This window comes from Sorghum bicolor, chromosome 4, assembly GCF_000003195.3.
Source record: "Sorghum bicolor cultivar BTx623 chromosome 4, Sorghum_bicolor_NCBIv3, whole genome shotgun sequence".
In the NCBI taxonomy this organism is placed as follows: domain Eukaryota; kingdom Viridiplantae; phylum Streptophyta; class Magnoliopsida; order Poales; family Poaceae; genus Sorghum; species Sorghum bicolor.
In genome coordinates this window covers 14,893,386-14,965,474 of record NC_012873.2, presented here as the reverse complement: position 1 = coordinate 14,965,474, position 72,089 = coordinate 14,893,386, and the positions used below count along the sequence as shown (strand labels likewise).

The following is a 72,089-nucleotide window of genomic DNA, read 5'->3' as shown; positions in this document are numbered from 1 at the left end:
ATGAGCACTAGCAACCAGTCCGGTCCGGTGTACATTAGATCCTTCTCAGCCAGCAGTACCCAATGATCCCTCATAGCATAGCGCAAGGCAACCACATGGAGGCATGATATGCAGGCATAGAAACAGTCCTCTTTCCAATGACCACACATCTCACAAGTTGCTTGAGAAGCAATATGACGATAGCACTTGTTAGCTTGAGTCAGAATTCCATTGTTGGCAACTTTCCACATTAAAACTTTGACCTTTTCAGGAACTTTCACAGACCACAATGCCTTCCAAACTTCACCCCCCCCCCCCCCACCCACCCCATCAGTTGTAGTAGTATTGCTACCAATCTCTCCTTCACCATGCTCAGTTCTCATAGCCAGCCGATATGCACTTCTCACAGAGAAAATACCAGACTTCACAAAATTCCAGGCCACATGATCCAGGCAGGAATTACGGGGAATTTTTTATCTTCAGGATCTCCTCAACATCACAGGCATAGAAGTACCATCTCACAAGCATTTCATCCCATAATTTGGACCGAGAATCAATCAAATGAGAGACTCACCTTACTCTGCAGTGCCGGACACTCCCGATCGGTTTCATACCATGTGGTCTGAGAAATAGACTATTATGGCACTGCAAACGTGCGGCTTCTCCGAAATAGGACTTCTAACACTGGCTTCTCTAAAATAGGATTTGAAACGTTAGTAATAAGCTGTAATGATATTTTATATCTTTTTAATCTCTTTTCTTATCTAAATACATGTATTTGTTGTTGAAGTGACCTTTTTACCCTTGAGTCGACAGTGATGGTCGGCTCCATTAGAAGAAAAAAAACATCATAGCTTCTGTCCGTGTTGCCTGGCCCTTTTTTATGCGTTGCTGGCTGGCGGCACTCTTTGTCAGCTTCTGTCGGCTTTGTACCATGCCTGGCTGGCCGGATTTTTCTATTTAATACAATACCACGAATTAACAAAGTGTTTTATATACATTCATAAATAATATATAACAGCAAGTATTTAGCACAAACAAACTCATATAACGATATTTGTAGCATAAACAAGTTCATCTCACAAGACCATAATATAGTTCCAACGAGATCAATGTCATATGAAATAAATCTTGAGTTTACATCTCATGACAACTAAAATGCTCTGTCATCCAATGTTTAGTTTTCTCCTCTTTGGAGTCATCATTTTTGGTTGTGGCACCGGGGTAGGCACACTAGTACACAGATGCTCTAAGCCGGCGGGGGAAAAAAATTTCACAGACGGTTTTAGTTGTAACACGCTTGTGGTGTAAATTTGTACGGCAAGATTTAAAAATCGCCTATGTAAATAGGTCTTTACAGGCGGTTCACATAAGAAAATCGCATGTGTTAATGCTCCATTTACACAGGCGGTTTTCTTATGTGAACCGCATGTGTAAATCCATTAACACAGGCGGTTTCTTAAGCAAACCGCCTGTGCTATTCTTTATATAAATACCACAGAACCTCTTCTAATTCCTCCTCGGGCAGAACTGTAGCTCGCAGCCACATTCCATTGGAACACATCTTGGAGGTCTAATTTTTCCAAAATACAAGGGGGGAGGTTTTGATCTTCATTTCTTGGAAGGAGGTTGCTAAGAAAGGTTAGTTGATGCCTCTAAAGGCTCTTTTTGTGCCCTCTTGCTCAATTAGAGCTACTTTTTGGATCTAGGGTTTCACCATGAGAGAGAGTAGAAAGAGAAAGATAAGTTTTCTTCTCTAATTAGTGAATCCAAGAAATATATATGTAGTGCTTTCCATGAATGGTGTTTCCATGCTTGGGAAGAAAGAGAACGATAAGTTTTCTATTGTTTAGGATGTTATTTTTTATGTAAATTTGATTTCAGTATGCAATATGTATTTTTCATGTATGAGGTTGCTTAAGGGTATATATTTAGTTGATTCCATCAATGGTGTTTTTCTACCTTGTCAATTTGATTTAGTTGTTAGTTTTTTTTTTGAATTATTACTTAGGGCTTTGTCTTTATTTTTAATGTTAGCTCCGAGGTCTACAAATTGGATAGATATACAAGTTGGAGGTTTTCATCTTCACAAGTTGTTGTTTGAAAGGTTAGATGACAATTTTCCTAAACTACTTGTTTTGCATTGAGATCAATTAATTTACTAATTTTTGCACAGCTCATGATGGAGCGGTCCTTTTGGATGTATAACTTATCAAGACTAGATCCATCATACATACCTGAGGTCCATAGGTTTGTTGATGCTGCTAAGAACCATGCTTTGAGAACAAAGACGAAGCACATATATTGTCCATGCATCGACTGCAGAAATATTAACATTTATGAAGATACTGAAGCAATCATTTCTCATCTGGTCTATCGAGGATTTATGAAGGATTACTTGATTTGGACAAAGCATGGACAGGGTAGCTCGGCACCTTATACAATTGGGGACCCTGCGAATATTGACGCCGATGGTCCAGGCATGCCTGATGAAGGATTTCAGTTTTTCCACGACACACACCAAAGTGAACATGTTGTGCCAAATGTTACTGCTGGTGGTTTTGCTGGGAGAAATGCTGATGACAGAACTCATGTATTACCAAATGATATAGCCGCGGAAGATTTTGAATTCTTAGAGGCAATGTTGCATCGTCATACTGAACCATCAATGTTATTAATGAAAGGGATGGAGGTCTTGAAGAAGGCAGCTGAAGAGCCTCTGTATGATGAGTCCAAGGGTTGTACCAAAGACTTCATGACGCTGAGATCTGTGCTAAAACTATTGATGGCAAAAGCCAGGTATGGTCTGTCAGATGTTGGATTCGATACGTTCTTAAGTATTATCGGAGACATGCTTCCCAAGGAGAACAAATTGCCTGCTAACACGTACCATGCAAAGAAGCTGATCAGTCCGCTCACTATGGGTGTCGAGAAGATCCATGCGTGTAGGAATCATTGTATCCTATATCGCGGTGATGAATACAAGGACTTGGATAGGTGTCCAAAGTGTGGTGCAAGTCGGTATAAGACAAATAAAGACTATCGACAAGAGGATTGTGCTGCCTCCATGTGTAAAGCAGGGAAGAAGCAAAAGAAGACCCAAAAGAAGACCCAGCAGAGTTCAAAACCCACCAGCAAAGATAAAGAAGAGGTTGATTATTATGCGCAGAAAAAGATTTCTGCTTTAGTGATGTGGTACCTTCCAGTGGTAGATCGACTAAGGAGTTTGTTTGCTGAACCTGACGATGCAAAACTTATGAGTTGGCATGCTTCGGATGAGCACAAAAATGATGGCAAGCTTCGCCATCCAGCCGATGGAAAGCAGTGGCAAGATTTTAATGAGAACCATCAAGACTTTGCCAACGAACCAAGAAATGTTAGGTTTACACTGAGTACCGACATAATGAATCCATTTGCTGAGAGGAGCAGCAAGCACAGCACATGGCCCGTGATTCTCACCATCTACAACCTTCCTCCATGGTTAATGCAGAAGCGAAAATACCTTTTGCTAACCATACTTATCTCTGGACCAGTCCAACCTGGAGTTGACACGGATATTTTCTTGGAGCCCTTAATGGAGGAGATGAAAATGTTATGGATACAAGGTGTTGAAATGATGGACGAGTATCGCAAAGATTCATTCACACTAAGAGCAATTATTTTTGTTGCGATCAATGATTACCCTACTCTCTTCACATTGTCAGGGCAATTCAAGGGAAAGGTTGGTTGTGTGGTGTGCATAGATGGAACCCATTACGTGTCCCTTAATGCATCTAAGAAAATAGTTTACATGAGGCATAGACGCTTCTTATCAAAAGGGCACAAGTACCGCCTGAAAAAGATGGATAAGTACTTCGACAATAATGATGAAAGGAACTCAGATGCACCATCAGGTAATAGCAAAGGCCAGAGAGTTTTCAAAATAGTGAGCAACATCAACTTTGTGTTCGGAAAGAAGACAAAGGATGGAAAACCAAGAAAGGATGTCAAACCAACTCCAGGGGAAACATTCAAGAAGAAGTCCATTTTCTTCGAGTATTTGCCATACTGGAAACAATTGGACATATGACACGCGATCGATGGTATGCACGTCCAGAAGAACGTGTTCGAAAGCCTAATTGGCACATTGCTAGATATCAAGACGAAGACAAGGGAAGGATTCAATTCACGCTTCGACATGGTACAGTTAGGTATAAAAAAAGAGCTTCATCCTGTTCTTCAAGAAAATGGAAAGTACCATCTCCCAGCAGCAAGCTACAACCTCAACATAGATGAGAAACACGTGATGTGTGAGTGGTTGAAGAATTTGAAAGTCCCCTCTAGATTCTGCTCTAGTATACGGAGCATTGTGTCAATGAAATACCTTACACTCACCAACTACAACTCATATGATTGTCATGTAATGCTGACTACTTTCCTCCCTATTGCAATAAGGGCTATAAATCCAGTGTTCTTGAAGATGGCAGTCACACGATTGTGCTATTTTTTCAATAAGGTCACACAAAAGGTAATTGACCCTGATGAGTTAGAATCCCTTCAGGAATTCGCAGTGGAGACAGTGTCACATTTTGAATTGTGTTTCCCCCATCATTCTTTGATATCATGGTGCACCTTGTGGTGCACTTGGTTCCACAAATACAAGCATTGGGTCCCATGTACCTGCATGAAATGTGGACGTACGAGCGTTTTATGGCAATACTAAATGGCTATGTATCAACTCGTGCTCGTCCTGAGGCGTCCATGATAGAGGGGTACTGTACTGAAGAGGCAATTGAGTTCGGAGGACCATTCTGCGATAGTGTCCTAAAAGACCAGGTCGCGATAGGTTTGGCTTTGTCAAGGCATGAGGGTAGGCTGCATGGAAGTGGGAGGATTGGACGGAAATCATTCATCCCGCCAGATTACAATCACTACTAGAAATGTGTTAATCAATGACGAATCACTAATGACGCATACTATTTTCGTCACAGAACTAGTTCATTCGATGACGAAATTTGTAGCTTCGTCATGTTTGATAAGTGACGGAGCTTTGGCACGAAGAATAGTGACGAAAATGGAAACAACGTCACTGAACAATGAAACTAAATCGTCATAAATTGTCTGGCCAGTATACCACCTCGAGGAGGAGGGGTTGGCATACCACCAGTGGGTCCCATGTTCATGATGTGGCACCATGGCCCCACCCCGTTGACGTGGTGACCGGGTCCCACTAGCGGGATCTGCCTTGTTGACGTGGTCACGCCCAAGCTGCTGCGAGCACCCTTAGGATTTTTTTATTTGGCAAAAAATAACTTGCTCCATGGAAGCTTTGAACCCACAACCTAATGCTGTAAGTAAAGGTATGTTACCACTAGACCACGCACTTGGTTGTGTTGTTGTCTTTTCTGTTATTTTATTTGTTTAGTTATTAAACCTACGAGTTGGCTGGTGGTCACGTGAAGCCCAGGCCCAACAACGAGAATCAATACCGAGCTGTCCCTTTTTTATTTCACAAAAAAATTAAAAACCCTCAACAAGGAGGTTCGAACCTGCAACCTGCTGGTTTACAGGGTGGTGCCTTTACCACCAGAATACTCAAGGTTTTGTGTCTATATGACACATGTTTGTTTATTTGAACATAGATTATTTAATATTTACCCATCCAACTTAATGGGCCATATACCCATGATCTCACATCCATGACACAGAACGCAGACGCGACTACGCGAGGTGCAGATGAGGAACCCTCGCGTGAGGGCGTCCGTGGCGGCTATGTAGGACAGCAAGGTCGCCTTGCGTCCCTGGTGATCGACGTCGTGTGTCCGTCCGCAAGTGTTCGTCGATCGACGTCGTGCATCCCAGCAAGCTGATCGGCGGCGAGGCGCATCCTAGAAAGCTGATCGGCGGCGAGGCGTCCCCAAGTGATCGACGTGCGTCGCTAGGTGATCCTCTTGCTCTTCTTATTTTTTTTCTTCTTTTTCCTTTGTCCTCCTTTTTCTTATTATATAATTATTCTGATTTAGCAGCATTAGTTTCATGAGTACATGATTTCACCTGAGTTTAGTACGCAAATGTATGTAGTGTTTTTTTTACCTAAATGTATGTATGTACTAAATAAGCTGTTGAAATCTGCATAATCATTAAAATTAATTTATGTCGAGTACAAGCTTTCATTTATTTATCATTTTTTACATATATGCATGTCTTTGATGTATGTTTCAATATTTTTAATTTATTACTGAAATTTATAGACTGCGTACAACGTTTACTGTACTGTGAAAACAGATGGACAGAAGATGGATTTTTGGGACACCATTCACACCGGCATATGTGAAAGGAGTTGAAGAGTTTATGAAATTCATTGGTGAAAGGTACCCCAAAGACAGCCAGATACTTTGCCCGTGCAGCAGGTGTCTAAATCAAAAAATGCAGTCTCAAGGTGATGCAAGTGACCATATACACATTAATGGAATGTCGGCTACGTACACCAGGTGGATCCATCATGGGGAGTCCGTGGATACTGAAGTGGTTGAGAATTTGGAGCAGGAGGTTGAAGGAATTCAAGACTTTGCGATACATGTGGATGCGGCTGATGATGACTATGATGAGGATCACGGAGTACCAGAGATGATAGGAGAGTTGTATGCTGCGGCAGAGGCAGACGGAGAACAGCCGAGGTTTGAAAGAGTCATTGAAGATGCGAAGAAGTCACTTAGCCCGGGATCTAGCCACTCAAAATTTTCTTTTTTGGTGAGGATGTTGTATATCAAGTCTCGTTATCGAATTGGCAATACAGCATTTTCTGCAATGATCAAGTTGTTGTCAGAAGGATACCCTCAGAGTGAGTTGCCAAGTTCATATGACGAAGCCAAGAAATATCTTAAAGAATTGGGCCTCGGATGTGAAAATATTGATGTGTGCCCGAACAATTGTGTGTTGTTTCGGAAAAAGTATGCTAAAGACAATGTGTGTCCAGTATGCAAAGCATCTAGATGGAAAGATGAAACTGGGACGAAGAGGGTTCCACACAAGGTATTGAGGCATTTTCCACTTGTGCCAAGGTTGAAAAGAATTTTTGCTTCAAAGCGAACTTCTGAGGAAACACAATGGCATAAGAAAAAGAGGACACCAGTCGACAATGTAATGAGTCATCCAGCTGATGGGGAAGCATGGAAGGATTTCGACAAAAGGCACACAAACTTTGCAGATGACCCGAGGAACCTGAGGCTTGCCTTAGCCACCGATGGATTCAATCCATTTGGCAACATGAGTACCCAGTACAGTATGTGGCCTGTGCTTCTGACACCACTGAATCTCCCACCATGGGAATGTATGAATCCAGCAAACTGCTTTATGGCATTACTCATCCCAGGTCCAAAATCTCCAGGGAAGGATTTTGATGTGTTCCTTCAGCCCCTAATTGAAGACCTGATCGGTCTATGGGAGGGTGTCAGCACCTTGGATGCATGTACTGGTAAGAAGTTTGACCTTCGTGCTGCCGTGTTGTGGTGTATACATGATTATCCAGCGCTGAGCACATTATCAGGGCGAACAACAAAAGGGTACTATGCATGTATTCATTGCGACAAGGATCCGTTGTCTCGGGCAATAAGGAACAAGATTTGTTACATTGGACATCGTCGTTACCTTTTTCGGGGGCATGCATGGCGGAGAACCTTGGCTTTCGATGGTAAGCGTGAAAACAAAGAGGAGCCAGGCAAGTTCACTTTGGAGGAGGTACTAGAGGAGCTAGAGAAGGTGAAAGATGTCAGGCCAGGGAAGCATCCTGACATTACTGGAAATAAAAGGAAGCGTAATGAAGGTCCAAGGATTTATAGCCGCAAAGTTGGTTTGTGGAGTCTGCCATACTGGCAAGATTTGAAGCTTCCACATAATCTTGATGTGATGCACATAGAAAAAAACATATGTGAAAATATTCTTGGCACATTACTCAATGTTCAGGGCAAGACCAAGGACACAACCAATGCTAGGCTAGATTTGTTTGATATGGGCATAAGGCCTGAATTGCACTTGCGGCAGCATGGAAACTCAGTCATTGCTCCACCCGCTCCGTATGTCTTGGGGAAGGAACAGAAAATTGCGTTCCTCAAGTTTCTCAGAGGTATCAAGTTTCCTGATGGATATGCGGCTAACCTAGCAAGGTACATTAGTGAAGATGGTTCGAAGATCCAGGGAAAGCTGAAAACACACTCTTGCCACATACTCCTACAAAGAATCATACCTGCTGGCCTAAGAGGACTGGTGAGGAAGGATGTATATGAAGCAATTGCTGAGCTCGGGACCTTCTTCAGGGAACTATGCAGTAGAAATCTACGGATTGATGTTGTGAAACGGCTGAAAGAAGAAATCCCATTGATCCTATGCAAGCTTGAGAAAATCTTTCCACCTGCCTTCTTTGATGTCATGGTGCACTTGGCCGTCCATCTTCCTGACGAGGCACTGCTTAGAGGACCTGTTCAGTACGGATGGATGTACCCAATAGAAAGGCGACTAGGCACTTTGAAGAATTTCGTAAGCAACAGGGGTAGGCCGGAAGGATCAATTGCTAATGCATATATGGCAAGTGACACCTTGACTTTTTGTTCTAGGTATATGGAGGATATTGACACTAGATTTAACCGTAGTGATGGTAGTGATGGAGAGGTGCCATTGCCTGATGACATCTCTGTTTTTAAGCATGGTGTTACTCTTGTTGGATCTGATAGGAGGCAGTACATTGATGATGATGTCCTGAATAAATTAGTTTGGTATGTGATAAATAATTGTGAAGAAGCTGCGGATTATGTACAGTAAGTATCATTTAGATGTTTGAGTTTATGTTTTTGTCTTTTTTACTTTTTTCAAATTATTGTTATGACTATACTTTGCCCTGCAGATTGTACAGGGCCGAGCTACAGGAGCAAGGTGCACGTGATGTTGAAAGAATGGTTGAAAAAGGATTTGCAAAGTGGTTTAAATGCCATGTCACACCTCTTGGTCTTGATGTTCCAACACCAAGATGGGCTCTTTTGGCACTTTCAAAATGATTAGGTTCTGATCCCAGCCAGCGCTCCCCATTTGTTCGAGGAAGTCAGTAAATCCATTCTCTAATGCAACTAGGAAGTCAGTAAATCCATTCTCTAATGCAACTAGGAAGTCAGTAAACTGAACTGACATGCTTGTGTGCCGACTCCTGAAAATACAGTGAAGCAGATAGTGTTATCAATTTGATCTTGTGCCCAGCAATTTCAATGCCGTTTCAGCAGCAGATTACCTTGAAAGTAACTAGAAATGTTGCCTCCCTTGATCCAAACTGCTCAAAGGAGAGGATATACTTCTCATTCTTGTGCAACTTCAATAATCTATCCACCTGTTCAATAATTTAACAGATAAATGACATGCAGAATACACTCTTGCAGATTCAAGAGTGAATAGGTTTGAAAATTCATTGAGAAAGCGATACCAAATGAGTTCTGTTATGAATAATGTTTCAAAAAGCACTAGGCACTAGGCAGGCAGTTGGGCTCCTAGCGCCACGTCGTTTCTTGACATTTGTATTCTATGACTTCCTGTGGGTGGTTTGAGTAATTATGTGCCAAATAACAAAAATTAGCATATCAGAACCATGCAACCATGAGGTACTATGATTGCAGTTTGTCTTTCTTCATCTCTAATTTGTCCATTTATTTACATACATCATGTCCAAAACATCTCCGTGCAGAAAACAAATAGACAAAATGCCTAGGTGCTAGTCGAGGCAATGCAGCTCTACTTACCGCGGCTTAGGCATAGCTGGGCATTTCCTTTTTAACTAGAGATTACAAAATATCCAAGAGAACTGCAACTGACCATTAGCTCCTGGATACATGCTTGCTGCAGCCTGCTGGTTTTTCCTACCTCTTCTCTAATTAGCTTCTAACCATACTAATATATACAATTTGCTTGCTCTTAGAAGAACCTCCAAAATCTGATTATGAGAGGAGGCGGGATGAACACGTGGCAAAGAATGATGCAATGTTGGCAGCGCTTGGACTGAAAACAATAGCTGCTGAAATTAGTAACTCTTTACCACAATCTGCAAATGACAAGGGGAAAAAATCAGCAAACAAGAAAACAAGTAGTGAGGGTTCGGATACATCGGAGTATCTCCTTGAAAATGACGATCAAGGAGATAGTGATGATGATGAAACTGAATCTGTTGTGCGGCCACAACCCACTAAGGTTTTTAGATATATGCCCTTGCTTTCTATATACATGTTCTTTCTTTCAATTCACTTCACTAATATATGCCAATTCTTACTAATGCACGTGGCTTACTTGATTTTTTTTACACAGTCCCCTCCAGGGTATAGTCGGAAAATCATCACTCGGAGGATTAAAAAGGCTTCAGGTCCCAACATGCCGCCAGGAGGTAGGTCTGGTAAGAGAGTGAGGGCACCGGAAGGTTCACAGCCGGAACCTCCTAGTGCCCAGTTAAGATCATCAAAAAGGCTTCAACTGTCAGCGATAGATGGTCAGCCTGCAGAGGAAGGCAATGGATCAGCTGGTGCAGTGCAAGGCTATGGAGCTGGTGCCCAACAAGGCAATGGAGCTGGTGGTGATGACATTGCAGCCGCAGAGAATGACAATGGAGCTGCTGATCAAGACATGGCAACTGTACATGAAGATAATGTAGCTGCAGAGGATGACACTCAAGGCAAGTCATAATTTCTTAGTCATTCCAATATGCCATCTCTTTGGCTGATTTGCATGACACTAAAGCATCTAAAAGCATTTTCTGTTTTGTAGCTCCTGCACAGCGACGCCCAAGGGATCCTAGGCCACCCACCAAGGGAGCATACTTGGACAAGATGACAAAAGCTATGGGACATAGACTGCCCATAGCTGTTGCTCCAGGCAAAAGAAGGCCTCATGAACCTGTTCAAGCAGCCAAGTTTGCATCTGAGTCTGGTGTCCTCATTCGGGACAACGTTCCTATCCTACCTCATTGGAAGAACTACAAGAACGATGAAAAATATTACAACGAGTTTGTGTCAAAGCTTTGCGTAAGTGCCTTGCTGTTTTTCTATGGTTGACATGTATATCTTCTTAACCTGAAATCATCCAGTAAATGTGGAATTGTCATATGACTAGGGGCGCTTGGCCATAAACAAAACGGACGAGCCAACCAAGGAAGCTTGCACCGATATGCTGCGCTCTTCGGTGCGACAAATGCGCTATCGGCTGAAGAAAAAGTACTTCAATGGTGTGCCTGCAAATGAGGTTCGGACATCTTCTCCAGTTTCATGCATGTCTGATGATGAGTGGAATGCACTGACTGCAAAGTGGAAAAATCCAAAGAACTTGGTACGGGTGTCTTGTCTTCTTTCTCATTTAGTTTCCAGTGGATCTTATCATTTTTAACCTGTGATTCATCTGACATGTCATTCTCCTTTAGGAAACAAGTGAAAAGAACAAGACTAATCGCAGTAAAGTCAAGTATCATCAGACTACCGGCTCTCGTAGCTATGTGGCACACTTGCATGCATATGTAAGTAAAGAGTACCTTGTACATAGTTGCACTAAACAACTTATTCTACATTTGATCTCACAAACCTTTGCTGTAATTGAATTATCTTTGAAATAGAAGAAGCAAAGTAACAATGCAGAACCAAGCACTCACCAAAATGAAGAACTTGATGTGGTGGAGGCCTTCAAGACCTGCCATACCAGCTCCAAAAAAGGTCTTGAGGAATCAGCAAGAGAGGCACTTGTAAGTCTAACTAGCTCAATCCTATGGTTCCTTTAATTTCTTCAGCTGAGTTTGTTTCTTGTGGTTCATGGTGATGCACACAATCAGTAATGACATGTCTAGGTACCCATAATTGGTCAGTAAATTACCTTAGCTAGGTAATGTTACTGCCTTTTCTAGTGATTTTGATCCAGGTTGTTTTCAGTAGTATACCTACAGTTTTGCTTTTTTGTGAAAGATGTCCTACCAGACTGCTACTCTTGCAATTTGAATGGTACTCAGTAAACAATAGGTACTTGTATGTTTAGGCAAGCCAACTGAAATGGCAATGCAGAAAATCTTCATTCCATTTATAAACTTTTAATTAAAAGTCATGGTTTTGAGTCTATTTTGGACACACTAAACCTTTGATCTTGTTGTTGGTAATCTGAACTTAGAGTCTACGAGATATGATACATAATTCAGTCCTCTAAACTCAGGAAAGTAATGTGCCTGTGTCTAGTTCAACAGGTAATTATTGTTTGAAAATTTAGATGTTGACAACAAATGAGATAGTTGCAGATTCCTAGTGCTAATATAATATCCTTCTATTAACTGTGTTTCGTTAACACTTGAGGGATGTTGACTGAAAATGAGATAGCATAGAACTGAGAACAATCTGCACTTTGTTTCCACATGCTAAGGTGATGCCTGATTGTTTCATTGGACACTAGTTGTTAGTAAGAACCAAACTAAAGTTTACATAATGTTCCACATAATTAATCATTTAATTTGTACTTCATTCTGTCCATGTTGATAGGTTTCCTTCTACCTATGTAGCACACAACTTGTTGTCTATATTCTTTAAAATACATCTTATGATATTTGCACCTAACTTTAATGCAATACATGTATGAACTAAAAATAGCTCATTGTTCTTTCAGTCCAACATGGAAGCTTTGAGGGCAGCCCCTGTTGATGAAGGTGAGACAGCAGTTTCTAGTGTGCAGGTTGTGTCCCAGGCCCTCCCCAAGAACAGCTCGAACAGTTTCCTCAAGAATATTGGCATCAAACCAACGACATCGTCTAAGTCTGCAGCATTGAATGAAAGCGATCTTCGGGAGCAACTAGCAGCTGAAGCTAGAGCTGTTGTACAGGGTGAACTCGATGCTCTCAAGAAGAAAAGTGAAGAAGCTGATGAAAAGCTCGAGAGGCAACAAAAGGAGATGGAGGAGATGAGGAGGCAGACAGAGATAAACCAGAAGGAATTGCAGGAGACCAATGTGCTGCTCAGGCGTCTGTTGTCCCTCAACAACGCTTCGACATGAACCGTTGCTGATGTTGTGTGCTACCAAGGAGTATGTGTTGCTGCTGCTGGTGCTTGGCAAGGGGTCAAAGTTGTTGGCTGATTTTGCTTAGGCTAAAACCTATGATGTTGATGCTTGGCATCTTTATATTATTAGTTGTGTTGTTGATGTGAACTGAGATCAAAGTAGAACCTAGAATGTGATGTCAATAGTAATACATGAATTGAGTTCAGTAGTGTTGAGTCAGTTTTATGATGACTGGAATGCTGGATCTGTTGAACCATTTGGTCATTTTAATATTATTTGCATTTTGTAAAAATAGTAGCATTTGCACCTGTGATGAAAATTCTGGGTTATTTGACGTTATTGCAATGTGATCAGTGACAAAATTTCTAGATTCTGTGACCTTAATGTTATTTTAATCTGTGATGAAACTTCTCCATTCTGTGACGAAATGTAAACCACTCCCAGCAAGCCACGTGGATTAATCACAGCGTGCCACGTCATCTGCCACGTGGTGTTCTTCAGCGGCCACGTCAGCTGCCACATGGAGAGCCACGTAACCTGCCACGTGGTCGTGCCACGTGTGCAAGACACGTCAGCTGCCAGCGTGGCAAACGGCGTTTGGGAGCCTCACGGAGCACCAAGCTATGACGAAATAGAGCCTCATCTGTGACGCAATGAGTTCGTCACTGAATGAGTATCAATCGATGACAATTGCCATTTCGTCATTGAATGAATATCATTCAGTGACGAAAATCACCATTTCGTCACCTTGGTTATTCAATGACGCTCATTCCATGACGAACAGTTTTTCGTCACAAGTTCGTCATAGATGAACTTCCGTGACGATTTTTGAGTCTTCGATGACGAAAGTATAGCGTCATTGATTAGCACTTCCCTAGTAGTGAATATAGTCCTTGAGGCACATCACAGCATCTTACATCAGCTCTCGATAATGGAGCATTTGCTCGATCAACACTTGAATGAGCTTCGAGAACATAATCCTGGACAAACGAACAATTGGGTAATGAAGGAACACAAGAGACAATTGTACACATGGCTAAGGGAGCAGGATATTCCATCTAGGGAAACAATTGAGGAACAAACCATCAAGGCTTTGGCATCTGGACCATCACGCCAAGTGACAACATGGCAAACCTATGACATAAGTGGATTCACATTTCATACCAAATCCAAGGATAAAAAGAGCATGACACAAAATAGTGGTGTTCGATGCGAGGCCATAGACAACAAAACTAGTGATATTATTACATACTTTGGCTTCATCGAGGACATATGGGAACTAGACTATGGTACATTTTATATCCCCGTGTTTCGATGTCAATGGGTAGAAGATAAACATGTCACAGTGGATAATTATGGGGTCAGAGTTCTTGATCTAAGTAAGGTGGAATACAAAGATGACCCGTGGATCATTGGTAACCGTGCTGCATAGGTGTTCTATGCTGAACAGATCCTTTCTAAGAATGAGAAGAAAACTACTGATAAGCTGAAGCATGTAGTTTTTCCAGGAAAGCAACAAGCAATAGGAGTTGATGGTGTATCAGATCTGGAGGATTTTAACCAGTTCAGCGACATGTCCCTCTTTGTGGACGACTATCCTGCTAAGATAAGAAATGTTGAGCAAAGCATCCCACAAAGTTCTTTGCCTTGGGTGCGCCCTGATGGACAAGGAAGAATAGTAACTGCCTAGATTGTATTTGTCATTCATCATGTAAACTCTAGTCATCATGTAATCTCACTCAAATTTATGAAACTATATGTGAGACCTTTCGATTTAGAACTACACTTTCATAACGCTTTGTCAAATGCAAAAAGGTGTTATGTATGAAATGAGATCTTGATGAGTGGAACAAACTTTCTATTTATAACTTTTTAAGTTGGGGCCGTCTAGGGACCCGAAAACATACGTGTAGCCGTCTAGGGTCCCGAAATCAACATAATTATGTTACAAATAAAGAATATAGAAAAAATTATGTTACAAATAATGTAGAAACAATATAATCATATTATAATATCAATATACAAATAATATATTACATTAAAAATAAAAAAGAAATTTAGAAACAATATAATTATATTATAATATCAATAAACAAATAATATATATAAACAACATAATTATGTTACAAATAAAGAATATAGAAAAATAATGTATAACACTAAAAATAAACAAGAAATATAACAGAAATTATTTTGTACAGGCGGTTGGCATTGACCACCGCCTGTAGAAATAGTTTCTACAGGCGGTGGTCAATGTCAACCGCCTGAAGAAATGCCGCCCGTATATACCCCGCGCCCTGACCCTCCAAAATTTTCTAAGTCAGAAGGCGCCACTCAGTTCAAATCGACGCCGTCAGGCTGCCGAATTTCTGCCGCCACCGCCGCCGGTCTCACCGCCACTCCGCCACCGCTCTCCGCTGCTGTTCTGCCTCCGCGCCCGACCCTGAGCCCACCAAGTATGCAGCGCCCTCTCTTCCCATCCACTCGCCGCCGTAAACCCTAGCCGCCACCAGCTCCGGCGAGCCGTGCCGCCACCAGCCGTGGCAAGCGCCATGGAGGCCTTCCCTGGTCGCACTTTGGGGCTAGGTGTGTTCGCCTCCATCCTTGCTTTCTTCCCCTGCGCTCAGCTTCGAAAACCGTGGCCTCTAGCGCCCGATTTGAGAGCTTCGGCGACCTTCACGCCGTCGGGCATGGTTGTGCCGAAGAAGGTCCTGACGTGTGGGGCCCACACGTCAGTGACTCAGATGAATTTTTCTTTTGCAGAAAATTGGTTGATCTTTGGAAAATCAAAGTAAATGCTAGAAAAATAGTAAAATAGCAAATATAGACTTTTCCAAATCCTTATGAAATTCTCTATGCAGTAGATCTATAATATTACATGTTTGGTTTTGAAGTTTTAGCTGTAAAAATAGATTTATGCAGCTATGTTTTAATTGCTTGTTGTATTTATCTTTTTCACAACTGCAGTAGTAGTGCTCAAATAAATATGAAATTATTGTGATATGCTTTCATATGATATTGGAGGTCTGATAATTGTTTCATGAATTTAGGAATAATAGATTAAGAGATATAAAAATAACAAATGAATTGTGTTGCTTTGCTCTTATTCTTAGTAGATTTGCATGTTTATATTGTTTGGCTCAGTTAAGATGTCAATCTTGCCTAAAGGTAAATATATGAGACCGGGAACAAAAGGAAACGAGGTGATAGAGGATTGAATTAGTTCCTAAAAGTAACCTATAGAGTTATAGATGTCAGTGCGACAGGACAGCCCTTAGCTCCAGAGGAGACCTTACCTAAGTGGCCTAACACACTCGGTTTCTTAGTTAGGGACCATCTTGACATCACAGTCAGGGAGTGGAAAAATGTGGACAAAAATGAGATCACAAGAATGTGGAACAGGTTGCTTACGAGGTTTGTTTTACCTCAGGGTTCAGAAGACCTCGTAAAAGAGCACACATTGAAGCAGTGGGGAATCATGTTTAGGAATTACAAGTCTGAGTTGTAAGTGGGCAAAGAAAGGGTTGGATCCGACAAAAAGGTATAAAATCACGGCTGATAAGTGGGCGGTGTTTCTAGAGCAGAGGAGTTCTGATGACTTCAAAGCTTTGAGCGAATACAAATCCGAGCTCGCAAAAAGGAACAAGTACCACCACCACCTAAGCACAGGTGATTACTAGCGCAAGCTTGCCCAATGGGAGCAAGAGGATGAAGCGCAGAGGGCTAAGGATCTGCCAGCGCTCCCTAACCAACTTGGTCGCAGGGGCTCGAGGTGGATTCGTGCTCGTGTACCGGCAAAGGAAGCCAAGTCTGGCTTATCATTTTCTGACCCAATGGTCGAAGAGGCAGCGAAGAATATTTTCGCGGTGGCAGCTAAGCAGCAAGCGGGCGAATTTAAGCCACAAAGGGAGAAGGATGTTCTTACTGTTGCTCTGGGTAACCCAGAGCCTCCTGGTCGTGTACGAGGTATCTCATCCAAGGAAGGATGGAAAGAAGGATTCGGACCAGAGTGGGATGGAATGTATAGAAAATGCGATCGCTACAAGGAAGAATTGACTATTTTTTTAAGGAGGAGGCTAAGAAAGAAGTCGAACATGTGATGAATAAAATGCTCTCTGATCCTCCTCCTGAGTTGATGTAGCGACTGGCGTCTGCAATGTCTAGCCAATTGAGTGGTCAGCCTTGCCAGATGCAGCTAGTGGTCGCCCCGACAACATCACAACAGGCTCCAGTTGTCCCAAGTAGTGTCGCGTCTATTGGAAACAAGGACCGCTATCCAGTTGACGAGATTGAAAGTCATGTTCGTTGCTCCCTAGTCATAAGGTACGGTCTTAACAATAACCGTACAAGGGAAGTAGCCACAGGACTTGCAATCCCGGGGCGCCAGTTTCATGGTAGCGAAATTCCAGAGGACTACTGTAGGGTGGAAGTGATGACAGTTATCCAAGGATATGAGGATGACATGCTAGACATTCCTGGTCCTGAGGGTATTGGGAAGCTGGGACAAGCTATCAAAAATTTCATTCTTTGGCCTCAACGGGACGTCCTGTTGTCTGAGCTACCACAACCTTCATCCCGAGAAGTACCACTGACTCAGGAGTCGTCCCTTCTAGATGTCGGTGGTACCATATCTCTTCCGAGTCCACCACCCTCTCCGATTTTTGCTCCACCATCCTCACCTATAATGCCTCAACCACCATCCCCACCACCATCACCTAAACCACAACCTTCGCCAGCACCACCAGAATCTTCCACACCACCACCACCCAAAAATGCCGAGACACCACCACAACCAACCAAAGATGACGAGACGACACCACCGCCACCAAAAAAGTTAAAATTTTCGGTGCCCAAATTGATTTCCCCGTACGAGCCAAAGAAGAGGAAGTCTGCTGGTACTACCCTATTTTTGTCAGGAATTGCAATGAGCCGTACGACAAAATTAGTTGACTTGGCTGAGCACGAGAAGGCAGCGAAGAAGTCTGAACCAGCTTTTGTAAATATTAGGCCACCCACTAAAGATGATTATAAATATGTTCCTAAGAAATATGAGTTGGGTAGGCCTCTACTCACTTGGGATAAACTTAAAAAGGTCCCAGCTGGTGTAAAAAGATTCCATGACTGGTATATGAGAGCATCTTCTGTTGGCATCGACACGATCAGTGTAGATATACCAGCAGAGGTATTTAATAGTGATCGTACAAGAGCAATTGTGACCTTCGAGGACATGTGGTTAATGATGAACCTACAAAGACTCGATGTGCAGCTCATAACTGTGTTTGCATTGTAAGTGTCACTCATACAATGATTTAAATTTGTGAGTTATTATTTGTGAGTTACATTAAATTTTAATACTAACATACAAGTGCACGTTGCAGAATGCAATATGAACAGCAACAGATGCGGTACGGTCCGGATCCAAGTACTAATGCCAATAAAAGGGTCACGTATATGAGCCCAATGAGGATATGTGAGGACGAGCACACTTTTAGAATCAGAAAAGATCATGACTCCTTAAAAGGTTTGGATCCAAAAGAGCAGGAGGACGAAATAAAGAAAAGAGAAAAGAAACAAATAGCTAGTTACGGCCTCTACCTAGCCATGACAATGCTAGAGTTTCAAGACAGGGAATTAATATTCACACCATATCACTTTCGGTAAGTGTCAGTTTGCATGCATCGTATTAATAGTTAAAATGCGCACTTTGATCACAAAGTTGATTCTCTCAGGGACCACTGGATCTGCTTAATGATTAATCCCAAGCATAGACGTGTGCATGTCCTAGACTCCGCAGACTATGAACCAGCAACTTATGCACCATTCATTTCTCTCTTAGAACGGTAAGCTAAGTAAAATATGCATACAGAATTTTATAAGAGTCTGACAATAACTTGCAGAATGTTTTCGATATCATAGGGCCTATATGTTTTATAAGATTAAAGGGAGAAAGTGCGAGTCAGGAATACAGGGGCAGCCTTTGAGGTTCTTTTATAAGTGGCCGGTACGTATAAAAGTTTACCAAGTTATTCTCGCTAGCTATATACATAGAATACGCATCATGTTGCAACTCACAAATATGCTCTTTTTCTTTATATAGTGTCACAAGCAACCACTACGATCGGTCTACTACGGATTCTACATATGTGAGTTCATGAGAGAGGGCGGAAGATATATGACTAACCCCTATAAGGTAATTAATGCTCTAAGTAATTAAGGTTGTTAATTATGTATTATGAACATTAAATATATGATGTTTTCTAACTTTCTATGCAGCAAAAAGACTTTGAAAAGGCGAAGAGCATGAGTGAAGCCACTTTATACAACATAGTTGAGGACCTCTGCAAATTCATGTTGCGAGAAGTCATTCCCAGCAAAGGGAAATATCACGATCGGACCAGCGCCCTAGCAAAGCCTTAATACGGAGCGCTAAGGGAGATTAGTAGGCTAAAGCTAACTCGATCCGGTTATTAGAGCAGAGGTTTCAGAGGTGAAACCTCATATGCATGTAACATAAAAAAAATGATGTGTGATCATGTTTGTAATTAATGCAACCTTATGTATAAAATAACAGTATATATATAAATGAATTGCATATTGCAATGGTTGACATGATCTCTAGGCTTTAGTAGTTTGAATATTATGTGTATATATATATATATGTATGTTGTATGTACATATTAAAATATAAAATGAAAAATAGGGTCTGGTGGGAAAATTTGGAAATGGGCGGGAGATTTAAAAATTTGAACACAGAACGATTACATAATGAGAACCGCCTGTAGAAAGTTCATATCTACAGGCGGTGTGCTTAGCTGAACCGCCTGTAGAAAGTTCATTTCTATAGGCGGGTGGTATAACTACAGGCGGTTCTAAGTTACCCGCCTACGGAAAAACTTAATTTTCATAGGCACCTAGCGCAGACGGTTCTCCAATCCGCCTGTGAAAAAGGGGTTGGGAACCGCCTGTATAGTGGTTCTGTGTACTAGTGGCATCCTCACAGGGCTAGCATTGTCAGGTTGTGAAGATGTGCTTTCTCCTAATAACATTGCTACCATGCTGCAAATAAATACCATCAGTAATTAGATGTATGGAAAAACTAGTGTATAGTAAATATGTTAATATTCCTTACCTTCTAGTGACCCTTTCTGGACTATCTCGTAGGATTTCATCCCTGGTTGGCCTCCGTGGGGTGCTAGGTTCCGCCGGTCCTTCTTTTGTGACATTATTCCTAGGTTGTCTACGCTTCCTACAAGTGATGAAATAAGTTAATATTGACCTTTTTATTCAAGTTTGTTCATAAAAAAAATCATCAATTACCCCTTTTTGTTGTCCCATTATATGGGCACTTGGAGCTAGCTTGTCTGTGACCTTTTTCTCCGCATCTTTTGCATGTCATAGGTCCTCTGATCATCTTCTGTCCCTCTGCATTTGTTGGAACAATATCGTTATCACCAAGACCCTCATCCCATCCCTTCTCACCTCCACCCTCATTGGTACATTTTCATTTCTTCCTGTTTCCACCTTCATCCCATCCTTTGATTCTTAGTTTCCTCATTCTTCCAACAGATATTTTAGCCAAAGGTCCACCAACGCCAAATGGTAGGTCAACATGTGGCCACTGTGTTTTATCTGTCATTGGCTCAATCTCTCTACCATAAGCAGCCCTGAATCTATTCATAGAGTAGTAGTCATGCACAAACTGTTCTATATCCACTCCCCTTTGGCGGGTTGCATAGGCCAGTGCATGTTGACATGGCTTACCAGTGTCCTGCCATTCAAGACAAGTACATGTTCTTCGGCCTAGCTTGACAATATGCCTCATAGATACGGCGCCGCTATGGTCCCACACCTCTGCACTCTAGTTAGAACATGGTACAAGTTTCAAGTGTCCCAAACCTCTAGTGTTTGCCCTTAGCTGAACCATAATAGCAGGGAGTATCCTGCCTTCACGTAGCCTGTATGCAATAATTCATCTTCTTGCTCCACAGTACCATGATCATTTCTATGATCTTATCAGCAAGGTTAACAACTAGTAAGTCCTTATGGTCTCTAATCTAGTTATTAAATGACTCAGCAATATTACTAGTTACATAGCCACACTTAATTTATAGATTAAAACCACACCAGTACCATAATAGCTTATGATTGGCCTGTAGCCATTGCACTGCTGCAGCTGATTCACTTATCATTTTTTCTATATTGTCATAGAAAATCTCCTCTGTATAAGCCCTTGCAGCAGGATATACCTGGCCAAACCCTCTATATATCTTCTTGAAGTTTCTGACCATATGATAAAAGCATTCCCTTTGCTCTGCATTGGGGAATACAGTCTTCACTGCATTCTCCAAGCCCTTGCAAGCATCGGAACAAACCACAAGGAGTGGATGATCACTTTTAAATTGCTCCATGAACCAAGTCCAATTATCTGTTGTTTCTTGAGCTAAACCATAAGCGACTGGATACATCCAATTATAGCATCAAATGCTACTACTGCAGCCAAGTGACCATTCCACCTCCCATTAAGTGTTGTTGCATCTATGCTCAAATGAGTCCTACAACCTTCTAAGACCATCAATGCATGGTTTTAGGGCACAACAGAAACGGTGGAAATATACCTCACCATCCACCTCAAGAACATCAATCTCAATGACACTCCTAGGACTCCGCTTTATCACCTCGGCGTTCCACCTAAACAATAGCTCAAAATTTTTTGACCATTTTCCATATATCTCATCAAGAGCTCTAGCCTTACCCCGTGCTACAGTGTCATATCCAATTGTACACTTATGATTTGGATCTGTCTCCAACCTCGTTTGCAGTTCCTTAGTACCAATGTTTGGTTGAACTCTAAGGATACTCACAGCCTTGCTAGCTACCCACTTGCAACTTGGAGTTGTAACCTGCATCCTCTGGCTAGACACACATTCATATTTTTCAACTAAAACGGTTACCTGCAAAACAAGAAAAATATTAGTCTGACAGAATATTAGTTACTACTGCATGAAAGTGTGCAGAGAATAAACCGATTGGATTAGGTGGTGCTTGAGCCGAGCTGATAACAGATTGAAACTTAAATAGCACTATTACAGCTTTATATTGTTGTGCACAGCTTTAAGCAAACAAGAATATTAGAGTACAACTTTAAGCAAACAAGAATATGAGCCAAGGTGATAACAGATTCAAACTTAAAACAGAATAGTAGTTTCTTCGATGACCAGTACTATTATATTGTTGTGTACAGCTTTAAGCAAACAAGAACATTAAATAGTTTATTGTTATAATTTTGGCACGTCGCAGCCATGCCAGCCTAAAGCTCGAAAGAAAAAAGTAGTCATGCAAGCACAGATGAATTATACGTACTAAGTACTAAGCACAGATGCATTAGTGGATCACGCATGTATGAATCAAGTATAGAAAACCCATGAAGTAATATAAAAAATTATTCACCTCCACAGTTGCGCTGCCATCCAATTTCCTGCCATTTATCCTCCAAGGACAAGGACCCGTCGATTCATCACTAGACTTGCAATAAGCCCTATGTCTCTGTGTACATGACTTCTCTACTCCTAGATGGAACTCCTTGATGGCAAATTGCCGAACTGCCAACTTAAACTCTTCCATTGTTGGGTACTATATCTGTATCTCCATTGATGGGTTGTTCTTATTATATGAAATGACAACCTCACCTGGTACAACATCATAAGTATAGGAATGGCAGCACCATCAATATCTTGCCCAAGCTCATTATCATTGCCTTGTTCATCCATTCGGCGATCAAATCCTTGTGTAGGTATATTTGGTGTGCCCTCATCTCTCAAACCTAAAAGCTCAAACATTTGACTCCCACTCATAATTTTAATTCGACCTTCATCATCATGTGTCTCAACTATCTGTATGGTAGCCCAATCAACTCTTTCCATATTTTCCACGTCATTAACTTGAGACCTAAAAAACTTAGTTTTACTATTGTCTTCTAATGATGTCATCTTCTAATAATAATATACTAGTAAATAAAAGAGATCTAATGCATCCAATAATGTACCTTTCTACTTGAAGAACGAGAAAGTTATACTCTATTGCCAGAAAAGGAGCAGTAGGCAGTAGTGCTCTTGCTTGGGCTGTGGCATCGCTAGGATTCTTCACTGGAGACTGCCCTAGCCTGGCCGGCCAAGCCACCAGCCATTGTTGCTTGCCCTCTAGGAGCCACGTCCGGCTGCCCCACGCCATCTGTGCTGGAGCCGCAGCTGGCTGTGGAAGGCCGCCAGGCACCACCATGGCTAGGGCAACATGGCCCGACGCGCCTAGGGCTAGGGCTTTGCTTGCCTCCGTGTCCATGTCGATCGCCCCAACGTAGACATCTTCGGCCGGAGGCTCTCCATCCATGGAGGACAGATCGCCAGCGTGGGGGAGGGAACGAGGGGTGGTGTTCTTCTGCGGCGACGGCGGTGTTCTCGTACTCACGTGGGGAGAGGGAAGGACGAGCGTCGCGCTGGATCGTGACTCGCGATCAGATGAAACAACGGAATTGAGTAGATGATAGAGTATCAGAAGGGTAATACGGTCAATAAGATAAAATACATGTATTTGAGACTCCAAATATGATTAAATTAAATAAACCAAATGTCATGATAACTTAGTGTCAATGTTTGGAGTCCTATTTTAGAGAAGCCAATGTTAGGAGTCCTGTTTCGGAGAAGCGGCACGTTTGGAGTCCCATAATAGCCAATTTCTCGGTCTGGGAAGCTAATTATCGCGCCAAATACAAATGCTCTTCCCATCACGCACTCGATATATTAATCCCTGCTTTAGTAGGGCCAAGCCGTGCTCGACTCCCCGCCATGATGGTGAGGCATCTCCTGCAGTAACCGTGTCTAGTAAATTTCCCATCGGGTAATACTTGGCCTTCAGAACCCTCACACACAAGCTGTTTGGATGAAACACCAAACGCCAGGTCTGCCACGCTAGCAGAGCTTGATTCACCAGCTGAAGATCCCTAAACCAATTCCCCCCAAATCATTTTGGCATGATCATTCTTTCCCATGGCACCCATTGGAACTTCCTGCGACCATTTTCTGAGCCCTACCAGTAAACTCTTATATACTTCATCAAATCATCATAGAGGGTTATAGGCAGCTTGAACACGCTTATCACATAGTTGGGTAGCGCCTGCGCCATAGCCTTTATGAGGACTTCTTTTCTAGCCGCAGACAGCTCCTTCTCCTTCCAAGCCATCATCCATTTCTGAAATCTTTCTACTAATGGTTGGAACACACCCCTTTTCAGTCTACCTGTAGGTGTCGGCAGCCCCAAATATTTAGCCTCAAAGTCAACCCTTTGAACTCCCAATATATCTTTGATCTGATTGCTAACAACCGGCTGATAATTTTCACTCATGAATAAAGAACACTTGCTTGGACTCAACTGCTGTCCTGTACACTTTTCAAAAATATTGAGAACATTCTTGGCTGCTGTGGCCTGACCTTGATTAGCTCGGAAGAATAGAAGACTATCATCCGCAAATAAAAGATGTGTGATGCTTGGAGCACGCCTGCAAACTTTTAGGCCTTCAGTCTGTCCCAAACTTTCATAATGCCGCAATAGAGAAAATAAACCATCAGCCACTAGGATGAATAAGTATGGAGATAGTGGATCACCTTGCCATAGACCACGAGACAGGGAAGGCGCCCCATTGAAGCGAACTAAGTAGCGAACAATGGAGACATAAGTCATGACCCACTGCACCCACTTACTTTGAAAGCCTAGATTTTTTTCTAGAACACGCCTTCATATGTATTTCATTAAGGAGGATCGAAACATAGAAACATGGAAACAAACGAACCAAGAGTCCAGCCCCTAGGCGAGTTGCCCAGGTGGTGTAGCAACAGCACCCGGCCCTAAAAGGCCACAGAAGAGCGAGAGAGGACTAGAAAGAACTACAGCCTATCTGGAAAGACTAGGAAATCAGCTACCACCGTGAAGCCAACGGCAATCCATTTGTCGAGGTCTTCCTGAACCCGGAGCTGCACTTACGAAGGCGGGGCAGAAACATTGTTGAAGATCTGGTTGTTGCACTCTTTCCAAAGCAGCCAGGAGACTAGGAGCACCAAGGAGTCGAAGCCTCTTCTTAGCTGCGAAGGCACCCGATCTCTTCCATTTAACCACCACGAATGTAGAGTCGAGTCCAAAGATGGCGTGAGCGACTGCCAACCTTCGGGCCTGAGCAGAGAGAACCATAGCTCCCGTGAGAACACACAAGAGACTAGGAGGTGGTGGATAGTCTCATCGGCTTGGCCACATAGTGCACAATCCGCTGAGTCTTGAAGGCCATGTCTTTTTCTACGTCACCAGTCCAAACCCGCCGGTGTAGAGCGAGCCAAAAAAAGAATTTGACCTTGGGCAGGGCTGCAGCCTTCCACAGCTCCATAGCACCCGGCAATGTAGACATCCCAACAAAGAAGGCTCGGTAGGCTAATGATGCCGAGTACACACCATATGCGGTCTAGCACCAAACAAACTGATCCACAACGAGCGGTGTCAGCTAGGCCTCCTGTATCTTTGCCCAGAGCTCGAGGTACTCACATAGGACCGGCACCGTGCGTGCCCTAGTAATCTGTCAAACCCATTTGTTCTGGAGGAGTGCATCCTTGACGGATGTTTTGAGGTACCTCTTGCCAACAGCCATATAGAGGTGCGGCACAATTGACTGAATATGGCCGTCTGGTAGACATGCGTCCGTCCAGAACTGGGCAGCCGTTTCGTCCCCCAACTGCACTCTCACAAAGCAATCAAACATAGCTTGCACAAATTTCCCCGGCTGGGACGCAGTCGAGTCCAAGCTGGGGCGTCCGGCCTTCTCTTCTGCCATTCCCATTTGAGCCTCAGAGCGAAGCCGAGGATATGCAGGTCAGGGATGCCAAGGCTGCCAAAGCACGTCGGGGAACATACAATTGGCCATGCCACCTTGCATTTGCCTCCGGACACGGCCTCCTCGCCACTCCAGATGAAAGGCCCATCGGTGCTTGTTAATCTGCTGGATGGTTCAAGGTGAAAGTGCACATGTTATGGACACGTGCACCGGGATAGCTGACAGTGTGGCATGCTTGAGCATGGTTCTCCCTGCTCCTCCAAATGTCTCAGTCTTCTCGTCGCAAGTGGCGCGCCGAGGTATCGGCATGACATCGGCGCAAGCTGGCAGGGGAAAGCCTGCTGGGTGGTAACAATATTAGCATTGGTGCACCTGATTGGAGATGAGGCACTTGTCGACATTGGTGACCAATCCTGATGCCCCAGCAAACAGGTCTAGCAGTGCCCGGATGCACTGAAAGTCCGCTATGGTCGGTGAGAGGAACAGGACCAGGTCGTCAGCATAGAGTGACATGCGCTGCCTAAATTGGGTCCCAGGCAGCGGTGTCAGTAAACCCTACCAATTTGCTGAGGCAACCAAAGCATTCAGCTCTTCCATAACAAGCACGAACAGCATCGGAGAGAGGGGGTCTCTCGCTGCTGCAGCCCACGGGCGTGACAAATTCTTCGACCGAGGCGTCCATTGACAAGGACTTTCATGCTGGCGGAAGAAAGAATTGTTGCAATCCAGTCCCGCCAGCCCTGCGGAAACCCCATGTGCTCCATGACCTCGAAGAGGAAAGGCCAGGCCACGAAGTCGAAAGCCTTGGCTATGTCCACTTTCAGAAGGATGCATGGGTGACAGTTGACGTGTAACCATCGACAATACAATTGTACAGCGTGGAAATTGTCATGTATGCGTCGCCCCTTGATGAACGTTGTCTGGTTATGCTTGACCAGTGATTCCATGAAAGGTGCAAGGCGCGGTGCCAGTCCTTTGGAAAAAAGCTTGCCAAAGCTATGTATCAGACTGATGGGCTTGTAGTCTCTCAGGCTGACCGGCACATAGGTCTTCCTAAGCAGCACCATTGTCGCACCACTGAGAAGAAAGAAGCTTCTAAAATCTTGTTGCGAGAGGCACTGAAAGGCTGCACACACATCGGCTTTGACAATGTCCCAACAAACCCGAAAGAATCTGCCAGTGAACCCATCTGGGCCCGGCACGCGGTCGGCCGGGGTTTCCATGACAACATATGCTTGATCTATTCCTCAGAGAATGGCAGGATCAGGGACGAGAGATCAGCTTGAGGCAGGCCAAGCTGCTGTAAATCAAGGTTGTGAGTATGTCGGAAGCGGGTACCCAGTAAGGCATCATAGTAATCAAACACTGCGTTGGCCTTTGCTTCCTCCGTTGTGACGTAGGTCGTCACTGCTGAAGGAGGGGATGTAGTTTTTCCATCTACGATGGCAGGCTTGCAGGTGAAAAAATTTTGTTTTCACGTCCCTGTCCTTGAGGTGATGGTGCCTCGACCTCTATCCTGCTATGGTTCTGGAGAGCGATGAAAGTCCCAGTGTTGTCTGCTTTAGGTCACGGTGCAGGCCAAGCTCCTCGGGCGATAGTTGTCTAGTTTCCTAGGCGACATCGAGCTCATAGATGATGACCCGTGCAGCCGCGAGCTGAAACCACACACTTCCCACCCTCAGCGTGCTCCAAGCTTTCAGCACTTTGGCCACGCTGCGCAGCTTACAGTCTATAGTTTGGCAAGCATCCAAACCGGGTGGGCACGTCCAGGCGGCTGCAACAGTGTCGGTGAAACTAGGGACTGACGGCCAAAAGTTTTTAAAGTGAAATCGTGGTAATGCCCAAGGCGCTGTGCAAAGCGAGAGTAGTAGTGGCGCATGATCAGAGGCATCAGTGGAGCGACAGTATAGCCGATGGTAGGGCGGCGCTCAAGCCACGCCACCGTGGCGAATGCCCGTTCAATGTGTTCGAGCGTCGGTGCAGAACGCTCGTTACTCCAAGTGTACAAGCGGCCGTGCAAATATAGCTCGGCAAGCTGCAGGTCATCAATGGTTCGATGGAAGCGCTGCATCAGTCTTCGGTTCAAACGACCATTACTCTTGTCTTGTGCCTAATAGATGAGGTTGAAATCGCCGCAGATGAGCCAAGGGCCAGCACATGTGGTGGCTAGCCCCTCCAATCCAACTCCGTCAGGAAATCCCCCTTGAGGGCATCGTTAGTGGGGCCATACACAACCGTCAACCAGGAGCCACCATTGTCAGGTTGGTTGAGTGGCTGCAAGTGCAGCGTTACAGAGAACAGGCCGAGAGCCTGCTGAGTGTCCAGCCAGACATCTCTCTGCCAGCCCACAGCGATCCCTCCGGAGGCACCGACCGAAGGCAAGTGGAAGTAGTCAAAGTTGTTGCCAAACAGTTCATTGATCATTGAAACAGAGAACCCCGTGACCTTGGTCTCCTGGAGACACACTACCGAGATGTGTTCCAAGGCGGCCACATCCTTAACACCCGAGCGTTGAGACCACGGACATTCCAAATCATAAATTTTTGACTATCCATGGGAACAAATAGGACAGTGCGACAATTGGTACAAGGCAAAGGCCCTAGGGCGAACCATGCCACTGACGACATGGGAATAGCTCCCGCATAGCAGCCTGCTGGAGGAAGTTAGCGGCTGGCCGAAGGCCCTGTGCTCCATCAACCTTTTTAAAAATCCCCAATCAACACGTTGGTACGTCTTCGATAAATCCAACTTATAAGCACCAAATTCCTCCCCATTGGTTCTCGGTATAGCATGAATGCACTCAAAAGCAATCAAGAGATTGTCCATAATCATCCGACCCAGGACAAAAGTGCTTTGCTCTTTTGAAATAATCTGGTCCAGGAAAGATCAGAGACAATTGACCAAACACTTCAAAATTATCTTATAAGTCACATTACATAGACTTATAGGCCGAAAATTTTTCAGCTCTTTTGTATTGGACCCTTTCTGTATGAGCACAATAGCCGTATCATTAATTCCACTTGGGAGAATACCATCTTCAGAAAACTTCTGCACTGCTGCCACCACATCATTTTTTAGGACCTCCCAATGGCGCTGATAGAAGCGAGTAGGAAACCTGTCCGGGCCAGGCGCCTTCAAAGGTCCCATCTGGAACAGACCACCTAAAATTTCCTCAGCTGAAAAACTCCTACACAGAGCTTCGCTCATGTCATCAGCAATTTTCATATTCATTAAATCAATGAGTTCAGAGGGATCAACATTAGTATCTGCAGAATAGAGGTCGCGAAAGAAATCCACCGCCATGGTCTGCAGAACCTTTGGGTCTTCACACCATTCATTGTCATGATTTTTTAGCTTGGTAATCTTATTCTTTCGGGCTCTCCACATTGCCTGCTATGAAAATACCAGGTGATCACCCTCCGGAGATACTCCCTTTCTTAAACCTTAAACCCCATTTGGTTCAACCTTTTCTTCTATATATCAGGCTTTGTTTGGAAACCTAAATTCCTGTAGATGTCACGGCATTTTCCCTAGGTGACAAGGCTTGCGTGGAAGTTAGCCGTGCCCATGTGGAGAGGGAGCACAACCCAAGCCCTGCCTTTTCCATGAGGCAGCTCCTTTCACACGCTTAGGTCCGGGCAACCTTTCCCCAAGATAGATGACATGCAAGATGTACAGAGCGTCCCACCTCCATCGCTGCTCGTCATCATCACCCTACCGGCGCCTCCATCGACGCGTCCTAGGCCAATCGCCGTTATCCTCGCCTTGACCCCATCAACATCGACCCTGCCGCTTTGGCCCCTGATGCCACCACGCCTTCCTCGCCTCATCTCTGCTAGCCTCGCCCTCGATACACTATTGTTGGGGTCTCCTCACTGCTAACACATGATCGCCGCCACCTTCATGTCCAGCTTCAAGGTCCACTTCAGGTCAGCTCCAAGGTCCACAATATGAACAAAGTAGCTTGACCTAGGTGAGTCTAGTGAGTGAATGTGATGTATACATATGAAATTAGCACTAGGTATCTCAAATGAAGCCCAATGGTCAGTGGAATCAAAACCAAACTCAAAGGAGTTAGAAATGGAAGAGTTTGGAGTTTTTAGTAAGGCACCAACGCACTCTGATGTGGCACCGGAGTGCACCAGAGCTTACCTATAGTGCAACTATTGAACTCAAAATAGACTACATGCATCTTATTTTTTGATGTCCACCAAAGTGCTTACACTAGAGATTAGAAATAGTATACAATAAATGGGTGACTCATAGCAGTAAAGAGCACCGAAGCTACGCATCAGAGTGTATGCATACAGAATGCTCGAGAGGTGTTTGGTGACCACCATGTTAGGAGCCCACTCGAGTGACTATATAGTAAACGCTAGTTTCAGAAATTGAGCAGAAGGATGCACGAGAACTCTCTAGTGCAAAACTCAAATGCGCATCTGATATCTCCGATATATGCATACAGTTTGGATGAGTAGACTTCAAATGGTTAGTTTTCATGGTGTGGCGCGCGCGCACACACACACCGTCCTCTCGTGCATTATAGCTCTCTTGGCCGTCTCAAGAGTTAGCTACACATATTGGGTTCCAAGAGAGAGCTCAGGCCTATTGAAGTGGTTTGGAATTCATAATCAAAGATTAAAGACTCCATTAGTATTTAAGGAGTAGCAAGTGTGCATCTACTCCTCTCATTAGCCTTTGGTTAGGTCAAAAGGAGAGTTTGTGCTTGTTATTCTCGATAATCACCATCATTGAGATGGCTTAGTAGTGTTGTGCAGCTTGGTGATCTTTCCACTAAGCATACAAATGTGGACTCAAATTGAGCCTCTTTTCCGTTGCTCACTTTTTTATATAGAAAAGGTATTGATGACTAGCACGAAAAGATTCAAATTGGTCCTCTTCCAACAAGTTTTACTATGCACGGGCCCTGTGCCTAGACGGTCCATGCAAGTCGGGGACATCCTTTTCAATGAACGAAATAAGACCGACTGACCTCAGTGGCTGAGTCAAGGTCTCTTTAATCCTTGTGTGGTACTGAGACTACTGACTTGTTGACGGCCTAAGTCAATGGCTGGTTGGTTCTTCTATTTCTGCATGCGGTTCTTCTATTTCTGCATGTGTGTATATATAATTCAAGACCACTGGGCACAACACATATGGCGTTTGGAGCTTCACTAACACAAGATGAGTCTCTTTGCCTTTAAGATGTCCCTAGTGCTTCTTCTTGTCTTGCCAAACCTTCTCTCTTGCGCAATTTCTATGGCGAGCCAACTGGATCACCAAGCAGACATGCTGCTCGATGGAAGGATGACCTCTGGTCCTCCTATGGCTGCCTGAAAACATGGAGCAACAACAGTACCCCATGTAACTGGACTGGCGTTACCTGCAGTGCTGCTATGGTGCATCACAGCCGTGGTCGAAGTGATGTTGTCCAGGTTGTGACAAAAATATCCCTTCCAATTTGTTACCTTGAGGGCACGTTGGAACAGCTCCACTTTGCAGACTTGTCTGAGCTCACCGTTTTGGATCTGTCCAATAATCTCCTCTCCGGATCTATCCCAGCATCCATAGGTAATCTTACTGAACTAACCTCCCTCGATCTTAGTTATGGTAAATGGAACGGATCAATCCCAGATACACTTGGCATGCTAGTCAACTTAAAGAAGCTCGATTTATGGGGCAACGGCTTTTCTGGCCTGATACCTTCTAGTTTGGGAAATTTGACCAGATTAGACTACATGGACCTTAGCTCTAACAGTTTATCTGGTCATGTTCCTCATGAGATTGGAATGATACGTAGCTTGACAATGTTAAACCTATCCAGAAATAGCGTTACAGGCTCCATTCTTGGAATAGTTGGGAATCTAACAAGGTTAGAATTACTGGATCTTTCATCCAATTATGTAAGAGGTTCCATTCCTCCAAGCATTGGAAACCTAGTAAGACTAAAATCCTTCAATGTTAGGAACAATAAAATCGCCTGTTCCATTCCTGGATCAGCATAGGAAATTTAGAGAGGTTAGAGCTCTTGGATCTTTCCAACAATCAAATAAATGGTTGCATACCTTCATCCTTTTGGAAATTGACCTCTCTAACTACGATTGCACTTGGATCCAATCAGATGAATGGTATTCTGCCACCAGAGGTAGGATTGCTATCTAATCTCTCATATCTAGATTTGAGTAGCAATCAGCTTACCGGAACCATTCCACCTAAGATAGGACAATGCCGGGTTTTGTCATTTTTGTGCATGTCAGATAACTTATTGACAGGACCAATACCACAAGAGCTTGGGAATTGTTTTGAGCTAAGTGACTTGGATTTGAGCAGAAATAATTTGAGTGGAACCATCCCCGTGACTCTTGCAAAGCTACAAGAATTGTACAATCTGAATTTATCATACAACAGCTTGAGTGGCGGAACTTCCTTTTCAGTCAATACCAGGGTTTCGCTTGACCACAATATGGATACATGTGGTGATCCACACTATGGCTTGACACCATGTCACATGGCAGAGCTCGACAAAACAATCAAGGAAGAAAAAACCAATAAGCATATTATGGCACTAGTTCTTAGTTTTGCTTTCTTTTGCTTCATCTGTCTGGTGGTTCTAGGATGCCTGACAATTGTTTATAGGAGGAAAAAAATTTCAAAAGTCATCGACGAAAATAAATCTCAAGGTATGGTCTCCATATGGAATTTTGATGGGAAGATTGCATTCGAAGACATACTGGACGCAACAGAATGTTTTGATGAAAAATACTGCATAGGTGTTGGAGGATATGGGTCTGTCTTCAGGGCTGAGCTCCAAGGAGGGAGTATCTATGCAATCAAACTGCTCCACTCCACTGAAGACTATACTGATGAGAAAGCATTTCATGCTGAGATCCAAGTGCTGACAAAAGTAAGGCACCGGTGCATAGTCAAGTTGTATGGATACTGCTCTCACTCCAAGTGCAAATTCCTTGTGTACGATCTCATCGAAAGGGGGAGTTTAGCATCCAATTTGCAGGAGGAACAGCTTGCCAATGAGCTCGACTGGACGAAAAGAATCGCCATTGTGGGCTCAAGCTCTCTCCTACTTGCACCATGACTGTGACCCACCCATTATACATCGTGATATCAAAAGTAGCAATATCTTGTTGGACTGTGATTTCAAGGCTTGTGTCTCAGATTTCGGTATGGCTAGGAAGTTGAAGCAGCACAGTTGCACAAGTTGGAGTACCATCTTTGCAGGGACATGTGGCTATATAGCTCCAGGTACAAACCTTCAGTCCTGCACCATACAAAATCCACCTGATTATGCAGTTTTGTTACATGTATGTTGATTCATGGTTCTATTTATTTTTGCAGAACTGTCATCTACCATGGTGTTTACAGAGAAATGTGATGTCTATAGCTTTGGTGTGGTCGCCAGGAAGTCGTCATGGGTAAGCACCCAGGTGATCTGCTACTTCCATTCTTCTGCCGAACAGAGATTCATATGAAGCTCAACGATATATTGGACAAACGCATCATAGAACCAAAGAGCAACGAGGAGAAAGACATAATCCTGCTCGTTCTGGTGGCTTTTGCCTGTCTGCAAGTCTGCCCAAAAGCCAGGCCAACAATGCAGCAGGTACATCAAGCCCTCACAAAAAGAAGCTGCCCAACAGCCATCCTCAGGCCAATTCACGACGTCAAATTACAAGATTTGCATGACTTCTGCCGCACCATACAGAATATATGATGGTTTATAGCCTCCACACTTATAGTATATGGTGCATGTGCAAGTATCTTGTGCCAATTTTTCAGACATATATTCAATAATGGGCATAGGTATTGGTACATAAAACTTCTATTCAGGCAACAAGTAATAACCATGATGCATCCAAATATTATCAGAACTGCAACAAGGAATAGCAGATTCTGGATTTCGATCAAAATCGATCACTGTCAGCATATTCCTTTACTGAGTGCTTGTACATGAGTAAGCTGTCCAGTGAAGATATGTTGATGTTATCTTTTATTACTAAGTACAGGTTTATCTCTCGTTAATGTGATTCTTTTGATACAAAAAGCATATGTAAACAAAATCATTGGGAGGGCCACCCTTTTACTCGTTTGCAGCTTTTTGGAGCCCATCCCAGGTTGTGATCTTCTCTCTAGGCTTATTTCTCACCTCCCCTGCCATCTTTTCCATGGAATCAATCTTCTCCCAGCCACTGAATGGCACAAAACGGACATTCTTTTGTTCTAGGATCTCAAGAAGTCCTGTCCTTCCATGCTTCTTCGAACCAGATGGGGGCCTTAATACACCCTTCTTATCATCTTCAAGAATGCTAGCCACCTGTTTGTTAACCCATAAGCCAAACCAATGTATAAAAATGGCCAATAAATATAATAATCTTAAATGTGAAACGTTTCACTTTGACGGTCTTGAGGTTTCTGTTCTGTGCCATGAACATGGAAAAACAACTATTTTTTCCCCAACCATACTAATAGAACTGTATATGAATCTTATATAATTCTTAACATTCTGTGTCACATTTAAATGTAATATAGTAATTGCCAATGTTTGTAAGTTCGTCAGAAAAGAACCAAAAGCACTCTATATGGGTGTTTGCAAAGCTTAGCAAACTAAGTTCCTTGGGTCCACCCATGGTTTCTGAGGCACTGTGGCGTCCAGTGGTGCTGGGGGTACACCTCAACACCTCGGTGAGTCCTCAAAAACCATGGGTCCACCACATAGGAATGAAAGATAGCAATGGAACAAAGGTACCTACTGTTTCTTCAGCACAGTGAAGATTTGTTGCAACAATCCCAGTTGGTCCTCTCTTTAACCATCCTACCACGTACAAGCCTCTTTCTACTGTGGCAATCTCTGATTCGCTGCTCAGGACTCTTCCTCTTAAATTTGGCACAACTCCTAAAATTAAACAAAGGTCATCATGCAAAAATAATTGCATATGCTCCTGATGGATCAAAAAAAAGTCTACAAGCTCCAAGGTAGAAGGAAAAAAGAAAAATGCAATTTTATGCACCTCTGTTTTTGTCGAAAGGCAAACCTTGTACAGGCAAGGATTTGTAACCAATACTTTTCAAGACCAGACTAAGAAGAAGGTAGCATATTAGACAGGTCTTAAAAATCTATGGTTAAGCAATCATTAACAAAAAAACAGGAAAGCATAAGCATGAGCCAAAGCACTTACCCACATTTTAGGTCTTCAAACTCACCAGCTCCAACAGCGACCTGCTTCCCAGTTACTTCATCACCTACATAACAAACAAGAATACTTATGAGAAAGCTCAAGAGAAAAATGACAAAGAAGATTCATTTCAACATCCACTACGCCAGACCTTTTAAAACTGTCTTCTCAAGTTGAACAGCACCAATCGTGGAACCATTTTCTGCAGGGATGAACCTGGTAGGCCTCCTGAAAAACACAAAATGAAGCTCCTTTTGGTCATTGTAATTGTTTCCCCCATGTGCACTTGCAGCTTTCAACAGCAACTCATAAACTCTTCTTTGGATTCTACTATTCCTCATCTCCTCCTGCAATCAGATAGCAAGCTTTCCTTCATCAGAAGCAAAGAAAAGGTGAAATATAACTAGGTAAATCAATTTATAGAGTTGAAAGTAGAATATTTAAATAGTGAGACATTATGAAGAAGGAGCCTTTTAATTGCTGTGGGTTTAGTATCAGCAAATGATTAGCTCATAACATTTGATCCAATACCTCATGCCGGTAGCTGTAAAACACTTGCCTATATAATCAATACAATACAATACTAGTTACACAAAAACTTGCCTAAAATCAACACAATACAACATAAAAAGGCCCTAACTACCACAGTAAAGCAGAAACTCCTGATCCTAAATTAGCCATTTTCAGAAACCCAGGAGAGAGAGAGAGAGAGAGAGAGAGAGAGAGAGAGAGAGAGAGAGAGAGAGATCACTTACACAGCTTAAAAGGAAAAGGGAAACAAATGCTACAGGTAATAATACACATTACAGCACAAACCTCATCTGCAGGTGTGGTCACCAGATCAGTTTCCTTGATGCAAATACGAACATTTTTCAAACCTGCATGGACACTATGTCAAACTTAGTATGACAACATGACAATGAGATAGACTAATATAAAAATACCATGTGTCAAATGTCAAACACTGCAAATATTCAATTATTTTTTAAATACCTAAAATTTCACGCAATTCCTTTGCAGTGCAAGCTGCCTGCACTGGACCCCGTCGCCCAACCAAATATACCTTCCTTTACATGCAACATAAATTGAGAACTAAGTATTATTTAATATCAGTAAAACTTATCTATGAGTACACCATAAAGTAAAATGTCAGTCTGGTTTATTATTAAAGTGAAAAGATACCTTATTGTGCTGCCACGTAGAGCATCCAATGCATAATCAGTAATGTCTGTAGTAGCCAACTCAGCTTTACAGCGTAAAAGAATACGAGCAACATCTAGAGCAACATTTCCCTGCAATCAATCTTGTTACAGCAACTTGTGTTCATAAAAGTATTTCAAGAAAAAGTGATGAAAATTAAGGTATATGGGCAGCACAAATTCAAATGAAATTATAGTTCAACTGTATATCAAGGTTAAATAAAAGTGTAATTGTGACTCAGTTCTCTTGGCCCCAAGATGTTGGTACTCTGTTTGAATGCTAATATATATGAGCAAAATCGAAAAAAAAAATACCTGACCAAGGACAACAGCAGATTCTGTGTTTTTCAAATCAGGACACAAGTCGCACATGTCTGGATGTCCATTGTACCACCAGACAAACTCTCGAGCTGAATGAATTCCTTTCAGGTCCTATAATACAATGATGATACTAGAGGTAAACATTTCAGGTTCTATAATACAATGATGATACTAGAGATAAACAGATCCATCTAAAAGTGAGATGATCACAAGAATGTAGACAATGAAGATGCTAGCATTATAAGCGTCACATCCACCTTGCTGACTACTAAACCCTTGCTACTGCAATATTTGATTAAACACCGCGAAAAGCAATAAGATTACAGTTACAATGATATTATTGGACCATAAGCAATATTCGAAGAACCACCACGAGCTCTGGCATAAAGATTGGCAATAGTAGTCAAAGGTCATACCTCTCCAGGAATACCAAGTGACCTATCACTTTCTGCACCATAAGCAAGAACAACCTGTTGATCAATAAATAAAATCTCAACCATTTACTTATATAAGTTATGGATAAAAATTACATAACAGAAATGAGAAAGGTGATCCTGTGATATCCTCATGGGTAACAGAAATTTGATCTGAGGTTAACATACAGCATGATATGTTTTGCGAAGCTCTGACAGAGATATATCCCTTCCCAGAGTTACATTCCCAAAGAATGAACAGCGCCCATTTGCAGCTACACGAGAAAATTGATTCACCACAATCTGTTGGAAAGTTGAAGGTAAGATTAAGTAGCCAAGTTTATGAACAGCTTATGTAGTGTCATAAACACACAAAACTGGAAAGTAAGGCACAATCAAATAAAGATAAGGCTGTTCCTAGCATGCCCCAAGCAATAGTTTAATTAATTAGCAAAAGATCTTTGCATTTCATGAATGAACCATTTCTTTCCTATAATCAGATAACACAACACTATGTGACTAAAATGATGAAACAAGTGAGCAAACAGAAACACGTCACCAACTCTAATCCAGTATTTTTCACTTAGTTGTGGTTGTCCAAAGATAAAAAGTTGATTGATTTTCAGTTCCAAAATTAGACAATACCAATGGTAAATGCCCACCTTTGTTTCTGGATGATCTGGAGCCACTCCAGAACGGACTAGGCCAAATGGCGTGGGTAGCCTATCAATTATATCAACCTGTGCTCCTTCATGACCCTTCAACATCTGCTTAATCCACAAAAGGAGCACTCAACCAAGAACGCAGAAAAACACATAATAAAATATTAATAAAAACAACTCTGAAGAACATATGTCCAACAGAAATGCCCTAAAGTAGTGGGTAGGAAACATGGCTCCAGTGAGAGCATATGAATCTGAACCCCACGACCTTACCGTCATTTTTAGCATTTGAACCTTATACAGAATTTTGCAGATTGCTGGGAAAAAAAACATGGGTAAACTAATATTCCACCAGAGCACATGGAATTAAGAGTATTACTGAAATTCCTACACACTAAAACTGGGATGCAGTACACATCATGGCTAAATATTGAAGGAATCAGCAATCTACTAAGACGCAAATACTCCTGGAGGATGGATGAGCACAGCCCAACACAAAAGGCCTTCAAAGCAACAACAATGAGATCAACAACATAAGAACGGACCACGAGTCGTGAAACCCCCTACCCTGTCGGCGGTGTAGAACCCAGCGGGGCCGCTGCCAACGACGCAGACATGGAGCTGCTCCGGTGCGGAGGCAGAGAAGCTCCTCGTCGGCCCCTGGACAAGCAGTGGCCGCAGCCTCCCCACCGCGCGGGAGATGAGCCACAACCCGCGGGCCATCTCGAGAGCACCGACTGAACTGGCAACCACGCCACAGAGACTGAAGACGTGTAGTTTCAGTGTGTCACAAACATTCACAAATTACAACCAACAATACATTCAAATGGAAAGCCAATTAATCAAATTATCTTACGAATTTGATTCCCAGTTGGCGGCTTGCTGAAGACCGCAGAGGTCAGACCTTCTCCTTCCTCGGTATCTCTGCAGATTGCCGAAGTGCTGCTGCCAGCATAGACTCTGTCCTACAATCGCTCAGCAGCCCGAGCAGCCGGCCGCTGGCAACCGGAGGCGCAGGCGTCTAGGCGCGCTGCCGACTGCGGCCCCGCCACGGGCCGCCCACGCGCTCAGCGCAGGCGCAGCGCCCCGTCGGCGGTCGCGGCCGCCGCCCGCTAGGTTTGGTTGGGATTTTGGAGGGAGAAGAAAGCAGAAGCCGGTCGACGGGAGGAGAGCGATGCGCGTGACGGAGAAACGGAAGCCAGACCGGACAGGAGCAGAATATTGGGCCATTGGGCCTTGTTGGGCCATCGGGGTACAAGGAAAGAGCCCAGGGCCTGTTTGTAATTCTCCTCCAAAAAAAAAATCCCCAAAGCCCAAAGCAATGTTCTCAAGATTGAAAGAATAGTGTATATACAACATTGAAAATCGACTTGTGCAAAATTACAAAACGAATCAAAACTAGAACATTGCACATACATACAGCAGCTGATTTGTGGGGGGGAGGGGGGATCCCACCGTAACATTGCATTATATATGATAAAAATATCTTGTATGGTAACACACTAGAAATTGTTTGATGTGATCAACACTAGTCATAGATAAAATCCGTTTGTGATCTAATACAGTTTTGAGTGATCTTCTAGTAATGGTGGTTCTAACAATGTTCATACAATACATGCTTCAAAAAAGGTACATCAAACAATCCTATAAACCTTAGTACCACAGAAAATTTCTCCAAAACTTTCAAAATTCATGCGTACGTGCATTTTCGAAGCAAACCTTTTTAGCATATATATATGTGAGAGGAGTTTTCTCTACCAAGTCAAGTGTTGTTGAAATTTATCCACACTAACCCATGAACGAACTTCATGCTATGGTTAGATGGCACAAAACTTATGTTCAAGCCCACAATTAACCTTGAGTATGGAGTTGACTTGAATTTCATTTTTTTAACTTCTTTGTATGGTTTTCGTCAGTTACCAAAATGGTGGGTTTGGTATTAATGGCAACACATGTGAACCAACATTTTGAAGATATGAAAGGTAATAGTTAGTCCACATGGAAGCGTTGAGCTCCATGGATATCATGATGGAATTAGCAAAGCAAGCATGTTCGAAAGCTCAAGGCAAAGGTATAACAATAGAATTTTGTTTTAGCTATATATATATATATATATATATATACACACACGGTAGTGCTATTCTACACCGCAGGTCAAAATTGAGCAAAAAAATACTGAGCAGTACTGAACAACGTTCAGTATCATTCATGACTACACCTAGGACCCTGAAATACTGAAAAATACTGAAACACAAGTACTGAACAATACTGAACTTTGTATACTGAGCAAAATTCAGTATCGTTCAGTATTCATATTTCAGTATTGTTCAGTATTTCATGGTCAGTATTCATATTTCAGTATTGTTCAGTATTTCATGGTCCTGGGTGTTGGACGGGATGATACTGAAGATTCTCCAGTATTGCTCAGTATTTTTTCTACTCAGTTTTGACTTGCGGTGTAGAATAATATTCTACACCTAGGGTGTAGAATAGCGCTGCCGTGTATATATATATATATATATATATATATATATATATATATATATATATATATATATATACACACATAATGATTATCTAGTGCCACATCTGAGGTCTGACAAATGTGTTGCTTTTAGAATCAAATGACGTTGTGAGAAAAGTTTGACCAACCTTTCAAAAATGCTAGGGGCTAAAGGTAATGACCATGCCGCGTGACATTTTCGGAAAAGGGTTTGAAATGAAGTTGTCTGAAGCTTTTTACGTGCACAAGAGCTCACTACTAAAAAAAATTAATCACGACCTTTTGAAAACAGACTCAGAGGCAGACAAGGTTTTAAACCGCTTTAATGTCTTGGATTAACCGAGGCGATCATTTTTTATTAATCAAGGCGATTAGAATAACCGTCTCGTATAATTGATTTAAATATATTAACCAGCCTAGACGGACCTCCTAAAAGGCCTGCCTCAGATAAAAGACTCGAGGCCTAAATGGTCGAGACAAGGTCCGACTATGTATAAAAACAGGAGTTAGGGTTTCAACTCACATCTCCCATCTCATCCCACTTCTCTCTCTCCCACTCAGGCGCAGTCACCCCGAGCATGACCCTCTCCTTTCTCTCTCGTGATCTCCCTCTCTCCATCACTCATCTAGCGCTGGCACCCAGCCTCACCTCTAGTGCCGCGCCTTACCCTCACCTCTAGCGCGGGTGACGTGTGGGGCCTAGCCTTTCCTCCAGTGGATCAGTCGGCGGTGCCCTCCTCCCCTCTCTTTGTCTCTCATTTGGCGACGATATGGCCCCTTTCTATAGTGGAGCGGCTCATTCCTCTGGCAGCGGCGCCCCTCCACGCAGATCTGGCGGTGGCGAAGTTGGATCCGAGCGTGGCCACGGTGGAGCACGGCGACCTCTTCATGGCAGATCTGGCGCGGTGGCGGCGCCACACCCCCACCCCCGAGCGTGGTTGCCTCTCCGATAGTGGATCCGCAACGGATCAGGCTCGCCTCGGTGGATCTGGCTCCACGTGCGTTGTCGTTGTGGCAGCAGCGGCCGCGCGCCCCGGCGGCGGCATGAGCATTGTGAGGGCACCGGCGGATGGGCTCGACTCTGGGCCCTAGATGGGCTCGTGGGCAGGCTCATCATTTTTTAAACGATGACGGGCATCTGGTCCGCCTCGGTAAACTGATGATTACCGTGACCTTAGAAGTGGGCGGATGGGAAAACCGCCTCGAAAAACTAGTTTTGTCCGCCTCAATAAAAATTGCTGCAGTAGTGGCTCTTTGTTAAAAGCACGGGAGAAAGCACCGGTGTTATGTAACAATGATTGACCCCCGGCTATTTTGACTATGCACATAATAGTTATGCTATCATGAAGAAGTCATAAGAGAGTTGGAACAACGCATAGGTCAGTGGCTCTAAAATTATCGTGAATCTCGAGATCTATTGGCTTAGTCCTTCGAAAGTACTTAGACTATCTCCAACAATCGTCACTCAAAATACAAGACTCATTTGTCCTTTGAGTAGCGCTACAGGTAAAAGGTTCCATACCTATTTTTAGCCTTCTCTAACAACAAGACCTAAACGACAACACTCTCTGCAAATGGGTCTTGAGGAGAGAGGATACCTAAATTTGGGTTATGCCTCTCCTGATACCTAAAATGGGTCTTCTGTATGGATACTCTGTTGAAGGCTATAGGTATTGTGTTGATGACCCATTTTAGGTTTGGGTTCCCATATGTGTTGGAGACAGCCTTATAGGGATTCGTTTGCATATGTGTATTCATAGGGATAGCTGAGTGTGCGTGTATGTTGTGAGCATCAACATTTGTATTGTGTAATTCTTTAAAAAATCAAAATCAAAAGAAGTCACCAGTGGTGCACCCCTAGAGTTTAGAAGCAGCAGACAGTGAGTTTTATCTCAAAATTGCTAGAACTCATTGGATTTTTCTCCGTCACTCCACCGGAGAGATGCACTCAAAAAATACAATGATTCATGCACCCTAGATTGTTTGATTCATGTGATAGTCAATCTATATTCTAGATTTGTTCGATTCATTTATTAGTAGTCATTTTATATTTTTGGATTCATTTGATTTATTCCTACGTGCCAATTGATGATGATAGCACATATATATGATATGTTTTTTTTTTCAACTGCGAGCATAGCTCTATTGGGAAGTCGATTAAAGTGTACTTTTCCACAATTCAACTCTACCATGGACCTCTAGTTATCTACTCGTAGCTATCATACTTTACATATGGATTTGCAATAATGCTAATTTGTTTGCCAATTTGTTTACCAATTTGCCACAATCTGACGCATTCAATTTGTTTGCCAATTTGTTTACCAAGATGCTGGGGAGGTTCTGAGGAAAGGAGTACCGATAACGTGTTCCACTTGTGTTGTCGGAGTTCCTCATGATCAAGTAGATCAACTGAAGACAAACAAGCACATGAGAGGCTACAAAGAGCGAGGGTCTAGTCGAGCACATTTCGTCCATTCATAGATCCACTTAGGTTGATTAATGTGATGGATTTTTATTTGTAAAATTATGTTTGTGATGACTATTGTTTGAATATATATGAACAATGTCGTCGTTTAAATTTTGAGTTAACATGTTTGATCTTATTGTGGATTTGGGTAGTATTGATTTTTATAAAGTATTAATGTTATTGTGTCGAATTTATGTTGGGTGAACTAGATAGAAAATACAAGTAGTCTACGTGAGAAAAGAGAGAAAACATTACAGTAACAGATAGGTATCCGTCATTTCGACATGTCCTTGCGCTGGCCTTGAGACCAGGCACTTAATTTTCTAAGCTGTATTGGGGCGTCATCACTCATCACGTTAACCTTTTGCTCCATGGTATGTATAGCGTCTGAGCCTAAAATTAAAAAAGCGCGTTTTTTGGCCAGATTAATTTAATTCTACAGCTGTTGTGTTGCATCAATAAGGTACGACGGCGCCCACCGGCTTATGGCAAGGCAAGCTCCGCACGTTTACGGCACTTTCAATGCAAGACTCTATCACAGAGTACAAGACAATTAATTACATATTATTTATAGTATTTTGCTGATGTGGCACCGTATTTATTGAAGAAAGAGGTAGAAAAAATAAGACTCCAAGTCTTATTTAGACTCCAAATCCACATTGTTCGAGGTAATAAATAACTTTAGACTCCATGATAGAGTCTGCATTGACTCTATCACAGAGTCCAAGACACTTAATTACATATTATTTATGGTATTTTGCTGATGTGGCAGCATATTTATTGAAGAAAGAAGTAGAAAAAATAAGACTTCAAGTCTTATTTAGACTCCAAATCCACATTGTTCGAGGTAATAAATAACTTTAAACTCTATGATAGAGTCTGCATTGTGAATGCGGCGATTAGAGAAAGCTCGTAACGGCGCGGTGTTGCAAAGTTAAGTCTCAATGTACGTATACAGTCGCGGCATGGCGCACTAGCTACTGTGCGCTTTCACGTTTTTAGGTATGGGTCTTGTTTAGTTCTAAAATTTTTTTGGATTTCGTTGCTATAGTATTTTCGTTTGTTTATGATAAATATATACTATCTAATTATGAACTAACTATGCTCAAAAGATTCATCTTGTGATTTACATGTAAACTATATAATTAGTTTTTGTTTTCGTTTATATTTAATGCTCCATATATATACCACAAGATTCGATGTGACACGAAATCTTGAAAAGTTTTTAAATTTCAGGGTAAACTAACAAGGCCATGGTCATGGTAATGCATCCTTTTTTTCCTTGGAGCCCCGCGCGCGACGTACGTAGTGCGTATACGTATATGTATCACCAACAATAGTTATGCACGCAAACAATGTGTACACACACGTAGTGGAAGGTGTAAAGTCCCGTCGTCTTTTCTCGATCTGTCTCACTCGGTTGCATGCATTTCCATGGGGCGGCGCCCGACGACTGGACAGGACGGACAGGACGTCGCTGGTTCCTTCGCCGCGTTCCATCATGGTCATCGGCACGCGCTGTCGGCCGGCTGGCCATTCTCCGATCCGCTCTGCCTTTTAATTTGACGATGCTTCAAGCAACAAGGCTCATCGATCCCGGCCACACCCCTAGCGCGATTGCCGATCGACAGACACAGGCTACACTGGTACTACTCGTAGCATGATCAGTAGAGTGTTCCCGGCCCGGCAGCACAGACGATCCCGTGGCACGGAAACGAACGTAGTACACTCCTATAGCATGTGCATGCAATGCAAACGGGACGTTCCGTTCCGTTCCGATGCGTTCCATCTGGCGCGCGGCACTGACAACGAGATGCCGGCCTGCCGCGCGCCGGCGGGCCCCGGCCGCCACCACGGTGGATGCACGGGCGGGCGGCACGGCACCCGTGCCGGCGGGCAGAGCAAGCAAGCCCTGCGCGCGGTGCGGCCCGCAAGCTCGATCACGCGCGCCGCCACCCACCAAACGGCCGCCCCATGCATCTCATCTCGATCGTCTTCTTCCACGGATCCATCGATGCCCCTAGTGGTGGTGATGCTACTGCCGCGGTGCCGCCCGCGCGCGCGCACGCGCCTGCTGGTGCCCTCATGCATGCAGGCTGCAGCTGCGGCGTCAGATGGATCACCGCGAGTCCAGGCGGCTGATTGGTAGGCCGGCCAGCCCGACCGACCGGCGCACGATCATGCATGCTGCGGTGCGTGTCCGGACGGCCGGCCGCGCGCGCCATGATCCATGATACGATATGATGCGCCCGTGCCCACACTGCACACGGCCGGCCGCCCGGCCCGGGAACTCCATCAGCTGAACAATTTCAGAGACGATCAGGGCCGTTTCCCTTTTCCCACAGGCCACACAGCTCTCTCTCTCTCTCTCTCTCTCTCTCTCTCTCTCTCTCTCTCTCCAACTGCTTTTGACGGCGCGCGCTTTGCATCGCTGGCTACTCCAGCTGACTGATGAGCTAGCTATCGATCGATCTCTGCAGGAACAGTGGTGGTGCGCCCGTCTGATGATCCACCACCCCTGAGGGCAGGCACTTGTTACTTGGTCTGGTCAACTCATCAATAATCATTCCTGCTGATTGCATATACACTGTCTGTGTATCCATCAACTCGATCGACAGTAGTGCTGAACTCTAGCTAGCTGGTTTCCATAGTACAAAACATCGGTTCTAGATTTTTTTTACTTGATTGATGCTGGTAGCTAGCTTCCTCTGGAACCTCGAGTTTGAACACGTTTACTATTTGCTTACAAAATTTCAAATCGTATAATGTTTTTTTCTAATTAAAGAAAAGATAGATGAATCAACAAAATAATTAAGGGAACTGCTCCAACACTCCTCTTTCTACAAATTACACGGATCCTAAAGCAGCACATTTAACTAGTTAATTTTTTCTTAATTATTAACTTTCTCTTGCATCCCGCATGGGCCTATCCCATCGATACCCAGCCCAGACCCAAAGACATATCGCTCGCTTTGTTTTGTTTTCTCGTTCATGGAGACAGATGCAGATAACGGCGTCATCGTGGCTCAAACCAAGAAGTTTTGTTGTGCGCTTGCGGTCGCGCCGTCGATGGGAGGCCAAAAAACCAGCGGTGCTCGTTTGTCCGCCCCTGGCTTCTGGCACATGGTGGAGCAAGATCCGAACAAAGGGGATCAATGGAGCTTGGACTGAATTTGGTTCGAACGACACCATTCATCCCCTGCGCATGTAGTGAGGACATCCTTGGAGAGGACCTTCGCTGGCTGTGAGGAAACAATCGAGAAACCGTGACGGAACAAAACGGACTGAGAGATGAGAGGTGAGTTTGGGCTGGACATGGGCTGGGCTCCAACGGACTAGTCCCATGCATGACCCAAGTGGAAAACAATTAGGAAAATATATAATTAGTTAGATGAGTTGCTTTAAGATTTGTGTAATTTTGAAAAGTGGAGTACCGGAGCAATTCCCAATAATTATACCCACCATGCAAAATCGTCCTTTAGAGCAGGAAAGGATATATCCGTATATTAAAAAAACAAAATAATTATAACGACCATGCCTTCCAGTTCCAGGTTTCCGAGCTGAAATTATATATTTGATAGACATTCTTAGAAAGCTGTACTAATACATAATTAAAAATATCAAAGCTAAATAAAATGTTTTTTTGTTACCAATACCGCACTCCATATATAATGCAAGAGAGTTTAATTATATACCCTGTCTTGCTTTCCAATTATCCGAGCTCCGATCCCGCACGTACGGCAATAATGCAACGACGATATATAATGTGCATCCGGTGTACCCTAGCTAACTATAGGTTGGTGGAGCTAGGATTTTTTGCTTGGGGTATAAGCCCAGCAAAAAAATTTTATATGCAAATCGGTAAAAACTATTTAACAATTTGGTAGAATTTCATAAAAGATGTCCAACAATTTGGTACACAATAATTAAATGGCATAAGTCTTAAATTACAATACAAAACAGTTTTAAAAAGCACACTAATACTTTTTGGAATATAAACAAGCTTAAATAACAAATAGGATTACAACACAAAGAAGCAATGTCTCCATCCCTCTTCATAGTTCACAAATCCGACAACCAAATCGCATAATGCATAAGTAATCGACCAATACATATACAAATCTGACAACCAAATTGCATAATGCATAAGTAATCAACCAATATATACATCTATAAGTTACATCAAATGAACTAAATCTAGAAAAAAGAATCTATAAACAACTATATAACAAATTAGATATCACTAAAATTAGGATTTGGGGAAAATCAAAGAAAACGCAGGGGAGAGCAGAGGGGATCAAGTTCTTACCAAATGGCAACTGGGGCAAGGCCACAAGGGACAGCCTGGCTAGCCTAGTTGGGATTCCAGAAATAGGTTCCCAATATGGGCACTACTGCACAAATCCTTTTGGAGGCGTGCAAAATTCATTATTGGAGATAGGCATTATAACCACCTCCAATGGAAGGCCTCGGTTAATGGAGATTAACAGAGGCAGTTGCTTTGCCCACCTCCAAAATTCATTTTTTAAAAACAAAAAAAATGAAAGCCCACAGGCAAGCCCGTTTTGGACTGTCGCTGTCGCCTTCCCATGCACCACCGTGCGCCGTGTAGCACCGGATCCAGCATTCCCAAGCCACAACACCAACGGATCCAGTGTCCTAGCACCACGTGCCCACCAAATCTGGTCTCCCCACACCGCTCGTCGGAGCCTCAGAGGAGGAGATCATGCGGCCTCTGCCCAGAGATGCCCGCACCAGAGGAGAGCAGCCACCAGGAGGACGAGGGGGTGTCGCGCCGCCTAGAGGACGTGGGGGCCGCTTGCCGCGCCGAAGGAGAGGGACGAGGGCACCGAAGGCCACGCCACCTCCCAGATCCTAGCCCTGCGTGCTGGAAGGAGGGAGGGGACGCGCTCTTTAGCCACAACTTCTCCACCCACCGTTGACTGCTACTACTGCTCCGCCGCCAACAATTGAGGAAGAGAGAGAGAGAGAGAGAGAGAGAGAGAGAGAGAGAGAGAGAGAGAGGAAGAGCGAGGGAGGCATGGGGGAGGAGGGCGAAGAGAGGGAGGGGCGGTGGTCGGGCTCTTGCGGTAGAGGGAGAGGCAGCGGGAGTTGTGCTCATGAGGGGAAAGGCTTGTGTAGGAGAGGGAGGGGCGGTGGTTGGGCTCGGAGGGAGTCGTGCTCATGAGGGAAAAGACGACGCTCTTGGTCGGTCTCAGAACGAGGAGTGGTGAATGAGAAACCCTAAGTTGTATTTATATTTGAAGACGTTTATCGGGCCTCGCCTGGGCCTATTGGCCCTCGGCCCTTCTAGAGGCAGGGCATTATAGTGTGCCCACCTCCATAAATAGTTTTATGGAGGCGGTTATCTTTAGACAATCGCCTCCGAAAATAGATTATTTTTGGAGGCGGTTGCCTTAAGAGGACCGCCTTGGTAAACTAAAAAAGCCCACCTCCATTAATCATAGGCATTAATCGAGACGGTTGGATTTTATGACCACCTCCATTAATAAAAAGACACCATTTTCTAAAATCATTTGTATAGTAGTGGAGGCTAGCTAGCTGGGGCCGACCACCAAGGGATAACGCGCCGGGGTAGAGCCAGGGGGCGCCGAGCGCCTGCCGCCAAGGCAAAGGCAGGGCATTGCACGCCACCACTGAAGGGTAGGCTAGCAGGAGAGTGGACTTAGGTGCTTGCGAGTCACAAGTTGTGCGTCCATTGTGCGTTTGGAAGGAAGGAGCGGCCAAGAGCAAGTGCAAGATGAAAGGGAACTGAGGTTTTTTACCGAGGCCTTGTTTAGTTCCGAAAACTTTTGAATTTGGCTACTGTTGTATTTTTATTTTATTTGACAATTAGTGTCCAATCATAGACTAATTAAGCTTAAAAGATTTGTCTCGCAATTTATAGGCAAATTGTGCAATTAGTTTTTGTTTTCATCTATATTTAATGCTCCATTAATTTATGTGTCTAAAGATTCGATGTGAGAGGTGAAAAGTTTTTGGGTGTGAAACTTACATGTATATTTTTTAGGCTGGGCCTAGGGATATGTCATGCCACCCACTGTATCTGCCCAGTATATATTACTACAACTCTCTCTTACAAAAACAGAAAAAAAAAGAGAGGAACGGACATCATTAGTGTAGGTAATTTCTTCACATAGTAGCTTTTCTACCTTCTGGTGCAGATGACCGTCACTCCCTCAGCGCTCTGATGACTTCAGAGTGACGAACGCATGACATAAGGCAACGTAGTAGTACTATTTCCGTTAATATAACCAAGGTCTCAAGCTAGGATTAGACTAATGATCACAAGCGCCGCCGACAGGTGACCACACCGATGGGGAACAAAAAGAGATGGACAAATGTGATAGGGCTCATAGGCACCACATACTTTAATTTGTAGCGACCTATATGTAGCTACACCATACTTACGTACGGTACAGTCGGTACACTGATCACCCACGCACAGTACTACTGCCTCTTTTTCAGGAAGTTATACACTCACTATGTCAATAATCAACACGAGTAAAATACACTGGTGGTGGTTCTAAAACTTGTCATGCATGGTGTCATATTAGTCTCTTTAATACTGGTCTCTTAAAATGCACGTCTAGGTCTCAAGATATAAATCACTATATATAATGAGCACAAACTTGTTCTTTTGCATGGGAGTGGTAGACAAATGAATGACACTTGACACTTTATATGCACTATACTATGAACACAATACAAATGACATCAATTAGCATGTAGTAGAGTGAGGGAACATTTGGGTATTCCGGACCTCATATAGTAGAGCATGCAAGAGTACTGTATGTTGTGTATCTCACTTGTCTGTCTGCACGTACATGTATAATATTTTTGGCATTGACATGTTCAAATTGCATTTTTATTATAGTCTCCAATGAAATATAATGTGTCTTCATAATGCATTTGTTTAAACTTGCACATGTTCATGTGTTTTTGTAAGAGGTCAAAGTTAGATAAATTTGACTTATTATTAGGAGTTAGGACAAGGCTAAAGTGAATTATGGTTTGGATTAGGCGAGTAGTAGTTTTGTTGTTAATGATGAACGAAATATTGCTGTTAAAAGGATTTTTTGTATTTTCCAGTAAATAAAATACACATTATTTAAAATTTTAATTCAGCGACCACTGAATGTTCTACAATGAAATTATAACACTGTACATACGTGCTCCATACACTAGGATCATCTATCCAATAAGGGCACTCACAATGCAGACTCTATCATAGAGTCTAAAGTTATTTATTAACTCAAACAATGTGGACTTAGAGTCTAAATAAGACTTGGAGTCTTATTTTTTCTACCTCTTTCTTCAATAAATATGCTGCCACATCAACAAAATACCATAAATAATATGTAATTAATTGTCTTGGACTCTGTGATAGAGTCTTGCATTGTGAGTGCCCTAATGTGTTTAGATATTATGCACATGAAGCATAGAGACCGTGTAAAGCAATTCGTCCTTACTGCTTCACAATTATTACTGTACTTTGTTGTCATCACTCTTTCCTTTGTAGCACATGCTAGACAAAGAACCAAAAAAAACTACAGATGCATATCCATCAACGACATAGAATATTAGTGTCCTAATAATCATTCACAAGTGTAGGAGAGAAGTAGCTAGTACTGTGGGTTTGACATAAGAGAGAGGACACTGGGGAACTATATATATATATATATATATATATATAGGGAGAGTATACTCTGTAGCTAGCTACAAAATATGTTATTCTGTAGCCATCTTCATTTACGATAATTTTATATACCAATTTACGATAATATGTATATATATTTACGATAGTTAGGTTAATATAACACATAGGATATTTACCGTAATTTTATAGTAAACAACTTAGTAAGGAGTTACTATAATCTTGTAAATTAATATAATAATTATCGTAACTCAAAGTGGCTACAAAATAAGTTATTCTGTAGATAGCTACAAAGTAATAGTTCTATATATATATATATATATATATATATATATATATATGCAGTGGTCCCTATTTCTTGTCTTTTCAACCTCCTATCTAGTACTGTTACTATCTTTCATCAGACTATTCACAAGTTAACCACTTACTATGGACAACGTGACAAGGTAATTAAATAAGAAATAGCTCTAGATAGTAACAGTAATTCTATGTTTATAATAATATAGCAGTCATATAGATATATCATAGTACATGGCAAGTAGTGTAAGCTAGCTACCTAGCTAGCCTAGCAGCTAGCTATTGCTTCTCCCCAAAATCAAGAGTTTGGGGATATCAAGGACAAGGAAAGCGAGACAAAGGTCTTGTTTAGATACAACCAAAATCTCAAAACTTTACAAGATTTCCCGTCACATCGAATCTTGCGGTACATGAAGTATTAAATATAGATAAAAAGAATAACTAATTGCACAGTTTACCTGTAAATCATGAGACGAATCTTTTAAGCCTAGTTACTCCATAATTAGACAATGTTTGTCAAATAAAAACGAAAATGCTACAGTGTCAAAATCCAAAAACTTTTTTGTATCTAAACAAGGCCAAAGATTTGGTATAGTCTCGATCTCATCAATGACAAAAAGTAATTAATTGCGTATGAACAACCCTAAAATCCGTGAGAACGAAATTTGGCTCGGTCTTTTAGGTACCAGTAGTTTACACGCTTGCATTCCCGAGCAGGAAAACTGGAAAAGGAACGACGAGCGTCAAGAAAGCACAAAGCCAACATACACAGTTGCAGAAGGGGGCTCAGAAAAGCTTAGGCTGACTACTGCTGGGAGAAGTAGCAGTAGCAACTAGGCGATGCCAAAATGTACATGTCAACCTGCAGGGTTAAACTTAGCCTCTAAGCAACTCATAACTTTGTGTTAATTTAACTCATCGGAATATTCCTTCTTCAGTGCTATAATTCAATATCACTTAATTACATAGGCCGTTGGACATCTAAACCAACCAGATGTAGACACGAGGTATATTGATCTAATAAGGTTGACTGGGTCTCCAACTACATATCCAATGTTTTTTTATCTTGACTGTTAAAATTTGTTTGTGTGTGCTCATGATTGTTTAACTAATGCAGCAATGATTTCTTGTTGTCCTGCTTTTTCAGGAAACAAAAGGAAGTTCTTCACATTTCTAAAAATAATATTTTTACAATGGTTGGTGAGATAATGAGAAGCGATGTCTATGATCGGTGGACCTAGAACATAAAATCTGATGAGAGGCGATGGGAGCAAGGCGATGGGAGACGATATGTGTGTCTATAGTCGGTGGGCTGTAAACGTCACATCGCCTCTCATCGCCTCCAAAATTATGGGGATTAGGACCCTAAATAGAGGAGCGATAATTCCTTTTTTGTATTTCTTTTTTTAATGAAGGATAAAAAGGTAAATTCATAATTGTAAAAATAATATTTTGAGTAGCATAGTTAGGGTGTATGATTTAAGTACTATAGTTAGTTAGATAAATACCTTTTTCTAAAGTTTTTTTTTTAAAATCTTCTTAGGGTTCCACCCGCCAGCATCCACCAGTGCGTGTTACAGGGATCCGTTGCCGCTGATGATAGGGGAGGTTTGAGAGAACCTTGTACAATGACGTTATTACCCTTCCACGAATTAAATCAAGAAAAAAAGTTTTTTAGCGAAGGCAATGGGAGGCGATTGAAAGCGATTCTAACCATTGTAAAAGGTCTTCTAAAAAAACACATTACAACGGGTGACGATATAAGGGACCTGCTGGTCCTAGTTGAAAGTCAGCTAGAGATATCGGCTTTGCAGTTCTTTAGTTCCAATGGCTGGTTGTCAACTAGGTGTATTGGTCTTCTTTAGTCAAATTTTTTTTCTCGTTTTGTTTTTCCAATTGCTCGGCTTTAAACAGTTTTTGTAGTCTCGTGCCCTCGGGCGTGACTTGTAATAGTTAGCTTGATTCTATCCGTTGATAGATAATGCCTAATAGAATCTATCCTTTATCTTAAAAAAGTAGAGATGCACATGTAAAATTTATAGACGGAGCTTAAATAATGGAAGACAAAATTTATCTCCCAAGTGAAACTAGCTCTTCTGATTATGTATGCGGAGTGGAGATATCATATATAATAGATTCTCCCTCGCTCTCTATATATTTGTACATATATTTTTTAGAATTTTGAGAATAATATATATACACAGACGATCCTCATGTTCATGAACGTGTCTGCAATTATTTGACCAGAGTCCAGAGATATATATATGTATAGTCCCCTTTATTTGTATGGGTGCCTCTCATGCATTATTATTCTGCTTTAATCAGGCTATTCCTTAAAGCCTGGATGCAAGGTAAACTTTTCCCTGACCCATTTCTTCTCAAAAGCAAAAGGAGGGACGATGCAATGCAAAAGAAATAAAATCAAGAGGGTGGCAGCAGAAAAAGGGCAGCCAAGGAAAAGGAACAGGTAAAGTTATAGGGGGAGGGGAGCTGAAATAAAACACATGCCCTCTTTCGAACACCCTTCCACACACTCCACTAGCTTCTCTTGTAGCCGGCCAGTAGTATAGCCAGTGCCACTACACTTGAGATTCCCCTCCATCTTTCCTTCTCCAAAAGGCCCATATGCTTTCTCCCACCTCTGTCTAGAGGTTGACCTCAACAAGTAAAAGAGCTTGCGATCGAAGCAGAGATGGTGGCGATCGATCGACGAGTGCACATCAAAAGCTAGAGCGAGAGAGAGAGAGAGAGAGAGGACGGCAAGCAAGTGCTTGTTGCACTTTGTTTGTGTGTGTGTGTGTGAGAGAGAGAGAGAGATCGAGGGATCGCTTGGTGGCAGAGAGAATATGGATAGGGGAGTCGTCCACAAATCATCGGCGGCTCTAGTGCGCGAGATGGGGGAGGCAGGCCATGGCCATGGATGGTGGAGCATGAATAATTTGATGAGGCCCCCCTTTGAGCAGCAGCAGCACCACCCTTCTCTTTTCATGCCGTCCACCACCACCACCACCGGTACCGCCACCGCCGCTGTGCCATCTTCTTCTTCTTCTGCTTCGTCAGCTCTCCATTCCTTCTCCTCGCTGCTGCTCTCGAACCACTACCCGCTGCCTACGACGACCGGCACGTCGCCGCCGTGGCAGCATGACAGCAGCAGCCATGGCCAGCAGCAGGATTCATGGATCCAGCTCATACAGTACGTAATTATATATTCACTGTATATGTAGTCTATTAATTCCGGCTCCCTCCCTCTCTCTAATCTCTATCTATTTATGTACTTAAGAAACTGAATGGTGCATGAAATATACAAGGAATGATAACATGCCTGTTTCAGTTAACAGTAAACTGTCATATATATTATATATAGCATTTTGTTTTCTGATTACGTTGCTGGTTTCATCCGGCCAGAGGGGGATTGTCAAGTACTGGTAGTAAGGAGAGCCAGATGGGGTTCCCAACTACGATTTGTTCAGAAGCTGGAGGGAGCGGCGGCAGCTACGTCGTCTACGGTGGCGCAGCGGGTAGCCATGGGAGCAGCACAAGTGATGTAGAGATCCAATTTCCATGGGGAAGCAGCAGCGTCCTCCAGCAGAACAAGCAGCAGAAAGCTTCCTCTCCTAGGTCTTCGTCCATAACCACAACGACGACGACCTCCCTCGGAAGCAACATGCTGGAGTTCTCCAACAACAGTAGCAGTTCACCACGTGAGGTAGGGATGCAAAGTTGGTTTTTTTTTCAGTTTCTCTGGAGGAGGATGCAAAGCTGATTGATCCATGTGCGTATGCATCGTAGCTGCTTTTAGACGAGGCTGCGTTAATTTTTAATGTACTCACTCAAGAGTAAAAGGTTGTCTTTAAGCTTACCTTAGACTGAGAGAGAGAGAGAGAGAGATTAGGGAGAGGTGAATTGGTTACTTAAATCTATATATGGATGTGCTAATGAACATATATAACTAGCTGATAAGCAGTTTATTTTTTGAGGAAACTAGCTGATAAGCAGTAAATAAATAAATAGATTATATATGGAATGAAAGTTTAATGTCTTTGCTCCATCTTTCTGTGTTTCCACTAGTGCATCAGCACAGCATCTGGATCAGCTTTCAAGAAGGCTAGGACCCAAGAACCCTCGCCGGCTCAATCTACTGTGAAGGTCATCTCTCTCTCTCTCTCTCTCTCTCTCTCTCTCTCTCTCTCTCTCTCTCTCTCTCCAGTGAGCATCAGAGCATGCATGGGCCAGCATTCTTCCAGACTCCAGATCAGTGTAGCAGCTAGCTAGAGAGCTTTGAAGCATGCATGCTGAAATGGACAGGCATGGAATCATTGTGGGGGTGGCAGAGTGTGAGATTGGCAGGGGTTGGAATGATGGCAATTTTAGTATCTTTTGCTTGTTCTTTTGCTCCAGGTGAGGAAGGAGAAGCTAGGGGATCGAATAACTGCTCTCCACCAGCTTGTCTCCCCGTTTGGAAAGGTATATACCACTGTAAACTATGTATCATCTCTGTTCTTTCTATATTATACAGCCACTGGAAAGAGTTAGCTAGATTGGCATATACATCAGAATATCAAATTTAAATTATGAACAGAAAAATAATAATGGCTAGTTTTGAAGGGAATACTACTTACTACAAAATTCATAAGTCTAGATATTTTTTTCCCAGATTATACATACTCCTCTCACGGTACAGCTTGTCTCCCTGATCGAGCGCCATTTTTTTTCCCTAGCACATAAATGGTTCTTCTCACGGCACAGCTTGTTTTTCTTTGTGCATAATTCTTTAGTTGAACAATAATTCAAATGAAAGAGAGTGTCCGGAAACACTTGTAATCAAAGGACCATGTTTTATGAGCTAGGGGATTTCATATCAATTACATATGTTGGAATGAATCAACAAAAGACTACCTGCAAAAGTCCTTAAATTAACCCCACCATTGGAATCAGCTAATAAGCATCATTGTCTTTTGCATGCTACCATCTTCTTTCTAAACTCTGATGCTAGCCAGATACTGTATCATGTAAAAGAAGATCCATTTTTACAGAGGAAAAAACAAAAACGAGATCCTGACATGGGCTAACCTCTCCCTCTCTTTTTTCTGTGGCAGACTGACACAGCGTCTGTACTCCTTGAAGCCATTGGGTACATCAGATTCCTCCATGGTCAAATTGAGGTCCAGCTCTTCTCTCTCACACCATCTCTCTCACTCTCTCTCCATGCGTGCCCATACCTGACCTGCAGCTCTGGCCACAAACAGTAGTACAGTACAAGGATCATACAAAGCATGCATGCGATGTAATTGTTCCGTTGTTTGTTTTCACACTTGGGTGCACTTAACACCAAGCACTTTTTGTGGAGAGCTGCTTTTACCTCAAGGCCTTGTTTAGTTAAAAAAATTTTGCAAAAATTTTCAGATTTCTTATCACATCAACTCTTGCGGCACATGCATAAAGTATTAAATATAGATAAAAAAATTAACTAATTATACAATTTACCTGTAATTTACGAGACAAATCTTTTGAACCTAGTTAGTTAGTGATTGGACAATATTTGTCAAAACAAACAAAAGTGCTACCGTGTCAATTTTACAAAAAATTTTAGAACTAAGCAAGGCCCAAGTCTATGTTGCAACAGTCTACAGTAACTTGCTGCAGCTCCAGAGCTGCACTTAATATATGTCAGACTCGCATGAGGGTTAAATAGCCGAGGTTTAGATGAAAGGAATTCAGACATCAGTTCAAACAAACTATTATAAGCTCTTATGTTATCCTATACGTACCGTATAGGTGTGGACTGCCACTGCGCATGTATACACGGTGCATATACGGTAGATACGTAATTCAGAAACACGAAGCACGCTACTAGCTAGAGCATTGTTGCTACATGCAAAAACTAATGTACATACACCAAGGAAGAAGGGGCCAGCGCTCGGTCAAGTGACAAAAATAAAAAGAGGCTGCTGCTAAAGCTGCATGCGTGTTGTGTTAATCTCTACCCTGCCCGATGATCTTTCAAGCCAGGTACGGTTTGATGCATCAGTGCATGCATGCCTTTCTGGAAAGGAGGTAGCCGTGTTCTGCCCCCCGTGCACGCTAGCTGCCACAGCCTTCATTTCTTCGCATGTCTGTCTGATCTCTCTCCATATATATATATATATATATATATATATATATATATATATAGCTAGATCGATCTCTCTCGATCTCTCTCTCTTCTTCCTAGATATCTCTTTGAATGCATGTGTATGTTGTGACTTCAATTTACTTGCGAAATCAATTAACTTGTTGCTTGATCTACATATCTATATATTCTATCTCCAGGCTCTGAGCTCGCCGTACGTGGGAGGCAGCAATGGAGGTGGGGACGGCTCCAAGCATCAGCAGCATCTCCACGAGGCTAGTGTGAGTAGTACTACACGGGCACCACTGTAGCTCATGGCTACAGCTTCTCTCTCTGATCTCTCTTCCCCCTCCACCGGCCCTCACAGCTGGATTCTTTGACTCGATCACCCCATGCACAGTTACAGTACCTGCCATGGCCATGCAGCAGGAGCATGCCCGTTGCGTGCACAATTCCCGATGTTAGCCTAGCTGCCCCGGCCGCCTGCCTGCTGCCATCTCGAGTGCATGCTCTGCCTGCTGCATCAGTTTACCTAGCGGGCGCAGCTGCTCCTGCTCATCATCATCGTATCTGGGCGCCTTCATGCGCACATCACGTCGCTGCAGCACCTCTCTCTCTCTCTCTCTCAGCATCTGTTTCTCTCCCCCCCTCTGTGGATAGCTAGGACTACGAGTACCGGTGATGACTGGGTCAATAGGAGATTGGCGCTTGTTAAGTACTAGTACGGGGTTTAGGGGCTAGCAAATTAATTTTCCCCATAAGTTAAGAGGCCAGATAGATTGAAATGGACTAATGCTCCATTCTAATTAAATCGAGCAGTTGTGGATATGCATGCCCCCCCTCATCATGTAGGGACGACAATCCATCCATCCTACGAGAATTATATATGAATAAGTAATGCACAAATTATTTTACTCTTTTGACATGTGTTACACTACACCTGACCATATATTATTTTTAATTTCCATATGAAAGGATACCTTAAGTTGAACATGATTTTAGTTATTTGCCTCAGTAGGATTTTATTTACTACATCAATGGTCGTACTAATATAATGATGGCAAATTATATAATATATATGAGAGGCAATGCAAAAATATTACATGTACTTGATTGAGTATTGCACAAAAATTTACTTTAAGCAGAGAAATATATGTGAAGAAATAAGGATCATTGAAAAAATTAAACCATAAAATCATATCAAAAATGATTTTATATTGATATTTTGGATCAATATAAAATGGTGAGATTGTTTAATTATATTTTCAGCAGGAAGCGAAAGATTATGCAAACTAAAACATATATATAGAAGTCATTTAAATGAGAAACACATGGAATATTCTTTGCAACCTTAGCATATATATCGCTGCTAAAGTAATGAAAACATCTGATGCTACTCCGCATCTTTTGTAATATATATTTCCTCTATCCCAAGTTATAAGATATTTTGTTTTTTGTAGATATATATATATTTTATTATGTATCTAGACATAATGTATATCTAAATGCATGCAAAAGTTATGTTTCTAGAAAAAGTCAAAACATCTTATAATTAAGATTAGAGGGGGAGTTAATATATAATTTCAATATTTTTAGAAAAAATAAAATATCTTTTAATTTAGAATAGAGAGTAACATATAATTTCACCACTAGGACCTGAGGCGGTTTTTTTTTTCGAGAAGCAATCTGGCCAATTTGGTGCATGAGAACCGCTCCTGAACTGTACGTACATGTGATTGTCAGAGCAAACAAATGCTATTGACACAACCCACAAAGGGATTGGCGTGTACATGCAGTACCGTTTGGTGCATTAATATTCATTTTCAGATGATCAGATCACAAGGGGTACCGTGGCACACCCTTGTTGTATGTTCTTGGAAGCTAGGATATATTTTTTGCGTGTGTCCTGATCATATTTGGGCTTAAGTCATCATGTGTTCACAGCTTTTAAAACCAATCTGCCTTTTGCATTACACATGCATTCCCTTATAATAAATATTGCATAACAATTTTAGTCTGTGCTGTGTTTAACTGTACTTACTGCATTATCCAGTAATTATTAATAATAAAGTATACTAGGTGCCCTATGACACAATTGTTTATTCTTCTCAACAAAGGATTCCCACATGCACTACTGAGAATAATCCACTCTCTGCTAGATTAATTAAGGCAGAACAAGCAGTAGTACACAATAGAAAATGCTTATGCGTATGATTTTACTCAAAGCATCGTATCTTTGTGAGATCTTTCGATAAAAGTATTGACAGCAACTTTATGCCTCGCGAACCAATTTATGTAGTATATATATACCGGTAAAAAGGTGTCTGATTCCCTTTAATCACCCTTCATTTCTTTTAGGTGCACGGAGAAAGGCACAGCATATTTCCAGAAGACCCTGGCCAGGTATCATTATCTACTCGATCAGTCTCAGTAATTTATATATGCTGTCTGTTTTGTGCATGGGATCTATACCCACGCATCTGATCGATCGATCGGTTAAGTAAAGCACAAAGACACTTTTGTTCAAAAAAAAGGAGCCTTTAGTTTGTCAAAAGCCTTGCTTTGATTGGTACATATGCATGCATGTATACACAAAAGCATCAAGAGGAAAGTTAATCATGGGCCAGTACTTGTCTGTAGCTTTACATCTTTTAGTTATCATTGCAAAACTGTCTTTGGCCTCTCACTAATGTACGTATATGATTTATCGCTGGCCCATACGTGCAGCTCCTGCATGACAGTGCAATAAAGAAACGAGGACTGCCTGATGAGCAGGTACTACTACTAGATCATGCAAATCTCAATTCACAGCTCGATTAATTTCAGATCTCTCTCTCTCTCACTCTCATGTAAAATTAGAAGGAATAGATGCATGGTATATATATATATATATATATATTTGATGAAACGGTGGGGGAGCTCCCCACCTCTTTTTTTTCATTAAATGAAAGAATAGTTATATGCATATATATTTTGTAATATATATATATTTGCATTGATTATATATATGTGGTTAAAATTAATTGTGGCCAGGATGAAAACTGTGAGGAAGCGAAGAAGGATCTGAGAAGCAGGGGCCTGTGCCTCGTCCCTGTGAGCTGCACGCTGGACGTGGGTGTGGACGTGGTCGCTGGCCCCGGAGACTACTGGGCGGCAGCTGCACCGGCTTTCGGCATGGGGTTCGGTGGGTAGATCATGGAGGACGTGTGTGTACGTCTCACGCGGCATGCGCGCATATTGGCCTGCATGCATGATGCATAACATCAGGAGCAGCCATCCTGGTGGAAAGAGAATGTTCAAGGCTGGCTCCTCTTGATGCTATGCGTATGCATGATGATAAATGCACACCGATAATATAATGCATGCATGCACGGGCATAGCTAGAGGGATGCAGCTAGCTAGCAACAGAGAGTATATAACTTGTGTGTTTATTATGTACGTGAGATCTTGTCTAGAGCGAGATCAAACAATTTGGATGCCATGCATGGAGAGGGGCGCTAGCTAGCTGCAGATAATTAAGGCTAGCTGCGAGTGCGTACGTGGATCTGTAAGTAACTCATTTAAGTCTTCATCATTTGGGCACCACTGCGCTATGCATGGTCGAAATGTGTAATAAGTGTGCATGTGTGCTTTTTTTTTCTAAGTTTAAACTTGCACGCTGCCACGATTTATAAGAGCACTCACAATGCAGACTCTATCATAGAGTCTAAAGTTATTTATTATCTCGAACAATGTGGACTTATAGTCTAAATAAGACTTGAAGTCTTATTTTTCTACCCCTTTCTTCAATAAATATGCTGCCACATCAGCAAAACACCATAAATAATGTGTAATTAATTGTCTTGGACTCTGTAATAGAGTCTTCCATTGTGAGTGCCCTAAGGCCAGTCTCAATGCATAGTTTCATGACACAGTTACCAAGACTATAAACTAGGTAACCGAGCTATATGAGTTTCATGGGGATGAAACTCCTCTCTCATCTGATGAAACTCCTTCATTTAATAACAATGCGAAGTCAGCAATTTTGCTTATGTGACACCCCTATTTAATGTGCATGACACTCTCATGAAATATGCATTGAGACTGGCCTAATTTACTCTCTCCGTCTCAAAATAAGTGTACATCTCATACTTTAAGTTGAACAATTAAAATTGGTATGAAAAAAATACCATGGTTCATAATATTAAATAATCAACACTAGATTAATCACATCATATATTTTGATACTCATCCTATTTAGAGATGCAAATATTAGTACTATTTAATTTTATATATAAATTTAGTCGAACTTAAGATTGTTTGACACCAAAAAGTACGAGATGTACTTATTTTGGGACATGCATGGGAGTACATTGAAGGCACTTATATATACATGGTGAGATAGCTAGGGAAATCAACCACCTTGTTGGTGAGTGTCTCTCTCCGCGCGATAATTCGATGGTGTACCAACAAAAATGTAACGTCCCTAAAACTATTGCTTGGTGATGGTTTCGATGTCTTCTAGAGCATTCCAAAGCGTATCCAACATGGACTCTCTCATCGAACCTCAATTATAATAAATGATATATCTATTTCAATCGTCTCAACAAGTGCTTCGCAATGGTGTGCTCTAATTCATCATTTGAGATGCTTTTATGTACAGAATATCCAATATCTGCAAAACAAGTGAGAACACCAAAATTTGTGAAACTCATTAGGTTTAAATCAAATCAAAAGGCACTTTGGTTCATTTTAGTTGGTTCTTAGGATTAGTTGACAGTTTATAATTGGAGTTAATGACTATCAACAGTTGCCTCCCCACCATCGATCATTTGCTCCTCTTCAAAGACCACCACCGGGCCTTTCTGCTGATGAAAACATCACAAGCATGTTCCCAATGGCCTCCTTCGCATCCTCTACCGCTCGACGTTGACCAACAGACACTAGAGCACCATCCCAGCCAGGGTCAACGAGCCACCACCATCAGGAACATGGCCATACACCTTGCGAAGCACGCTAGGAAGAGGGATCACCCCTGGACAGCCAGATCTTTAGTGAACAGCCTAGATCGCCCTTTGATGGTCGGTCAACTGTTGACACTTCTTAACCCAACTACCTAAAAATAGACTCTTAAACCTATCCCTAGCAACAACGTCAAAATTACTTAACATCACTTAAGCTAGGTTGTCATCCCTAACATGATGTAGAAGTGCTGGTATTAAATCTATATGCTTTTCTAGGAATAAATAAATAAATATAGGATCCACAAACGCACAGATAATACCAATGTAGTATTTTAATCAGGAGTATTCTAGGTATCTTTATTTATATTTTTACCACTAGGAAGGGACTTGCAATGGATAATGAGCAATGAGCACTGCATGTAATCATGTAAATCTTAACCATGCCTTTATCTATTTCTCATGCAGGGTAAGTGTCACATAAGATAAATATATGAATATGAATAATAAGTGATAGATGATAAATAAGAATTTATAGCCATAAGATTGTAATACCCGATTTTAAGGACAAAACCAGATATATACTATATGTGAGTCTTAGAAGCCAAATCTCACATATAGCTACAAATAAGGGGTAATATCAAAAGACAATGCATAAATTATATAACGTACTTAGTATAAAAGAGATAACCTTGATAGCAAACAGCGGATAGACAACTCCAAACTTCGGGTATTAACTTCTCTCTACAGGATCCAACTGACTGGTTGATCGCAAGCCTAAACTTCTCCTGAGGTTTGGGGGAAATAGCAAGAGTGAGTCCATGTCGAACTCCACAAGTATAGCAACTAGATTGTATAGATCCCACAATCTCATGACCAATGTGACATAAATAATGTAGAGCATTAAATAATAAATAATGAGCATATTTAACACACAAGAATCATCATTGTCGATGCAAGAATCCCTAAGGCCGCTCTTGACCATGAGCACGGCTAGTATACTAGTTTTAACACTCTGCAGAAGTTTTACATCTTTACCCATGAGTCATGATTTACCCTTTCGCCCGAGGCCCGTCGACCTCTTAACCCACTACCAAAGAAGGTCGGCAGGGATCACTATGAAGTCTTTCAAAGGTTCGTCTAACAAGTTAGGGCCGCTTGGTTTCATTAGTCAGTCCATGTGATTCACCCGCAGGAATCCACGGTCTGCTATTCCCCAATTGCGCCACACGGGTAACCGCTAACAAGCTAGAAAAGTTACTCATACTTAACTAAAGTCAGAGCCATTATAGCCCTCATGGTTGCACTGTTGTCCCGGTTATCACTTACAGATAAATCATCAAGTGGCTAAAAAGTCATTTTTATCATTTGTTGCTTAAACATTAATCAAGTCACAAGATCATGGTCACAGAAATAAAATCCAAATGCTATACTTGCCTTGATCAAAGCTCTCCTGAGCCTGCTGCTGGTTGTCAAAAGCTTGATCTTGCTCACCAACGTACGACTCACCGTCTATTCCCAAACATCAATCACAACACGCAATCCAATGTAGGCAATCATACACGAAGCAAACAAACTATAATTAGAACAATACACCAAACAGTGAGAAATCAAAGATAAAAGTTTATGAAAATATTTTACACAGTGCTACGATCACACAAACGTAAAGTTCACGAAAATCGGAGTTGAAACGGTGAAATTATGAATTTTCTAAGATTTTCTATAGATAAATAATTAATTAAATGCTACTGCAAAAATAAAAAGTTTCAAAACAGAGATTTAATACTTCTAACATGTCGAGCTCATGAATACGAATCTAACGAAATTTGAATGGACAAAAACGGAGTTAAAATGAGTATTTTATGACCAAATCAATTTCAATGGCAAAACTGTAAATAACAGAAAACGTATTTTTCTTTTAAACCGACGAAAATACGCTTTTAAGATTGAGAAACGCATTCGGCGAAATACGAGTCGGACTGTGGGTTCTATTAGAGGAAAACCGAGGGTCTCTTTAACAAAAGTTACCCTGAAAGGGTATCTTCTAATCTAGGGCGTCGATCTAGGATCCTACGGCTCAGATTCGTCCAGGGGGTGGGTACCGGCTGGCCGGCCACCGGCGCAGTGTTCCGGCACGGTGGCGCCATGGCTGGGCCTCGCCGGAGCTCGAGAAGTCGCGCTGTGGTGCCTCAAACTTGAAACCGAGACTAGGAAAACGAAGAGGAGATCGATGCGGGCTCACCTAGCACAAAAACGAGGACGAGGAAGGCCCGGGGGCGGCTTGCGACGTGGTTTGGCGGACGGGACCCCCTGCTAACGTTCGGCGTTGATGTGAGAGCGGTAGAACATGGTAGAGAGTACGGGGAAGGGCTCGGCACCTACTTCACCTCAGCACGGAGGTCGGCACGGCCTTGGTCTTGCTTCTATGGCCAAGAACCGGGAGTTCCACGGCGGCGGGGGTGAAGCTCCTCGGTGGAGATCCAAACGGCGTCATCAGGGAGCAGCTAAAACCGATCTCTGTCCTTTGTAGATGGAAAAAGGGACGTGGTGGGGGATAGCCAAGGCTAAATAGGGCTCGGGAAAAATCAAATCCCATGGAAATCGAGATTGTGGCGCGGTCTCCTTCGATGGAGTCCCAGTCGTGGACGCCTAGGGAAGAAGGAAGGAAAGGGGGAGGAATCCGACGCGTGGGTCTAGGCGGTTATCGAGAGAGGTGGCGGGGTTTGGCTGTCAGCGGGCCAAGGGAGAGAGGAAGTCAGCGCGCTGCTGGGCTAGAGAAAGAAATGGGCCAGGGGAAGAGGGGAGGGGAAGGACTGGGCCTTCGGGCCAGAACCAGCGGGTGGCTTTCTTCCTTTTCTTCTTTTTTTATTTTTCCAAAGCCTTTTTCAAAAGGATTTTGAGGACGACTAAATACAAACCAAAAGCAATCAACACAAAACAAAATATGTTTCAGCATGAATGCACACTCAAGTTTACTAAACTTATGATGAATTTTAATTTCATCAAAAATTTGTTTATTTACTAAATTAAATGCTCACAAAAATACTTAAATAATTCAAATTAAATCATATTAATTGAAAGTCGAATTTTGGGTGTTACAAAGATAAACATGATAATCATCTCAATTAGATTACTCTAAGTCTATAGCACTAGCATGGTATTAGGACAATCTACAAGAATAAATCCTAAGTATTCTAACTATATTGTCAAAGCATACTTTGATTAGTGCAAGTACACCTAGCATCATCACTAGAAAAGGTTATATCTATGCATAGTGATATTAGCAAGAAAGATCATGAACATAGCAATCACTTCCCTGTAATATTGGTGCTCTACGATCCTTATAATCGGGAAAAGGAATACAAAGGACTCAACAGGTGTTGACACCGTTTTTGGGCACGTACCCAGAGACCAGCAGAGTATAGATCGGCAGGTGGAGCAAGAGTAACTAGCTTGCATAAGAGTTGCCGATGAGGATGGGTGCCGATGAAGAGAAGATTGAATATGACTAGATCCAAAGGTGGTGACGTGTTCTTGCCGATGATCAGTATTGGTGTTTGCCGATGGCCATAACAGGAAGACTGCCGATGACTCTGAAGGAAAGCGTGGAGGTTGCCGATTGATCTGTGGCGGTGTCCCGGTCGGTTACAACGGGGTGGTTTTATGTTTTCCTTAGTTGTTTAAATTCGTTTTGTATACGGATTCTGTTTAATTTAGAATTCGAGTCCTAATCGTGTCTGATTGTGGCTCTTTGAGCAGGGTATAAATGTAGACCCTAGGGCTTTGTAATCTATCTATCAAAGAATCAATCAAACACAAGTTTCTACTTATATTCTAGCATCTACTTTTTCGACGACTTCGTCATACCTTTTTCTTTTCATTACGAGTTCTTAGGAATTCATCGACTTAAGCTCGGCGTGTTCTCAAGTTCCGCGTGAATACCTCTTGGCCGTGGCATCCGAGCGCATCGCTGTTGTCGGGACCAAAGTATTCGAGTTATCACCTTTGACGATAGTAAGGTCAAATCGGCTGGCACGCCTTAACGTTTAAATCGGGTATTAGCCCTTTGTGTTTGCAGATCAACTTTTGCATCAACACATCTTTTGGCACGCCCGGTGGGACAGATCCAAGATCAAGATAAACATGTCGACTTCTGAGTTTGATCAGGAGAACGTCATCCCCGTGACGGAAGCCAATCTCAAGGATGAGCAGAAGCAAGCTATTGCTAAAGCCATGGAGGATTACAAGCAGCAATGCCTGAGGTCCTTCAGCATGAACAGGAGCGGCGAGGTAATCCAGAAGGATGCACTGCCGGCACGTCGGCAGGTTACTTTTGAAGCCAATCCTGGTAAACTTCACGAGATGGTTGATAGTGCTATCAACCGTGCTTTGATTAACCAAGCTGGTGTGCTGTCCAATACGGTTTTCAATGCTGTGGCTAGAACTTTCAAGGAAGGACAATTGCCACCAGATTATGTGGGCCCTTCTCATCATCAGCTAGGATCACCGGTGGTCACGGCTCCATCGGTTGCTACGGCCGCTGTGGGCATGGAGATTCCCGTTCCTCCAAGTACGTTGGGAGTCACTAATGCACGATCTACGCCGATGACAAATCCGCCGACTTCAGATGGGCAGATTAAACTCGCTACAGATCTGTTGGCATTGGCAATGTTGGGATCGATTCCTCCTCCTAACTGGTGGGGTTATGGTATGCCTCCAGAGTTAACACCGGGTACATCACAGACGACTGATGTGAGAGGCAAGGCTACTATGGCATCGACACCTCCCAATATGCCGATGAACTAGAGTCCCCAGTATACTACAACTACTACTGCAAGACCTTACACTGGGAATTCTCAAGCTCCGATGTTCCAGATGCCTAATGCATCGGTAGACTCAATGCTGATGCAACAGAGATGCATGACTCAACCTGGGTATGTCAATTCGATGATGATGCCCAATTACCAGTCATCGGCAGGACCTATGCTGATGAATGCTAATAGTGGATGGCTTGGGCAGCAAGTCTTTCCGCAAACACCCCAACAGAGTCATCAGGCTACAGGGTTCCAGCAAGGCCAGATCTATCCCGGGTTCCAGAATTAGGGAATGCCCAACCAGCCGGTGAATTTTGGGCAGCAGATCGGCGGACAGCAGATTGGCGGGCAACAGCTTGGTGGTCTACAGATTGGGGGCCAAATGATTAATCCAATGTTCCATGCAGATCGTGCGCCGCACAGACACGTGGAAGCTTATCAGCAGGCGCTGGATCCGCAACCACCTCATCGGCAAGATGCCGATGCTTATTGGGCCGATAAGATTGCTGAAGTAATGAGAGATCAATTTGGGATAAGACCCAAAGTCAACATTTACTCTTATCGAACACTATATCCTCCCGCATATGATTTGATCCCGCTTCCAAATCGGTACAAGGTACCGGATTTTACTAAGTTTTCTGGGCAGGATGACACGTCGACTATGGAACACATCAACAGGTTCATCATTCAATGCGGGGAAGCTGGTAACAGGGACGAGTTAAGGGTTCGCTTATTCTCGTCAGGTTTATATCGTTACCTCCCAATTTAGTGATTACTTGGGCCGATTTGGAGAAACAGTTCCACAAATACTTCTTTTCTGGGGTCCATGAGAAGAAGATCACCGATTTGGTTAAACTGAGGCAACACAATGATGAATCGATTGAAAGTTTTGTGTAGAGGATACGGGAAGTCAAGAACAAATGCTATAGCCTGGTTCTGGATGATCGGCAGCTAGCCGATTTGGCTTTCCAGGGTTTGTTGCTGTTGACGGTCCTTAAGTACTAAAATTAATAATCAAATAAACATGAAAAAGGATCAATATGAAACAAACATCTAGAATTAGGGTTTTATCTGACAGAATTCCACGAGCTTTGGTGTTTATCTATTTCTGCAGGGGTTTATCAGAAAATATGGAGAGAAGGCCCACATGTCATGTTTACAATGAGATAATTACGTGCCGCGCAATTTTCCTCAATCTAGAAGGATCCAGACCTCCGCCCCAATTTGATGCAGGACGATACTCCGACGCCTCCTACGCTTTCACGAATGACTACTATCAAGAGGCCGGTGCTTTCTTCACTCGTACCGACAACACCCTCCTCGACATCCAGAACACGCAAGCAGAACATGGAAGACTCCTGGAAGAGCAACAAAAATGGAACCAGGACCATGCCGCTGTAGTACAAGAACTGAGACAAGATACAACAACAATAAACGACAACATCACAACCATGATGCGGTTCTGGAACATCGGGTAAGACCGACGGCAACATCCAGCTTGGAGGAGTTCCTCCCTAAATTTATCAAGTAAGTTTCTATTTGCTCTTCGTATTTATTCTATTCTATTTTAGTATTTTATCTTAAAAGGAAAAACTTAGAAAACCAAATAAATATTTTCTTGCTTTAATTTACTGCACTTTATAAACATGAAAACAAAATAAAAAGAGTGTGTAGATAAGTGTGCTTTATTTTTCTGCTAAGTTTAATCTCTAAAAAAATAAAAAGACCAAAAAGATGCATGATGGAAATGATGAATAGTTGCTCTGTTTGCTTACTTACAAGTACCTAGCTTTTATATTAGAATTCTTCCGGGAATTACTAAAACTAAAATTACTATCTTTGGAAAGCATAAAACTAAAGTCTAGGTAAGAGAAAGGCATGATATAAAGTTGAGCTGCTGTTTATTTTGTTCCTACTACACTAAGTTCTGGAGATTTATTTTGAAAACTTACAAATCACATGATGAGTTCCTAGCATTACAAAACTACCTACCACAGCCATACTTGCTATAACATCTTTTACTATATTCACATTGAGTTTGATCGAGCTGTGTAGACCCTTAGGAGCTTTTCATGTGGTTAAATTAAGATATTCACTTGCACACATCTACCACAGCATTCATCATCAATCATTAAAATTGCTAAAAATATTATCACTCACTGTCCCGAATATTGTTATTCTCTCTCTCTAAAAAGATTCAATGCAGAAGAGGCATGGGTTATGCAAAAATATATACGAGGAAATAAAAAGGGGCAAGTGCCCGGAACCTCGAAAAAGAAAGAAAAAGAGTGAGACGAGAGGTAAAAATGGACAAGTGTCCGAAGTAGAATTAGAGGTACAAAGATGCCCACTTGAGCGGAAAAAATGGACAAGTGTCCGACAGTAGAATTAGGGGTATCTACTACCCACCTAAAAAAAAAGAGAAAAAAGAAAGAAAAGATAGCCCATGTTCTCCCAAAGCAAAGATCAAAAAGAAGAGGAGAGATAGCAATATGAGGAGCAGTAAGAACTAAGATTTATTAACACTATTGCATTTTCACCATCACTATCATTTACTCCATCACACATGCACATCTTGATTTAATTATATGCTGAGTTCCTTTGGATCCATGGCTCGATTAGACAACATATGTATGAGCTGTTTATCACTCCTATGAGCTCCACTTAAATATTCCATTAGCTATAGGTAAGTGATATTATGGTAAGGATCCACAAATACCACATATAGAGAGACTTGAGAGATCATTGCTGGGAACTCTGAATTTTATTTTGAAAACTTATGAAAAACTCTAGAACAAAAGTGAAGTATAGACAGGAGGAATAGTGCTTGACTTAACTATTTTGTCTTTTGATTACTTAAGATTTAAGTGCAGGTACTAAACTCCATAACACTTCACTTTAATCTGGAAGAATTTTTATGTAAAAGCATGTGTGCCTGTCACAAAAGAAAACATCGAAGCAACTCCTGATCCATCTGAGTTTAGCTGTTTGCTCAGGGACGAGCAAAGGGTAAGCTTGGGGGAGTTTGTTGACGGTCCTTAAGTACTAAAATTAATAATCAAATAAACATGAAAAAGGATCATTATGAAACAAACATCTAGAATTAGGGTTTTATCTGACAGAATTCCACGAGCTTTGGTGTTTATCTATTTCTGCAGGGGTTTATCAGAAAATATGGAGAGAAGGCCCACATGTCATGTTTACAATGAGATAATTACGTGCCGCGCAATTTTCCTCAATCTAGAAGGATCCAGAAGCCATGGGAACGAACGGGACGCGAATCGGGCTCGGGAGCTGGGCGGCCGCCCACCCCCCTTGGGCGCCCGCCCTGGCCAAGAGGCCAATCAGGACTCTGCTTCGGGGCAAGACTCCACCGACCTAAAGGATCAATCTAAACCATACAATCTATGTCGGTTTGATCCAATGGCTCACATTCACTTGAGGGGACTATAAAACCAGACCCCCTGGCCCCTGGAGGAGAGGAGGAGAAATCATTATTCAGAGGTAGCCATCAAAGTTAGGGTTTAGAGCTTCTCTCCCATAGAGAATTAGAATTAGCTACTCCCTAATCCTTCAAGTTTAGAGGTTTGATTAGATAGCAATTAGAGAAGTAGAGCACTACGCTCTGGATTCGGATCTTCGGTAATAAAGATTGGTATTATCATATCTTTCTCTAATTCTATTGTTCTAATTGCATTATGTCTCTAATTATTATGTTCTTAGTTTGTTCTAGTTCTACATTTGATATAGTTCTAATTGATAATGAGTTTATGTATAAGTTTGTAAAGCGCTTAGCTCTTGTCGCGAGGGAGTTAGGTGATAGATCACATGTGAGCGTGGTGCTTAGATGTTATTTATCTGCAAATGTATCCTATTGGCCGAGTCGTGTGGTAGTTCGCGATAGTGACAGCTTCGTTGATTCTTATATAGTCCACCCTCCGTTGATAGAACAGGCAGAACCGGTATTGTGGAGTAAGTCATGCGATGCTCTGATTTACTTTATCAATGTTCCTTATACATGAATGAAGAGTCTTTTATGCTATACATGATCTTGTAGATAACTAGAGTAGATTATGACTTAGTAGTTAGTAGATGACTTAGAATCCATTCTCTAGCTAATCCGACATCACCTACATATATGAGGAGTAGTCTATTTTCTAATCGCTGTGCTCTTTATCCCATGAACTTATACTTTATTATCATTATCTTTATGGTTTACCCCCTGCTAAAGTATGTGACTGTGTGACGAGTTTCTCATTAGTAATCATGTTCTTGCAAGTTTATCTCTAGTCTATGCCTTGATAGATTTTGCCCATTGATTTAATTCCATCTTCTTAAGATCCCCTAAGCAAAATTATAAATAACGATACCTGGAATACTTATCCTGGTGAAATGCTACAATGAGGTGTTTTATCTGTGCGCTTGCGGATAGAATAGATTATTTTCTAGAAAGCCTTTACATTTATAAATACCTTTGTACACTCTGGCGCCATGCTAGGGATGACAACCTAGTATCTAAGTGGTGTTAGCTAGTGTCAACAAGCATTTCTGGCGCCGTTGCCGGGGAATTATAGGAATTATATGAGTCTCAGGAATAAGTCATTTAAGGGAACAAAAGGGTAATATTAAGGAAAGCTAGAAAATCAGTCAAGGTTATTCATATAAAATATTAGACTAGACTATAGAGAAATAATTGCATAAAACAGCTACTAAGTGAGAAATCATAACAAGGCACCGCTGCTTTGGCAGGTTCACCCTGTTGTTTTTCTATGTTTATATTTTTATACAGGGTATAACAGGATTGACTTTGGATACATTCAACTCTTCATCATCAGAACCAAAGCAATCAAGAGAAGAAGAAGCTAGCTACCAATTGCTGAAGCTATGGCACAAAAGACCTTGCAAGAATTCTCTGCTCCAAGTCTTGACAACATTCCAACTGGTCCAAGATTTGCAGTAGAAGAAGGAATACCTGAGTTTGAGCTCAAGTCAAGCCTCATCAATTTGGTACAAGCTACACAATTCAGTGGAAAGGCACATGAAGATGCCAGTGCACATTTGCAGAATTTCTTAGAGATTGGAAGCACAATCCACATCAACGGAGTTGACAAAGACGTCATACTGCTTCGCCTTTTTCCATTCTCACTAGAAGGAAAAGCGAGGAAGTGGTTCTACACTCATCAAGATAACATCAACAACTGGACGAACTTGTCAGATGCCTTTCTATCAAAGTTTTTCCCTATAGGCAAAACAACTGCCTTAAGAGGAAATATTGTCAGTTTCCAACAGCAGAAGACAGAAGCCATTTCAGAAGCATGGGAGCGTTTTCAAGGATACATATCAGATTGTCCTCACCATGGAATGGCTACATGGTTACTTATGCAGGCCTTCTACCATGGATTAACCCAGAAGACTCGTGAGTGCCTAGATGCATCTGCTAAAGGATCATTTTTGGAGCTTACAACTGAAAAAGCAGAGATACTTTTGGATAAGATAGCAGAAAACCAAAGCTGGTTCCAAGATAAAGCTCAACATTGTCATCAAACTGAAGAAATACCAGAAGAAGTAAATGCATTATCAACTAAGATGGAAAATTTGCTCCATTGGATTGACCAGAGGGCCAAGTTTAAA

At 42.4% G+C, this 72,089-nt stretch overlaps 3 protein-coding genes and 1 pseudogene across 4 annotated transcripts; 3 read left to right on the top strand and 1 right to left on the bottom strand.

Annotated features, from left to right (window-relative positions):
• LOC8060383 lies at positions 10,125-13,294 on the top strand. The gene is made up of 7 exons (XM_021458754.1): positions 10,125-10,179; positions 10,294-10,654; positions 10,747-11,003; positions 11,092-11,304; positions 11,396-11,488; positions 11,585-11,710; positions 12,613-13,294. The coding sequence occupies exons 2-7, from the start codon at positions 10,357-10,359 to the stop codon at positions 12,994-12,996; spliced, it is 1,371 nt and encodes a 456-aa protein (XP_021314429.1). The 5' UTR covers positions 10,125-10,179; positions 10,294-10,356; the 3' UTR covers positions 12,997-13,294.
• Positions 31,072-33,626, top strand: LOC110435054 (annotated as a pseudogene).
• On the bottom strand, positions 33,767-38,802 carry LOC8060381 (NADPH:adrenodoxin oxidoreductase, mitochondrial). Of its 2 annotated transcripts, none has more exons than XM_002451902.2 (14): positions 38,507-38,798; positions 38,218-38,413; positions 37,651-37,755; positions 37,178-37,291; positions 36,992-37,045; positions 36,570-36,686; positions 36,238-36,347; positions 36,049-36,122; positions 35,872-35,933; positions 35,207-35,402; positions 35,059-35,122; positions 34,891-34,958; positions 34,633-34,775; positions 33,767-34,196 (listed from the first exon to the last, which is right to left on the bottom strand). In XM_002451902.2, exons 2-14 carry the CDS (start codon positions 38,371-38,373, stop codon positions 33,963-33,965), a joined length of 1,497 nt encoding a protein of 498 aa, XP_002451947.1. In that variant the 5' UTR covers positions 38,374-38,413; positions 38,507-38,798; the 3' UTR covers positions 33,767-33,962. The 2 variants fall into 2 exon arrangements, with proteins under 2 accessions (XP_002451947.1, XP_021316045.1); XM_021460370.1 differs by having other exon boundaries at positions 34,054-34,196; positions 34,629-34,775; positions 38,507-38,802.
• LOC8060380 (transcription factor bHLH68) lies at positions 53,099-60,419 on the top strand. Its single transcript, XM_002453648.2, has 9 exons — positions 53,099-53,788; positions 54,001-54,301; positions 54,664-54,741; positions 54,994-55,059; positions 55,692-55,757; positions 56,905-56,985; positions 59,063-59,107; positions 59,432-59,479; positions 59,738-60,419. Exons 1-9 carry the CDS (start codon positions 53,442-53,444, stop codon positions 59,894-59,896), a joined length of 1,191 nt encoding a protein of 396 aa, XP_002453693.1. The 5' UTR covers positions 53,099-53,441; the 3' UTR covers positions 59,897-60,419.

What these genes read in the sequence shown, in the direction of transcription:
- LOC8060383 (XM_021458754.1), top strand. Translation starts at nt 10,357, where the DNA reads ATGCCGCCAGGAGGTAGGTCTGGTAAGAGAGTGAGGGCACCGGAAGGT. An exon ending in GGAAAAATCCAAAGAACTTG is followed by an intron (nt 11,305 to 11,395) that starts GTACGGGTGTCT and finishes ATTCTCCTTTAG; the next exon opens with GAAACAAGTGAAAAGAACAA. An exon ending in TGGCACACTTGCATGCATAT is followed by an intron (nt 11,489 to 11,584) that starts GTAAGTAAAGAG and finishes TCTTTGAAATAG; the next exon opens with AAGAAGCAAAGTAACAATGC.
- LOC8060381 (XM_002451902.2), bottom strand. Translation starts at nt 38,373, where the DNA reads ATGGCCCGCGGGTTGTGGCTCATCTCCCGCGCGGTGGGGAGGCTGCGG. An exon ending in GGAATTGCGTGAAATTTTAG is followed by an intron (nt 35,934 to 36,048) that starts GTATTTAAAAAA and finishes GTGTCCATGCAG; the next exon opens with GTTTGAAAAATGTTCGTATT. An exon ending in TGACCACACCTGCAGATGAG is followed by an intron (nt 35,403 to 35,871) that starts GTTTGTGCTGTA and finishes ATCTGATTGCAG; the next exon opens with GAGGAGATGAGGAATAGTAG.
- LOC8060380 (XM_002453648.2), top strand. Translation starts at nt 53,442, where the DNA reads ATGGATAGGGGAGTCGTCCACAAATCATCGGCGGCTCTAGTGCGCGAG. An exon ending in AGCATCTCCACGAGGCTAGT is followed by an intron (nt 56,986 to 59,062) that starts GTGAGTAGTACT and finishes CATTTCTTTTAG; the next exon opens with GTGCACGGAGAAAGGCACAG. An exon ending in GAGGACTGCCTGATGAGCAG is followed by an intron (nt 59,480 to 59,737) that starts GTACTACTACTA and finishes AATTGTGGCCAG; the next exon opens with GATGAAAACTGTGAGGAAGC.